The sequence below is a fragment of the Panthera pardus genome, unplaced genomic scaffold (genome assembly GCF_024362965.1).
Source record: "Panthera pardus isolate Hobbes unplaced genomic scaffold, ASM2436296v1 HiC_scaffold_13, whole genome shotgun sequence".
NCBI lineage: Eukaryota > Metazoa > Chordata > Mammalia > Carnivora > Felidae > Panthera > Panthera pardus.
This window is the reverse complement of record NW_026526688.1, coordinates 55,041,324-55,111,085: the sequence shown is the minus strand read 5'-3', so window position 1 is coordinate 55,111,085 and position 69,762 is coordinate 55,041,324. Positions and strand designations below refer to the sequence as shown.

General features: G+C 47.6%; 2 protein-coding genes and 3 long non-coding RNA genes across 18 annotated transcripts; 3 read left to right on the top strand and 2 right to left on the bottom strand.

Annotated features, from left to right (window-relative positions):
* Nucleotides 1-15,445: 15,445 nt before the first annotated feature.
* Nucleotides 15,446-24,722, bottom strand: LOC109262409 (uncharacterized). Of its 4 annotated transcripts, none has more exons than XR_008421628.1 (5): nt 24,574-24,722; nt 19,488-19,584; nt 18,683-18,828; nt 17,689-18,165; nt 15,446-16,690 (listed from the first exon to the last, which is right to left on the bottom strand). It is a non-coding gene; the product is annotated as an uncharacterized LOC109262409 (long non-coding RNA). The 4 variants fall into 4 exon arrangements; XR_008421629.1 differs by having other exon boundaries at nt 17,689-18,132; XR_008421627.1 differs by having other exon boundaries at nt 17,689-18,828.
* A 4,917-nt stretch (nt 24,723-29,639) lies between these two features.
* LOC109262410 (uncharacterized) lies at nt 29,640-33,953 on the top strand. Its single transcript, XR_002077760.2, has 2 exons — nt 29,640-30,500; nt 32,506-33,953. It is a non-coding gene; the product is annotated as an uncharacterized LOC109262410 (long non-coding RNA).
* Nucleotides 33,954-39,331: 5,378 nt separating this feature from the next.
* Nucleotides 39,332-40,441, top strand: LOC109262407 (uncharacterized). Its single transcript, XR_002077751.2, has 2 exons — nt 39,332-39,470; nt 39,794-40,441. It is a non-coding gene; the product is annotated as an uncharacterized LOC109262407 (long non-coding RNA).
* Nucleotides 40,195-43,534, bottom strand: HAND2 (heart and neural crest derivatives expressed 2). Of its 4 annotated transcripts, XM_053901116.1 has the most exons (4): nt 42,421-43,534; nt 42,060-42,176; nt 41,679-41,735; nt 40,195-41,063 (listed from the first exon to the last, which is right to left on the bottom strand). In XM_053901116.1, the coding sequence occupies exons 1-4, from the start codon at nt 42,973-42,975 to the stop codon at nt 40,872-40,874; spliced, it is 921 nt and encodes a 306-aa protein (XP_053757091.1). In that variant the 5' UTR covers nt 42,976-43,534; the 3' UTR covers nt 40,195-40,871. The 4 variants fall into 4 exon arrangements, with proteins under 4 accessions (XP_053757091.1, XP_053757092.1, XP_053757093.1 ...); XM_053901117.1 differs by lacking the exon at nt 41,679-41,735; XM_053901118.1 differs by lacking the exon at nt 42,060-42,176.
* Nucleotides 43,535-44,045: 511 nt separating this feature from the next.
* On the top strand, nt 44,046-52,825 carry LOC109262405 (uncharacterized). Of its 8 annotated transcripts, none has more exons than XR_008421622.1 (5): nt 44,046-44,228; nt 44,662-44,773; nt 50,639-50,758; nt 51,165-51,204; nt 51,863-52,825. XR_008421622.1 is itself a non-coding variant. In XM_019440985.2 (4 exons), the coding sequence occupies exons 1-4, from the start codon at nt 45,509-45,511 to the stop codon at nt 52,387-52,389; spliced, it is 699 nt and encodes a 232-aa protein (XP_019296530.1). In that variant the 5' UTR covers nt 45,145-45,508; the 3' UTR covers nt 52,390-52,825. The 8 variants fall into 8 exon arrangements, 2 of the variants coding, with proteins under 2 accessions (XP_019296530.1, XP_019296532.1); XR_008421623.1 differs by lacking the exon at nt 44,046-44,228 and adding an exon at nt 44,234-44,319; XR_008421626.1 differs by lacking the exon at nt 44,046-44,228 and adding an exon at nt 44,297-44,315.
* Nucleotides 52,826-69,762: the final 16,937 nt, after the last annotated feature.

Here is a 69,762-nt window from a genome sequence, read left to right as displayed (position 1 = left end):
TTCGTCATCTAGGATGTTAGCCTCCTTCTGGATTTAATCTTTCCGACTCTTTTCCTCTCTCACATATTCGTGACAGAGTTTTTATACCCATGCTTGTTTTTCTAGATCATCTTTCACATTTTACATATACCGTCTAAAAATACATCCGCTTTCAGCAGGAAAGTTCCTTCCTGCAGGAACACACTAAATCTTTCTGGCTACCTCCTTCCTTTTCCTTTTTCTTTTCTTCTTCTTCCTCCCCCTCCCCCCAACCCCACCCACCGTCTATGACCATTTACAATAGTAGCATCCGAATTTTATTTTGAGGACTCTCCCCTGTTCTTTTTGGAATCTCAGATGGGAGGGTGGTGGGGTGTGGGGATCAAAGTCCCGCTTTTATAATTTCCTGAGATATTTTAAAACTCCCACTAACCAAGTGTGTGTCTGGCAGTGACCACATCCCTCTGGAATTTTCTGATGGCCAGGTGGCCCTCTTCCAGGATTCCTGTCACTTCTGATTTTCCACACAGGGCCTCTGAGTCGGCCAGAATTAGAAGCAGGGTGTTAATCCTCATCACTTCCTCTGCCTTCTGAAAGATGAAATTATCGTGCGGGTTAGTGATTCTCAACCTGGCTGCACATTCAAATCATTTGGGGGTACTTAAAAAAGAAGTCTGGGGACCTACCCTGAGAAATTCTGCTTTAACTAAATTAGAATGGGTGGAGCCTCCCTATCAAAAAAAACAATTTTAATTCTGGGATTATTCTAATGTGCAGCCAGGGCTGAGAACACTAAGTGAGGCAAATCATGGATTTATCAGATGTTGTGAGTTTAGAAATTGAGACATCTGGCAGATGCCTGGAGAGTGGAAGCCCCCATCATTAAGATTCTGGATGCTTCTCTAGTCCATTAAGTTTTAACACAGGCAATCTAGTTCTAGCGTGTCTAAACAGGATAATGACAACCAGAACCATGATATTACTTTCTGATTGTTGATATCAACCTCAACACAGCTCTAACATCTTTAAACAAGATGAGGCCACGGGCGCCTGGGTGGCTCAGTCGGTTGAGCGCCTGACTCTGGATTTCAGCTCAGGTCATGATCTTACAGTAGTGGGATCCAGCCCCAAGCTGGGACCCTGCACTGTGTGAGGACCTTGCTTGGGATTCTCTCTCTCTCTCTTTCTCTCTCAATCTCTCAATTTCTGTCCCTCTGCCCCTCCCCCCATCTTGCACACACACTCTCTTAAAAAAAACACATAAAATGAATAAAAATTAAAATTAAAAAAAAAAAGACGAAACTAGACAGCAAAAGGTCCTTTGAAAAGTTCAGAAGACATTAGGGACATTAGCTTTTCTGAAATTCCAAATAAAGATGAACTACATTGCCCTCGATGGTTTCCCTTATTAGTTAAGGGAGTCGTTTGACAAAGGAAGTATATTTAAAATGAGAAAATGAAGCCAAACGGTTTCTCCTTCTTTGGTCAGTTTTCAGGATGCCCATTCTCCACTCGTCAAAAGGCAATTGAGATGTCAAATACATTCGATCTTCGAAACTCTTACCACACATTACACGCACCACACATTTGGGCTTCTGAAAAAAATCTTAAACTCTCATTGGTAGTTATTACCAATGCAAAATGCAATTTTGCAAAATTGCAAAGGCAATTTTCCGTGAGGCGATGGTTCTTTCACCATAGAAATGGCCTTGCTTCTGGTTAGTGGCAGAGCCGATTTTAGGGGTCGTTCTCGGAGGTAGGCTGAATGTCAGCCAAACTGGGGCCTCTGAGGGTGAGCGACACATCAACCCCGAAGCTGCAGGACTTGAATACGCATCTCTTCAAAGGGCCTACTGAGGGCAGGGCTGTGTCTCAGCAACCACAGCCCAAGCTGGGAGCCGAGGGGCGTGCTTGTGCAGCTTGGTGGGTAGGCCGCGTCCAGCACTGCAGGCATTCAGCCTCCTGGGAATTAGAGACGCCCCTGGGAGAACGCGAGGATGCGACTGTCCCGAATGTTCGCTTGGGGCATGAGAGGCATCCAGTGTCCCAAAGCGCTAGCTCTAGTCTGTTCTGAGTTAGCTGTGTAGAAACTGCTATCTGGGGACGGCGGAGGTCCAGAGGTGTGCTCTATAGCAATCTAAAAACAGAGAACAGAAAGGATACGCCACATTCTCATGTTGAAACACTGCGGCTGCTTTCAATCAAGCAGGCCCTCGCGGAATCACACGCATTCTGTCAATAATTCAGTTTTGCAAATGTCTGGCAATTTGCTTTCATCGGACAAACTCTCGATAACGTGTTCTTCCACGTTCTGAAGAAAGCACATGCAGAAAATGGTGTCGAGTGACACGAAAGGGCGTGCTTTGAAACCGTGGACACTAAGAAAACTAGTGTTGGTCCTCTCCCCGACTCTAACTCATGCCATCTTGAGCTGGGATTACGGGAGTTTAAAAACAATGCATGAGACGATGGTGGAATGAAAGAGAACGCCTGCCAAAACAAGACGGAGCTAAGGGCACAGTGAACACAACCGATACGGGATTTCCCAAAATTGGTAGGTTTAACTCAGGCTGAGAGTTACTTTAAGGTCTCTTTTCATCTTACTTAGCTAGACAGACCTATAAACACACAAATATTTCATCATCCACTGCCAAATACCAACACCGAAAACAATACACACTGCAAAAACTGCAGCTTCGTGCAGGAGTGTTTACAGAAGCTTGAAAAATACTCAAGTTACATTTCTCCTCCTACAAAAATTGTGCAATCGTTCTGAGCAACTCTGTCGGCTCTCCTCGAGAAAAGAGAAGATTCCCACTGCTTCACATTAAGGTCCACATATTAGCAGAGGAATTACTGGTTATGACTGATGGAAAACAGATCGAGTATTCTTTCAATTAGAAATAAGTACGTTCTTTTTAGAAACCGTTTGCCATAGGAAAGCGGGCACGTTCAGATCTCAGGTGCACATCACTCTTGCTTCTTCTCCCTCTTTCCTTGGAAATGCAGCACAAAGCACACTTAGTCCCTCTCATGTTTTGGTTTTGCAAGCAATCCAATCTCCCGGTTTCATCCTAAACCAGTAGGCTACTTTGGTGCAATTCAACCAGGATTGCCCAAATGACCAGGATCAAAAGAAGACATTCTACCTCTTCACTTGAACGGAGTCAGTGTGAATCAATTTAAAATGTCAAACTTGATTTCTATAAAACAGGCTTGAAAAGCAATACTGTTTGGTTAACAAAGAGGTTAATGAGGAAAATGTAATCCCCACTCGAATGCCATTGGAATGCAAAGCCACATTTATTTGCATGTGTGGTATCTGTAAAAGGTCCAAGGAATTTTGTTTTTGGTGTTTTGAATTGTTTATAATGTATTCTCTTTTTATTCCATCGACTAACAATTCCCAGAAATGATGGAAATCAAAAGATGGAAAAATATAAATGCATTTGGGTTCTAAGAAAATTAACCAGTTGCAACATCAGCTCTTGCCACAGTTCATAAAGCAGGTGATTATGGAGACAATAAAGAAAAATGCTATTAAATCAGTAAAAAAAAAAAAAAAAAAAAAATCCCTCAAATCTTGCCAATTCTGTGATTGCGCCTAAAAGTCTGGCACTCCAAAACAGTCCAAGCCAAAATTTGCAACAAAATTTCGCTAATAATAATTGTTATTTGCAAGCATATAGTGTAGATACGCCAGGCTGCAGGACATGAAACACACTGGGTAATTTCTTTGACCTTTTTATGTTTTATTGTATCATTTACCAAAGTGTCAAATAAAACAAATCTATTATCTTAAAATCAACACTGGAAAGGTCACTGACTTTTCAATAGACCAGTTTTTCATCACACTTTCAGATTATTTTCTTGCACGTTTCAGGGTTGGGATCTGCTTCATTAAGAAACTGGGTTTCAAAACAACCCCTTGTCCCTCAGGCCCAGCAGCCAGAGCAGAGCACTGTGCTGGGAGCCACAGGCCATCAATTAACAGTGGGCCAGGCCCTTGGAGCGAGGCACGTCTTGGCAGAAAGTCCGCCATATTAACGTTCAGGCCTTGGGTCTCATTTTCTATAGAGTAGCTTCCCGATTGCAGCTATGTGCTAATGCGTTACCTTTATTTAATGTAACCATTAGGATTACCATTGCCTAAACTTTTATTTCAATGCCCTTGATCTGTCACATGAATGTTTCCCCCAGGCCTTCATGGATGCAAGAATAAAAATGAGACAAAAGTTAACTTATTTATGGCCTCTCCTAATATTTCTATTTCTGACAAAATCTTTTAGATGCATAGAGCAATATAATTCTACAAAGTCTCTTCAGAAACCTCTATTTCCCTTGCCTAAAGTTTTCTGAGGGTAGGACCTCCTTTGGAGTAATGCCCTGCCCCCCTCTCGCCCCTGTGAAGGTGGAGGGGCAATCTGATTGGTACATTTGGAAGAAGGACCTGGGCATGCCCAGTCCAGCCCTTTGGGACCAAACTCAGGCTAGGATGAGAGGTGTGATTCATTAGGCCTCTAGAATCTCAACCACTTCATGGAAGTAAATTAACCAGTACAGAATTAATATAAAAACAGAAGGTTTAGCAACATGTCCATTCCGGATTCCTATAGCCCTGCTCCACACTCTTTACTCTGGGGCGCCCGCCTCTATCTGGAGCCACTAGATAGATGTATGTATCTGCATCATTGCTGAATGTGGTTAGAGGGACTAAGGACCAAAGACAGTCATTTCCACGCCTACTTCATTGACCAGGGCCAGTCTCATGACCACAGCTGTGTGCCACAGAGTGGGGATGTGTGTGCCTCCTGCAGAGACAGGTACCATGCATTTGTGAACAAAGACACGGTTACCAGAGCAATCAACTCCTTCTGGATAGAAATTAGTTAAGTGATATATATTCGCTCTTGTCTCTGCTCAGGAAGAACTGATGAGTCACAGAATCAGCTCCTGAATAATATCTGCAGGCTCAGGGCCCTAAGGTGGGGTTTTAGGCAGCAAGGTGGACAGAGGGGACGGTCCCATTCTCTGTGCTGCAGCAGAAATTTGCAATGTCCACTCAGCTCCCAGATCACACTGGGTGAAGCAGATTTGCCCAAGTAACTCAGCATTTACTCTCAGGTCGGAAACTGAAAACTCATTACCTTGCCTTCAACAGGTTATAACCTCATCATGGAGTGAATGCCCAGAAGTTAGATCACAGTACAGGACAGTACACAATCAAGCATCAAAATTGACCGGACAGAGTCACTGAGCCCTAGTATAAATTTTTCGCCTGAACTCTCCCAAAATTCCTGTCTTTCCTGCTTTGCTGTGAAAATCAGAACAGGAACCAGCAGAAGTGAAGCTATGTTGTGAGACAGGCAGAACAAGATGACAGCCGTTCAGCACATTCCCCTCTTGATAGCAGGCAGGTTCTCTGGGATCAGGCTCACCACTCCCAAATTTCCCCCAGCTAAGGACAGTCATCTCACCACCCACAGGGTCTCTGCCAGCCACCGTCTGCCCACACTAATCCAGACCTCAGGTACAAAGCACCCACATAGCTTTGTTCCCTGGGTCAGTCAGGGTTTAACACAGGAAACAGAAGACACTCTAGATCTTTCAAACTCAGAGGGATTTAAAGAAGTTAATCAAGTGGAAGGGCTGGAGGAGTCCCCCTCACCACAAAGCTGGTGACTAAACAGTGAACCTTGGAATGCAGCCACTGCCCATACTCGTGCCTTCCAGAGCCCTCTTAGGCACCCACAAAGCTAAAGGAAGGGAGTGTGCTCTTTTTTGCCTTTCGATCCTATGTGACTGCATTTCATTCTCAGAACCTAGATTGTACCCTGAATCCTCGATGCAAAGATGACTGGAGTGCTTTTATCTTTCCCCGTAAATCACCTTCCTATTCCACACCCTTCTCAGAATTTTATGGAGCAAAACGGTTCTCAAGGTTGGTCCTGGGACAGCAGCAGCAGGATCGGTTGGGAACTTGTTAGGCAAGTCCTCAAGCCCCACCCCAGACCTGGTAAATCAAAACTAGGTGTGGAACCCTGCAGACTGTGGTTTAAAAAGCTCCCCAGGCGACTTGATGCACGTTAAGTTTGAGAACAACTGCTATAGGGAATTGGATGTTTCTGGAACAACAAAACATGGAAAACAGTGCCCGGAGGATTACTAGGGGCGAAAACAGCATACATCTCAGCGCAGAGCTGTAGTCAAGCTAAATGGGGCCTGTGGTAGGTCCATCTCTCCCAAAGTCCAAAACAACATCTCTTCTCCCTGGGGCTGACCACATGATGGAGGAACCCAAAGCCAGGACCAGATGAAGAGAGAAAGGGAAGGCCACACCCAAGTGAGTCTCGGCTCAGCTAACTAGTCCTAGTATTTGAAGTGAGAAAGGGATGTCAACCCTTAAATGGTTGACATTAAGGGCTTAATGGTTTAGTGGCTTAAACCAATTAAGGGTTGCCATCCCTTAGGGCAGGCTGTACCCAGTAGGTCCACTTACCAGGAAATAGGAGAAAGAGCCAAAGGGAGCCATTACCTTTAAACACAAAATGACCTGGCCTGTAGTAAATATGGTTTAATCAGTGCCCTAAAACAGTAATAGTATCTGCTCCTCTGCAACGCTGGGACAGAGAGGAGGAGGGACAAAAGCATTCCTCACCCCCAACATCAATCACTGAGCTCCTAACTTGCTTCTCAGGGTTGAAGGTTATTCTACCTGCTCTTGTTAATATAATGAGTCTCTCTGGGGACCCTGGATGGCTCAGTCGGTTGGGTGTCTGACCTCAGCTCAGGTCATGATCTCACGGTCTGTGAGTTCGAGCCCCGTGTCGGGCTCTGTGCTGACGGCTCGGAGCCTGGAGCCTGCTTCAGATTCTGTGTCTCCCTCTCTCTCTGCCCCTCCCCTGCTCATGCTCTGTCTCTCTCTGTCTCAAAAATAAATAAAAACATTTAAAAAATTAAAGGAAAAAAGACGAGTCTCTTTTCCAAAACACATGACTCCAGCCACCCCTCCTCCCACCGTTTGGGAGAGAGAGACCGTCCTCCCACACCTAGTTTGAATAAGCAGGCTTGTGCTTAGGTCTTTGCTTCAAGATCCCTATGGTAACCTTCCTCTTGCTACCATTCCTCTCTGAGGCCTGGGGCTCCACGTGATCCTTTCCTGCCTATCTTCTCCCTGGGGCCTGAAGCCTGCCTCCACCTCTTATCTGGTATAGTCTTCACAATCAGGAAAGAACCACGTTGAGATTTAAGATTGGATACCTGGGGTGCCTGGCTGGCTTAGTCGGTAGCCCGGTTGTCCCAGACCGGTTGGGCTTAGAGATTACTTATAAAATAAAATAAAATAAAATAAAATAAAATAAAATAAAATAAAATAAAATTGTATTAATTAAAAAAAAAAAAACAACTGAGCACCCACTTCCCAATCTTATTTGCATTGTGGGTCATGCTCAGTGTGGAATCTGCAAGGGTGATAAATACCCACTCTAGGGGCGCCTGGGTGGCTTGGTCAGTTAAGCGTCCGACTTCAGCTCAGGTCATGATCTCGCGGTCCGTGAGTTCGAGCCCCGTGTCGGGCTCTGTGCCGACAGCTCAGAGCCTGGAGCCTGTTGCAGATTCTGTATCTCCCTCTCTCTGTGACCCTCCCCCGTTCATGCTCTGTCTCTCTCTGTCTCAAAAATAAATAAACGTTAAAAAAAAATTAAAAAAAAAAATACCCACTCTAGCTCAGCGTAGAGCATCAGCAGGGGCAGCAGGGGCTTTAGCTTTGCACCCCCCAGTCAAAAAGCATAGTACTGATGGGAACCTGCCTAGAGCAACAAGGATTTTTCTAAAACCACAGCTTTCAAGCTCCTTTTTAATGTAGTCCACGATAAGAAATACATTTTACATTGTGACCCAGTACATACATACAACACATAAATGGGGGGGGGGGAAAGATTTATGACAGACTATTTATTCTTACATACTTCTGATATTTTTTAGTCTTTCCCATTTCCTGTAAAAAAAAAAAAAGTACTGACCAGGGGCGCCTGGGTGGCTCAGTCGGTTAAGCATCTGACTTTGGCTCAGGTCATGATCTCTCGGTTTGCGGCTTTGAGCCCCGCGTTGGGCTCTGCGCTGACAGCTCAGAGCCTGGAGCCTGCTTCGGATTCTGTGTCTCCGGTCTCTTGGCTCTTCCATTGCTCAGGCTCTCTCTGTCTCTCAATAATAAATAAACGTTAAAAAAAAAAATTAAAAAAAATACTGATCAAAATCCCATGGTGCTGATTTCATGAGTCACTAATGGTTGGCAACCTGCAGTATGAGAAACACTGTTCTGAAGCGCACACTGTAATAAACACCACCAGCACCATATAAAAAGCAGCATTAATAGCACACTGTCATCATTACTAACGTTGTTGAGTGTTCTGTGTGTTTGTATGTATGTTACTGTCATTTCAATTAAAATCTTAAAATTGCTATAGGCCATGATACCAACTCTACTTTTAGTATTCCTGCGAATTGAAAAGGAGAAAAAAAAAAAAACACCTTTTATTGAGTTCATCTTAACTTCGAATTTGGTGATGATTTGCAACAGCAGCACTTGCATATGGCTAAATTCTCGTTACCGGATTAGTAGTTATTTGCTAGGCTTCAACCAACATTTTTGTTCAGCGGTGTTTGGTTTAGATCAAGTAAGCCGATATGCTTGTATAATGGAGTCTCTTCCTTCCCCCTGTTAAACGACAGTAGTTCAAAGACTGGAAACATTGCAAGAATAAAAATGGGGTTTGAAAACTAAAACGGGTGCCTTCCTTAATAGCTTCAGACCCTCCGCTGTCATACGAGGGATCTTAGAGCCCTCCTTTCCCAGCTGGGAGGATTTCTACTTTTTTTTTTTGAAATTAACATGCACCTACTCTGTTACTTCGGAGTAGGTACGCCACCCCACACGACACCCAGAGACACGATCTTGCACCCCCCGCTACGCGCACACCGAGGGGCGCGAGCCCTCCCGGACGCACTCGTCATCTGCTGCACAGACCGATACAGGATGCTGGCAGATTGGAACCGGCCTTAACCTCTCCTCGCTCTCCTTCCCCAAATCAAAACCCACCGTAAACACCGCGTAGAGCCAGGAAACCTCATGGCTTTAATTATTTCCGTTCCCCGAGCTCCATGTGGCACACAGGACACCTCGTTTCCCTTTAGGCTTGCCGTCATCCTGCGAGGGGTGCGGAAGAAGAGAAAAGCACGTGTCCCTTTCCGCAGAGCCGAGGGCGCAGAGCGGAGGGCGCAGAGCGAAAGAGCGGGCCTGAGGTGGTGCCCTTCTTCCAACTCTCCTCCCCCCACCCCGAGCGCTGCAGGAAGATCCTCCAGCTCTAGCAGGGGTTGAGAGTTGGCGCCACCTGGCTTTTTAAAGAAGAACGGGATCGGGAGGTGGATGAGGTTGAGGATGACCCAGCGCCCTCCTTTCCAGCGCGCGCATGAGGGGCGTTTAGAAAAGCCGTGGTGCGCCTTCCACTTCAAAGCTCCCAGGGCAGCCGGGCAGCTGGCAACTGCGCGCTACGGAAGGAGAGGCAATTACCCTGCCGGGAACTAAAAAAAAAAAACCCGGGAACTGATGTTGGAATAGCGGATTCCACATTTAAGGCAGGCCCAATGTGCAGAAATAATTGTGGCAATTCAAAGCGTTACACATAAGCACCGATCAGTTTACACATTGGCCAGCTCTGGCTCGTTTCTATCAATCACTCTGTGCAAACTTCCTACACTGGCCGTGGAAAAAGAAAGAAGACGGGAGAGAGGGCATCCTAGGGTTCTGATCTCCACTCGGTTGCAACATTGGAAAGGAGGCATTTTGTGAAACAAATCTGTGCCTCGGTTTGTTCACATGCAAAATGGGGGAAACAATGCCTTCAATAACTGCTCCAAGTGACCCATGTAAAAAAGAAAAAGAAAGAAGGAAGGAAGGAAGGAAGGAAGAGAAAGAAAGAAAGAAAGAAAGAAAGAAAGAGAAAGAAAGAAAGAAAGAGAAAGAAAGAGAAAAGAAAAGAAAAGAAAAGAAAAGAAAAGAAAAGAAAAGAAAAAACCTTTCCCTTTGGAGGGAAAGTGCTTCAGTGTTATTTTAGTAGGAAGGTACAATAATAGTCATAGTGAAAATAGTAATGGGCTGTTATTACCCATTCAGTGCTCTATAAATATGCACTGTTTGTATTTGTGTGTTTGGATATAATGAAATCACAGAATGACTAATATTTCGAGGATACTGCTACAAAATGTTTTATCTATAACCTAGACTAGTTATCAAAAGTATTCATCTACCTATTATTCATCATGACTTTAAAGGGTGGGATCTAGAGAAAGGTATGTCTGGAAACTGCTTTTCCACGTAACCATGCAGGTGCACAAACACAGACACATGGATGCATAGAATAGGTACATATCAAGTGCATGTATGAAAATGTGTACATGTATGGGAAGTGTGGGTCTGCACTTACTATCACAATGACTCAGGTACAGTGCTATACAGTTTACAGAAGACTTGCATTCACTTTTCTTTAAATCTTGACAATATTAGGGGGGTACCGTTAGTCCTCACCTTACGGAGGAGAAAACTGAGGCTCCGAAAGATAACTTACCCCAAAATTTGATGATGATATGAAGCTATAGAACCAGTCCTTTATTCTAATTCTGGGCCCTTCCTATATTCGGCAAATATGTGGCAAACACCTACTGTGTTCTTATGGCCACAAAGATTCAAGATTTATTCCACTGCCCTCAAGGAATTCACACCTAGTGGAGAAGAGAAATTGCAATCTTGTAGGATAAAAACTCTGTAATCAGCCTGAGGCTTGGTGAAGGCTTCCTAGAAGAGAACAGCCAGGCGGAATCTTGAAGCACAAGCTGCAGGAGTCTAATGAAGGAGGGAGCTGTGTACCAGCCAGAAAGACAATGCGTGCAAAGACACAAAGGCAAAAGAAACTCAGTGTCATTCAAGAGAGCTAGGGCTTAGCACGTGTGATGGGAAAGTGGGGGCGGGGGGGGGGGGAGAAAGGAGAGGATAAAGAGCGCCCTATACTCGGCATTTGGATTTTCCTGATGTCTCCAGGGAATGAAGAAAAGATTTAAAGTAGGGAAATGACACGATCAAATTGCATTACATAAAGATCACTCCAGCTGCTGTGAGGACAGACTGGAGAATACCCTGGCAGAGGAGAAATGATGTAATGATGCAGACAAAATTTAATATTTGTCATTACTAAGGCAGGAGGTTGTTGCGGGTGGATCTGAGAGATATTTAGGAGGAACTGGTAATAGCCAAGGAGCTGGCCTAATTGGTGGTAGAGCCACTTGCAGTGTACAACAGGGACTAGAAATCCAATCTGTTTTGAGCAGAGTGGGTTCTACGAATCTAGGTCCACCTGCACGTAAGTGACCTCCAGTAGGGAGCTGGCTATTCAGGTCTAGTGTTCCAAGAAAAGGTCTGAATTGTAGAGAAATATGTCATTAACCTCAAAGGAAATCATAGAATGGCAAATAAGAATTGCGACCATGCACTGAGTACTTGCTATGTATCTGGCACTGTGAAAAGCACTTTCAGTAGATTTTCTCATTTAATCCTCATAACAGCCGAAGGAAGGAAGTATGACGATTAAGTAGTGCTTAGGGAGTGGCTTTCATATACGGAAAGGTCCAAAAGAGGATCCTGAGGCTGATGTTTAAGAGGAATGGCAGGAGACCACTTTCTACTATACACAAGAGGCAACATATTTACCTCCAGTTGGCGGAATTTTCAGTTCCATCCTTTCTCTGCATGCCTAGGACAACATCCTGGATTGGCTGTCTGGGTTGGACAGCCTATTCCCACCTGCTTAAGCCTTTGCGAAGGGAGATTCCTCAAACATGGTGCCCTGTGGGGTTCTTTTAGCCCCTAAGTCATCAAGGTCCCCCAGCATGAAGGTGATAGAAGAAAAGGCTGTTTCAGTGCCTTGAAAACTGCCTGTTCCACTCCACACCCAGGGAAAACAGATCACAACTGTTCCTTGAGACACTCTGGATTCCAACTAGGCAGCATCAGCCTAGTCCAGGTCAACCAGGGCCAGGCAGGCAGGAGGGACAAAGTGCCCTAGACTTCATTTTCAGTGTGGCAGACAGTTGCCCAAGTCATTGTCTCACATTGAGAAGGTGCTCCTCGAAAGCAAGCAAGAGCAGCTTTGTCTTATACTTAATGGTGGGTAATTTGTTAGCCTCTCCACGCACGCCCAACATTGATAATTTGGGAGTTTGTTGTGTGACAGGAAAGGATCAGTTGCATAGAATTCTGAACACTGGCTTTACTCTAATTATTATTTTGCCTCGTTATTAAAGTTGACTCGAGTTTTTGTCTTATGTTGGATTCAAACTCTAAACACAAGTAAGACTAGCTGCTATACTCCTCATTAGAGGAAACATCACCTTGTCCCAATGGCCCTTGAAGGCTCAAAGTCCCATGCAACAGAGCTGATATATTTAAAGGAGCACTGCCCAAGTAAAATGGTACAGACTTCCAGTTTTGCTTTAAATTTGCCCTTCTGAACCCAAGACTATTACATTTTGGCTAAATTATTCTTGGTTTGAATGAGAACGTGGGGTGAGGAATGTGGATGATGGAGTGGTAGAAGGAAGTATCCTAGAGAGTTGATCCATACTCAGCTAAACCGGTCATGGAGACTGGTGGACCCCCATATTTGCAGCTAACTCTCTTCAGGGAGTAAGGCGCCCCGACTAAGAAGCTACCCCGGGCTCTCCAGCTGTGCAATCTGGGGAAATCAGCACTCTGGGCTCCAGGATGAAGGAAGGGGCAGGAGCATCTCTAAAGCGTTCTGCAAGGTTAGCATTCACGCAGTCCTAACACAAGAATAAACAGCGTTCTATCCTCTGTTGCTTTTCCATCTGGTACGGGTAAGGGGTTCACTGTATGTTGACACGTGATAGCATCAGAGAATGTAAGAACAGAAATTGGATTTATGAATAGACCACCTAGATTAAAAATCAATAGATGTGTGTATATTATATTGTCTACACATAATACACACATGTGTGTACATATATATGCATATGTGTGTGTGTGCGTGCGTGTGTATATGTTGTATATACATGAGGGAGAGAAATAGATCCAGCGAAATCGGTCAAGATATGCAGCAGGTTGATGACAAAGCCAGGTCCAAAGTACAGATTTTCGAACTACATGTCAGGTAATTTGCCTACTGGTCTCTGTATGAGTCATGTAAGTCATCAGAACACCGGATGATGTGATAAGATTCATGTGTAATCAGCTCCATGTGTAGTGTTTTTCCTTCCCCCACCATCATTAATACTGTATTAGAAAAAGCTGCAAGTTCTGGCGACAGCATGCTTCTTCTTTTAAATGGGGGCTCTAAGAATTTACCCCTCCTTTTAATATTAACGCTACATGTAAATTTGCTGAAGGAGAATATCATTTTTCAGAGGTGATGATAGGGATCCATTTAATGGGAGAAGCTAAAAGAGGAAATTATCCAGCTTGTCCTTCCACTGAGGGTAATGTGGGGGTAGTGAGCCCTGTGGGCACTAGGCATGGGAAAGAGGGCACTTCCCCTGTTCCATCCCAGCTGTGCGCCCTGAGCAAATAACTTTACCTTTCTGGGTCTCAGTTCATCTTCAGAGAAATTCAGAAGTTGAATTAGATCATTTTAATGAACGCTGACATTCTGAGATGTCATCTAGAGAAATTCCGAAAGCAAACTGCCCCAACTTTTAGCCACTGCACCTAAGTCTTGTCTAGACTAGGGTCTAAGAGTGGTTTGCAGGCTACTGTCTTCACTTAGTTCATTCAGTATTCATTCGGTAAATATTTAAGTGCCCCATGTACTAAGGCCTGGGGATTCAACCAGTGTAACCCTACCAATTAAGGAAGCAGTAACAGGAAAACGTGCTTTTCAGGTATAATCCCAAAAGTGACCTATAGCCTCTGAATCTGACAATGCATCACTCTGCCACAGCTGGCTCTGGGTCCTGGGCAAGTCACGGCCTCCCCAGCCTGGCTTCTTCAACCGGCCCATCTTCAAGGTTCCCGTCCTGGGATACATTCAGTTCCTGAAAGGCCTCATTGATCGCCTCGGGCAGCGGCCAACTGCTCCTGTGAACGCTAGACGTCCCAAGTAACCCGAGCCCGTGGCTCCCTCCCATTTGGGGAGAAAAAAAAAAAAAAAAAAGAAAAAAAGGATGTGGGGGGCGGGGGGGGGGGGGGTGGAATCGAAAAAGGAAAGGCGAAAAATACTGAGAAACATGTTTTGGCAGGCAAGGCCTTCGGAGACTACCATATGTGCTCCATATTGAGCAGGCCCTGGTCTTTGATGTTTTTTCTGAAAGTAAAGACATTATTCTTTCTCAAACTGTGCCTAAGTACTACAGACATTAAAACAATGAGGCCCGAACGAGCGGACCCGGCTCTAAGTGTTTAATTCGTCCTTCACCCAAGTGCTCGCCACCAGTTAGCTCCCCCGTGTGCACCCCGACTGCCGCCCGGGTTGCCAACCCGTCCCGGGCCCCATCCCCCGTTCAGGCCCGCGTTTGTCTGTGTCCTAGAACATCTTCGCGCCAAGTTCGGAAGTAAGTACTTTCCCAAACGCCTGGCGCAAACTCCCCAGATGTTTCCTGCGTCACGGAAACGAGCCCAGGTTGGATCTGAAGCATTCTTACGACGGCGGGTCACGGGGCCCGCCCGGCGCCCGCGAGCCCGGGTCCTCCGCGAGCTGCGGGGTGCGCCGGGGGGCCTCCCGCACTCCCCGGGTTCGCGCCCACGGTGGCTCGCTGGGGAGAGGCCAACAGGGCGGGAAATTGGAGGGGTGGGCATTTTATTACTTGCAGAATTGTGAATCACAACCGAAGATCCCTAGTAAATTTACACTCCGATCTCTGGGGAGCTGATCAGTCACTCACGGGCTGATTGTAAATTCCTCCTTCTCTGTGCCTCCCTCGACCCACGGCCGGACACAACGGGGACCTTAACGGGGGACCTGAATCCACTCGGGGAACGGGGAGGCCTGGGCCCGCCGTAAGCGACAGACCAATAGACTGGAAACTCTCTACCACGGGGCAGGATCGTGGCGCGAACCCGGGACCCGCTCTCGCGCGAGCGATGCTTCCCAAACTGGGGTACCTCCAAGGTGGGCGGGTCGTGGAGGGCTCTCGAGCCAGAGGAGCGGCGGGCGAGGCCCCGCTGCTTCCGGGGGTCTCGTCAAGTGCTTCCGGGGTGCGCACCACGTGGCTGGTTTCTGCGCTTACAGATCATTACAAATAGCCGAGGAGAAGATTAGAGCCAACAGAGCACGGCGATGACCGTGGTCTATGACTACGCTTGGGTGGGTGACAGTAGGGCCCCTCTAAGTAGCCGTAGTCAGGCCCCAGGGCTCAAGCACGTCAACATCTACACTCCACTGACCCAGAGATTCGAGAAGGGTGGGGCGGGGTGGGGGAAAAGAGCGCCGCTTCAGCATCCTGGTCCCACCCAGGATCGCAGGTACTCGGACACGGCCCAAGTCACCCCTTTACCCCGATTAAATTCGCTGAGATGACCTTTCTGTGCTTTGGCCCAGGAAGGTCTCTGCTCCTGGTCATCTGGACTGGGCCTGCCTCAGTCTTGTGAGCTCAGCTCTGGACCGTCGAGGGTGAAGAAAGGAGCACTACGAGGCAGAAGTAACTAATATCTGCAAATGTCAGCTGGAGCGGGCTCCCTCGACGCCAAGGTGCTTGTTATCCAGGAGGAATCAGCTTGTGTTGGGGCGCTGGGCTGAGAAATGGGAGCAGATCCTCGAGGTAGTCTCATATATGAGCCTGGAATTAATTGAAAAGGCACGGAACACACGCACGTGTGTGTGTGTGCGCGCGCGCCTTTGCTTACATTTGCTCTCAAATAATTGCCCCTTTTCCTTTGAAGCGACCGTTTTGTCAACCAGGATCTATTGTCTCAGCTCCCACTGTGTGCTCAATATCGCCACCAGACCCTTTGGGGCATTCAAGGCCACAGAAGACTAGGTTCTTGCTCGTGAACCTTGCTCAGGACTGGGAATTAGTGGAAGAAAGGGAGGTCGCCCATTAAAATTACTTATTGTGCTGCACTTTTTTTCTGGAATGAACTAAAGGCACCCTGAGAAGAATATGATAATGTATGCTTGCACTTCCGGGCTTGGCTCCCTTTTTCTGACCGTTCCTCAACTGGGCTTTTCCTCCTCAAGAGATTTGGAGGGTGAGTAGAGAAACTGCCAGCCCAGGTAAGTATGGAAGCCACATGGTCTCGTGAATGGAAAAAAGGAAATCATCTCCAAATGCAACCAGGCAGGTGGGGGTAGATGGAGTCTGAGAAGGAATGGGAAATCTGAATAACCCCCAAGGCAGCAGACTCCATACCCAATGGTGAGGTGTGAGAAACAGTCAACATTTGGAGTCAGAAAGAGTTTTGGCAGCTGTTAGATAACTTCCTGATCTACAATAAAGTTCATGTGACCTAGAGGATGTTTTCCGCAATTCTGTTGCCTGGCTACCTTCCTCTCTCTCCAAGTCTGCGAGTTTGAGAGATTTTTCTGGGTCTGCATTGAATGGCGGTGCTGGCTGAATGCATGCCCTCGAAGGGGTCCTGACAGATGGCAGCTGCTCAGGTTGGACAGGCGCAGTCCAGGTCTCACTGATCCGTTGCCTCCTCAGTTTTCACCTGCCAGGTGACATAGAGGCTCCCCTTTTTGCGATGGGGAATCCAGGTGTCCCCCATTTCTGGCACCCAAACTGTTTGTTCCAGACCTTACCCAGATGGTGCAAACTAAACTTTTTTTTCCCCTACGTAAAGTCCCAAGCGCCTTACTCAGTCCCAGTGTCCTCAGGCCACGACAGCCAAGTTTCTGCAAGGCGGTCTCCCATAATCAGTGCCTAACCACTATGGAAACACATGCAAGATGTTTACTTTCTTTAGTGGAAAAAAAAAAAAAATGCAAAGGGAGCCCGGCTAGCTCTTCAAGACTCCCTGGGAAGCATTGTGCATTGAGAGAGTCCCAGATCCTAGCAAAGGATGATGCAGGTGTTACCTCTCAGTCCCTGTGGCCAGCTAGTCCTCACATCCTCCCACTCCCAGAACGCCTAGTCATGCATGTGCGGACTGGCCCACAGGCACGTGAGTAGGAGGCCGTGCTCCATGGGCATCACAGGTCTGGATATTTGCACAGGTTCTGGCCTGTTTGAGGGACCATCCTTTGGGTCTGTAGAATGTGGGCAGCTGAAGTGCAGCTGGAGGGTAATAGAAGTAAGTGAAGAGCAATAGCAAGAATGCAGAGATCAAACCTTGCCAACTAGGGTCAGAGAACGTACACGGGGGCAAGTTCTCAAACTTGCACTGGTGAGATGCAGAGGTCAGGGTTTGGAATTTTGCAGAGCTGTTCGTAACTGGTGGGGGGAGGGAGGTGATCAACCCAGCAATCATACCTTGGCATGGGAAGGGGAGCTGGAAGTTTTGTCACATTTCTAGAGCTTCTAGAAAGAAACTGCATCTTTTCTCTAAAGATGAATAAACAAATGCACTATGATGAGGATCATCAGGGCTAGGAACGGCACTTCCAAACCCCTTATTGGGCAAATGTCCCAGTTTTGCAAAGGCAGAAATAAACTCTGAGGCCAAGATGCCAGCTCCAGTCTAGAAGCTAAGACCCAACCCAGGTATACCTGGCCTCAGAAATGCACTAAGCACTGGCCTCTGACAGGGAGGTCAAGCGGGATCTTCTCCGGGAGCTGTGGATGTGTCCAAACTCCTGATGGATTCTGGGGGCAGGGTTGGTCATCATCAGCAAAGGAGAGACTTACCTTAAACCTACCGCTGGGAAGGAAGTGGGAGTAGTAAGTCTTCTTAAGTACTCCAGGAATGTCTCCCATTTTCTGCCAACCCATAAGCACATTATAGTCTAATTGTTACCCGTAAGTGCCTTCCAGCCCTGCACAACTACAAACTCTGGAGCTCAGAGCCTACCTGTGTGCTTGACTTTGCCTGACATGGAGTGGATGCCAAAGAAGCAGCTATGGGCTTTATCATCGGTGCAATCCCCAGCTCGCAGCCATCTCGCAGAACCCAAGCTGTCCCGGTTTTCTCATTTGGATCCATTTCTTTTTGCTCTTGGCATAAGAAATCATTCTGGTCACTAATGACTGTAATAAGATCACTCTGGCTTAAGTCACCCAGGATGGCCTGGAGCCCAAGAGGCTCCCCTGGGGTGGTGGATGCTGGGCCCCTCCCTATGGGTGGGGGAGGGGCCTCCACCTGACGTGGCCACACCTCCCAGGGCTTTTCCCACCTCCTTCTCTGCTGCCACCACCACCTTTCCCTACCCACCGCCAGTAGGTAAAGCCCTGCCATAGACCAGACCATGTGAATGTGCCTTTCCCAGGCAAAGAACCCCACAGATCCTGAACAAGGGAATTGGGTTGGAGAGACCAGTGGAGGAACCCAGTGGAGACCAACAAGCCTTAGCTTCAGTTGTTAGAAATTGAGGCGGGGTTCCAAACACCCTTCCAATTTTGTGTACAAGTATTTTCCTTTTTCTTTCCCTCTCTTCCTACAGTTTTCTTGCTCTTTTCATTTCTCTCTTGAATTTACTGATTTTGTTTTTTTCTTTTTATAGTTTCCAGACTGCCAGAGTCTCTGAGAGGAGAGGAGATTTTATACCTGAGTCATGCCATTCTGGTTGGAGGAGGAAAAACCAAGTTCAGTTCAAATTGGCGACCTAGTCTCAGTCTCATCGTCAGGCTCTTCCACTTGGCGTTCCTAAGGTCAAGTGTGGTGCCATGAGCAGCCGCAAAAAATGTAGCAAACTATGATAGAGGAGAAATACATGGATGCAGGGAGGCTTTCTTAACTCCAGAGGGAGGAGGTAGAGGGACTTAACTAGCTGGCATTTAGGAAATCATCATAGTCTCTCCCTCTCCCACCACAAGGACTATAAAGTGAGTTAATATACCCTGATAGGGTTTTTTTTTTTTTTTTTATTCTATTAAATGATCATTAATTTAGCCGCCTCCAGGTTTGGAACAGTGCTCCAGGGGCAGTTAGGGCCCAGAGGTCTTAGAATAACCAGAAAATGAGGAAATGCACCTGATACCCCTGAATTTCCCATCCATGCCCAAGGGGAACAGGGAGCTCAACAAGGGTGAGTATAGCTTTAGAGACTCTTTAAAACAATTCATCTTGAATGCCCACCTGGAGTCTGTGCCCCATGCAGCTGTACTGACCAAAAGAGAAGAATGTGGGCATCTGGCTCCCTAATTCTCCTTGCCCAGGCCCAGCAACAGGAGACTAAAGGAAAAGGAAAATGGGGAAGTAAAAAGACAATGGAGAGCATCTGGGTTAGGACTGTGCCTGTGTAGGAGAGGAAACAAAAATTTCCCTAAGCGAGTCTCAAATCACAATTGCTCCCCCTGCCCCGGGCCACACACAGACCTCTACACCCTCCCTCCTTGCTTTTTGGCTTTACCTGTTCTGTCTGTCCCCTCTTTCCTTCTGCAAATGCCTCAAATTCAAAATCTAAGGCATTTTCTCAAGTGTAGGCGAGCAGTCACCAGACAGCCTCTCTGTGGATGAAAAGGAAGTCCATGACACCAAGAAGCAACTACTGAACAAGTTCTGGGAAGTAGGGGTGCCAATAAGAATGTTTGGGTGGTGGGACCCCCAGGGTTTCACTGCTAGGAGTTGAACCATGGGTTTCCAGAGCCCACACTCAGTCCTCCCCCCAATTTAGGGGCAAGTGGTCTCTTCTACTCGCTGGACAAAGCCTGGCCCTGACAGGTGGAGAAAGGTCCGAGGCGGCACTTGGAAGTTTAGGACCATGTTAATTCCTTCCTAGGTCTCCCCGGGCTTCAAAGCCCCAGGCTGAAGGGGAGTATTTGGGCTCAGTTCAGATGCTCGTGGCAGGAACAGAAACTCAGGTCCAATGAATCTGAGTTTAAATCTTCTCAACCCTGGTGTGATGGGGAAAGAAAAGTGTGGGGTAGACTTTGGACTCTTCTGGCTGAGTAAGAGATTCCTGGTAACTGACCTTCTCATGAATATTTTGGGGGAATAGGTACAAAGGTGCTACAGCTTAAAATGGTGTCCAAGGCTTCGAGTCCTTAGAACCAATTTCCCACCACTTACATCACTCTCCAGGAATATATATTAGAGACACATGGAAAGCAGCTCATCTCTCTCTTCAAGGTCAACCAGAGACCTAGCCCAGGCTGCAGGACCTATCTGTGTCATCAACTCTCAGGATGTTGCTAGAAGCAAGAGGATGGTAGTAAGGATCCCTAAAATTTGTTTGGATGCACAGACCTATGGCTCTGATCAGGTCCCTCCTCTCTGCACCTCAGTGTCCTTGCAGGTACACAAGGTTTGGAAATACTCCTCTTATGGTTTGTCAAGATCGAGCAATGTACAGCCTATAAAATGCTGGACCCTTAATAGGCTCTCACTAATAGTAGTTCTTTCTCTCATGTTCTGGAAGTAGGGGCAGGCAGATTTTATTACTTCTCTTAAAAAAAATCTTTTGGGGCGCCTGGGTGGCTCAGTCGGTTGGGCGGCCGACTTCGGCTCAGGTCATGATCTCACGGTCCGTGAGTTCGAGCCCCGCGTCGGGCTCTGTGCTGACAGCTCGGAGCCTGGAGCCTGTTTCGGATTCTGTGTCTCCCTCTCTCTGACCCTCCCCCGTTCATGCTCTGTCTCTCTCTGTCTCAAAAATAAATAAACGTTAAAAAAAATTAAAAAATATATATATATATATTTTTAATTAAGTAAGCTCTACACCCAAGGTGCGGATCAAACTCCCCACCTTGAGATCAAGAGTTGCTTGCTCTATGGACTGAACCGGTCAGGAACCCCTACTCCTGTTTTCTTGATGGAAGAACCCAGGCCAGGTCCTGGAAGAGCAGCAGAGGACCACCCATAACTTCCCTGACTTAGATTGAGCCCCTTGGCCAGCGCCTGAGTTCTGCTGTGGTAGTGGACTCTCAGCTCCTCCCCCCCCATCCCCATAGCAACTAGGAGCCCAGGCCCAAGGTAGGGGAGGGCCTCCTGCACCAAAAGGGGGCCCAGTCTGTAGTAATCAGACTCTGAAAAGCTCCTGCCATAGGTTGGACGTGAGTAACTCTGAGTTCATTTGACAGCCAAAGGGCAAGCAACTCTTGGTGCAGAGAGCGGTGGCTTCCCCAGGCCAGCCTTGCTGCCTTGTCCTCTCCTCCAGAGCAGGCACACTCATTGTGCCCCACCGGGCGCTGGGCTCTAATTCCCCCTACCCAGTGCCCATCCCTTACCCAGATTTACAGAGCAGCCTGGGATTCTCAGGGCTGCCGAGTGGCTGCTAGAGGAGGAAGGAACGTGGGGAGCCCTGGGCTCTGCTGTCTCCACATCCCTTAATGCCCAAATGCTTGTCCAGGAGCAAAGGCAAGGAGGTGGTGCCTACTACCTAAGCCAGGCCCTACTCCTTGCTTAAGGGCTACAGGCAGGCCTTGTTTTTTTAAAAACCTGCCACCCTAACCCTATACAATTACCAAAAGCCAAAACAGTCCCCAAATCTTATTTTTTCCCCCACAACCGCCCCGCCACACCTGAGGGCCCCAGTCAGCAGCAACCGCCGTGGGCACCACCTTACTAACCTTTGGAGGTAGATCCAGGAAGGAAGAGAAGAAGCAAACTGCCCTTCAGGATGAGAGAGCAATATTCATTCCTATCACTAGGAGAAGGTGGATGATCTGGAGCTGTCGCCCCCGGAGGGCTGGCTTGGTGCATGGAAGTATTTAGCAGGTTCAGTGCTATTACTGCCTAACAGGGTGTGAAAAGGAATATGAATGTGAAATAGTGTGGGAAAATGGAGAGTTTCCAAAGCAGGGAGCGAGGCCCCTCCACTGCCCCGCCTGGAAGGCTCAGAGTCCCTGCTGCCTCCCGAGCAGCGCCAGGAGGCGCTGCCACTGGCCTGAGACCACTGGGGGAACTTGTGGACAAGAGATTAAGGACCCGACGAGCGGGGTGGTGTGGAGTCTACAAAAGGCGGAAGGTGTGTCGGGAGTCAAGCTGGCAGCATAAGGGAGAAACCTAGGCAACGCCTTATTGGCTCTCCCTGCCTGGCTGAGGAGGCAGACCCCTGGCAGCTTCTCGGAAATTCACCACCTCCCTACCGAATGCACCGATAAAGACGGACTTCTTACTAATTTTTTATTAATTCTATGAAACAGCCTATCAATCCACTGAGTAAAAATGACAAGAAGTATGCGGGTGCTTTCTGCAGGTGGTGGGAGTGGAGGTGAAATGGAAAGGTCCTCGTTGATGGAAATTTCTCCAATTCCAGATCGAGAGCGCACAAACCCGACAAGCATCCCTACACTACAAGGACTCCTCCTCGCCATCTGACAATAATCCCCCATCCTGGCGCACACAGGGGTTTAGACTCTCCCACCTCCCAGGCCTCGGCAATCCCAAATTCCAGGCCTCCCAAACCACTGAACGGCAACAGGGGGAGCCAGACCCCAGGCCGCGCCCCCAGGCTCGGTTGGTGCCTAAGCGACTTCCCCTGGGACGGGAGCGGGGCCTCCAAGGACAGCACTAGAGAAGGCCTGGGACCAGGGTCTCCCTGGTACAACGTAGAACTACCTCTCAACCCCCAACCCAACTCGCCCGGAACCGGGCTCTGGACCGTCGTCCAGGTCTTTTCCAGACGCGAACTCTGCTACCAAGTGACGCCTCTGCGCTCGGGGCCGTCTGGCTGGAGTAGCACTCACAGCCCGGGAGGCCGAAGTGCGAATGCCTCCCTCTGGGACAGGTACCACTGCATTTGAGGGGCGCATTGCTAGTTTGGAAACGCTTGGGGTCGGGAGAGATAGCCCGCCTCCCTTTTGAGAACATTTCCGCAGACCAGACTGCACCGGAGCAGTTGGGCGACGGGTGCAATTGGCCGCAGATAGTACCAGGTTTGGAAACAGACCCCAGCATATAATTCCAATTCCCCAGTACTAAGGCCTATTCCAGAATCGGTGGCCGCGGTCACCCTGGTTTTCTCATGCACATCATTCAACGTTCTAATCCAAAATCAAAGTTCCAGGACCTGATTTTGAGAGGGGCACCGATGGGGGGGGGGGGGCAGGACAGACAAGCAAACGCTCGCGCGGCGGGAGAATGGGGGAGCACCGAGACTTGGGGACCTCGTCAGCCTGAAAAAAAGCCCTCGCAAGTCTCCAGCCTCAGGTTTCTGCCCCCCGAACCTCCGGAGTCGAGCCCCGCGCTCCTCCTCCCGGGAGCGGGAAGGACGGAACGCGCGGCCCGAGGTGGAGTCGATGCCTGCGGCCCCAGCACGCGGCCAAGCCAGCCTCGGCCCCCGGCCTCCTCCACCCGCGCGGGCAGCACGACCTGAGCTCTCAGCTCCTCCCCCGGGCCCCGCGCACCCCTGCCCTGCGCCTCGGGCCTGGCGGCGGCCGGCCAAACCGCCTTTCTTTTCCTGCCTTCCCCAGTGAGCTCACTTCCTCCCCGCGCCGCTCCCTTGCGTCAGCCGGAACCGGCTCCCGGGCCGGCCGCAGCGGCGGGGCGCACAGACTCCGGGCGCGGCGCCTTCTCCGCGCCCCTGTCCTTCCCCGAGGCGACGTCCGTGAGCGGAGAGAAGCTCCACTAGCAGGAAAGGGGAGGTCGAAACCTCTGCGAAGAGAGAAAATGGCTTCATCCGTCGCCAGACTTCGCGCGGGCAGGAGCGCCGAGAGAGCGAGGCCCGACCGGGCAGATTCATCGTGACACCGCCTTGACTCGGGCCCAGCAGCCTGCGGCTGTCTTCTTTCCTTCTCCCCCGCTCCTTGTCCCCTTGTTCTCCTTTAGTCTTCACGTGCGTTAAAAAATTCATATGCAAGCACGTTGAAAAAGCAACTTCGCATTTTAAAGTCGGCAGCAGCGGAGGGAGAATTACAAATAGGATTGGGTTTAATTAGCTGGTAATTCTCTTCGCTTGCCCCCATAATTAAACAGAGATTCTAGAGCGGCTTCAGGGCTCACAAGTGATTATTACAAGCATATTTTACATTTACATTAAAGTGCTGTCCCCGGGGTGTAATCCAAGATTTGGCTGCATTTATTCGGATTTCGAACCTGAGCGCTGAAGCCAGAATACTGCTCCCCAGCTCTGTTGTGGGATGGCTGGGGGGGGGGGGGGGGGGGGGGGGGAAGAAGCTGTTGTTTAGTTTCCCTGGCTGATTTTCTATTTTGTCCAGTTCTGTTTCCGGGGCGAAAGAAAACACAGCCGAAGGCTGGAGAGCCTTCAGCCTCAGATCCCACTGACACTCACGCCAAAAGAATTTTTTAAAAAAAACCATCCTTTTTTAAAGCGTGAAATTGTGCAAAACTCAGAGCCACCTCGGTGGTTCCCCACCACACACACACACAGGGGCACATCCAGCCCAGACACTATCGGCCCCACAGCGGATGGGGCTGCCCTTCGCGTGGACTGTCTCCCGGTAGAGATCCGGAAGCCCTGTTTCGTGACTATTCAGTCCCTCCACTCCCGCGCTCTCTTCTCCCCCATTTCATCTTTGTCGTCGCAGCGATCTACCCACCTTCCTCCCTCTGCGACTCCCTGCGAATCGGCGCTACTTCCCTAGCCGAGCCACCGCCTCTGTCGGGTCCCGGGACGCGGCCAGCCCGGAGCTCCAGAAAGGCACTGGAGAAGGCCTGGGGCCGCGCTCTCCCCGGTACAGCGTAGAACTATCCCCCCCACACCCCACCCCAACCCCCGCCCGCTCACCTTGGGACCTCGCAATGCGAGTCGTCCCCCACCCCCTCCTCCGCCGCCTGACAGTTTCCAGGCTCCAGGCGAAGCGCGTGTCCGTGTTGTCACCAGATCCACGAGGGCTTTTGATGAGAGCTGCTTCCCTTTTGAAAACACCATTCCCTTTCCCCAAGAGAAAAGGATCTATTTTCCTGGACTGGTTTAAACACACACACATACGAAAAGTATCTGTGCTGTGAAAACATCAGCCTTTAACCGTTGTCTTGGAGTGGAGTAAAGACTTTCAGGAAATGATGGAGATAGGCCTGCTCAAGTAACCCATCCCCCAGACTGTCATTTCTCTGGCTACCTCTGCTCTTGCCTGGCCCTCTGCATCATTTTTTTTTTTTCCTTAAAACTTTTCCGAACGCAGCCTCTTCCTTATTTATGCCTTTATCTTAAAGAAAAGATCCCTGGAAATAACTACCAAACCAGAGGAGAGGCTCTCACCACTCCCAGTTTCACCAATTAGGGGCACAGGCTGGCTAGGTACCAGGAACATCTGTGAGCCCAAGTCTACTCATCTGGAAAGAAATGCTTAGAAGAGATGAATTCTAAAGGCCGATTTCCACTCTTAAATTCAATACTTTTCAGACACAACGTTTCTTCTTACTTCTGAACTATTGAAGATATACACGTATGTACATTCCAGGAAGGTTCTGTGACAAGGTGCAGACGAAGAGGACATTTTAAACTTCTGACGGTACCCTCTTTGGCTGCTTCCTCCCAAACCAGCTTTTCCCTCTGAGCGCAGAAAGAGAACACCAAGGATAGGTCTCCTGAACACAGCCAGCGTCTAAGTCCACTTGTGGTCACATGATTCATTAGGAACCTCAATCCTCATCTGACCCTGCCAATTCAAGCACGCCAGTGAAACCCCATAAAACCAGCCAAGAGGCTGGCCAACATATGCACACATTAATTAGAGTTATGTGGGCCTTTGGCTTGCAGCCTGATGAACGGCTCCAGGACTTCAGGGGGCAAAGGGTTTGGGGTCCTTTTCACCTACCAATGCCCTTTGGTCCTGCCAGGGCATCAGCTGAACATAGTGGGTGATCTGAAAGCCAACCCCCTGAAAGTTAACCACGGTCACTAAGAGTAAAACCTGGCAGTGGGTCCCTGCAAGGGACAGGCAAGAATTTGTTCAAAGAAGATAAAGAAAATCAGTAGTGAGCTTTTTTGTTATTACCGCATCTGGTTTCATTACGAGAGAGAGAGAGAGAGAGAGAGAGAGAGAGAGAGAGAGAGAGAGAAGGCAGGGGAAGCCCAAAGCGAAAGAAAAGAAATTTTTAGCATTTATACACTTAACCACACTCTCTCTGAACACACACACACACACACACACACACACACACACACACACTGTAATGACTCTAGTTTATCAAAAACCTGAAGAGGCTTCCAACCCCATTTACAAGGATAATGGAAGGCTTGGTGAGGAGGAGCACGTAGGCTTGAGCCAATTTAGCAACCACAATTCTGGCCAGGTACCAGAAAGTCACAGAACATCCTAGATAGCAGAACTGGCTCCATCCCTGGCAGGGGGCCCCACGCATGGTACTTTTCCTACAAAGGGTGTCCTTTTTACTCCATCCACATCTGACTCCTTGATAGAGCACGGTCAAGGTCAGTCACTGCCAGCCAGCAAGACCTCTTAGGCTCTCTGAGCACTGCACTGATATATATCTCTGCTCTGTATTGGGAGCGATCACCTCTGGCTTTATCATCATCATCTCTTGTTGAATTGTAAAGGACAAAATGCCTGGGGTCTCTCAAGTCTGCATCTGCTTACTTATTACACTGCCAGATGTATCTGCTGTTTTATAATATGTGTGCCCGTCCCAGTCCCTTTCCCCATTAGTTATAATCCATACAAAATATCTACAGGCTAGAACATGGCAAAACCTCTCTTATAGGGGGAAGGAATTCATTACTTATTTGACGCGTAACAATTTAGTCCTTTCCAATTCATGTTCCGATGTGTTTTCCTCCAACGATGAGGAGCCATATCCCCACAACTCTAGGATGTTATAACCTCACTATTTCTGCTTGCTTTTCTTCCTTCCCTTCTTTCCTGTTTCTTTATTCTTTGGACTCAGCCACAGAGAAAAAAACAACCCAGTTTGGAGCTTTAGAAATCGTTTGTTCTGCATGTGCCCTGTCTTTTCCTTCCCAGATACTTTTAATTACAATCAGGAGGCATCTTACACCCTGGCCAGATTGTATTTGGTTCGAGCTTCTTTAAAGTTCTTCAAAGCTTCTAGGGGCGCCTGGGTGGCTCAGTCGGTTAAGTGTCTGACTCTTTGCATTTCGGCTCAGGCTGTGATCTCACAGCTCTTGTGTTCCAGCCCCACGTCATGCTCACAGTGAGGGACCTGCTTGGAATTCTCTCTCCCTCTCTCTCTGCCACTCCGGGTGTGCCCCCTCTCCCTCTCTCAAAATAAGTAAGTAAACTTAAAAACACAAAGTTCTTCAAAGCTTCCAGGGATCTCTCCCCACCCCACCCATCTCAAGCCCTCCAGATCAGCAAAACGGATACACACGGAGTAACTTGCATCATTCTAGATCCATAGAGATTATATTCCTATTTGCTTTTCTATGGATTGGGGAGCTCAGGAAAGATATGCAAGAAATGTACAATGGGAGAAGCACCTGGACAGATGTTGACAGTAAGACTATTCACATGTGCCTTTTGGTGTATTTTTGAGCCATGAGAATGTACTGCATAGTCCTTAGAAATTAACCTGATCAGGACATATGTGAGAGATGCTAGATGCTAAATATATGCAGACATAATATCACATATTAGGGAGGAGGATCTAGAGGAGATCTAGAAAAACATGCAATAAACTTGCTGTTTTGCTTCATGGGTCATAAGCTTGAAATATGACTAGAAAATAGTATTTTGTGCAGATGTATGCAGAAGTATAAAACTTTAGGTGAGCAAAATGCACAGTACTCATCTCCTCAAATATTCCTCTCCTATTCCCAGATGAGAATATTTGTCAGTTTAAAGCTATTTGCTCCTCCCATTAAGTCAGGTTTCACATACTTGTTGGACTGGCTGAGCCCTCAGTCCTAAGTACAAAGGTTAAGCTAGAACACAACCGAAAAAAGACTGAAATTTCCTAATAGACACTTGAAAATGGACAATTTGCCTCCCTTGGATGAAGAGGACAAGATCCTTCCCTGGAAATGGCTGCCCTTGGTGGCTCCCCCTCCGAGCACACCCTGACAGTCTTCTGAGGTGGGCTAAACACCTTGTCCTAGGACGTCTGCTCCTTTCCCTAGGCTTTAACCAGATGCAAAAGTTTTTATTAGGCAAATTCTATGCAGGAAACAATATTTCCAGGCTAAATAAAAAAAAAAAAAAAAGGAGAGTATAAATTCCTTTAGTGATGTTAACACAACCAACCCAATCCACCCCCAGGTCCTTAGATGGCCCTTGAACGCCATAAAGACTTGAAGTCCAAACTGCCATGCTCTTTAAAATATATTCAAACAAACCACTCCACCCTACTGGGGGATGCAGTTCATCAGCTAACATTAGTGTTTACATCTCCTACGGTTTTTCTTGTTGCATAGCCCCTGCTAGTAAACAACCGAAACCAATCTCATGGCAAAGGTCAAATTGCAAAACAAAAGGGGCTTTTAAAAACTCTTATTTCAAGGTATGGTATATAGAAAACGAATAGGGAATAATCTTAGCTCTACCCACCTGTGTTGATAAACAAATCCTCCCGAAACACAAAATCAGATCACCTTTTCCCACAAAAACAGGTGGTTAACTACGTGATTTCCAAGGAGGTATTCTTTTATTAGAAACCAAGAGAGATTTCAGAAGATGGACCAGGAGAAAGAACTGGTCAATGTTTGTGAAACCCCAAAATGTGGCATTTGGGGAAAGGGGAGGGGGTAGGAAGGAAAGGGAAAGGAGTTGAAAGAGCCCTTGGTTTCCCCAGCTGTTCCCAGAAGTTGGAACATATGGTGCCAGGGCTTTCCAAAGATGACAAGGGATAGGCAGTAAAATTTTTTTCCCCCCTAAGACATGCCTTTACCCAAATAAAGATACATCTTCAGGCTGGAGACATTTCTTCCTTCCATAGTGGAATGGGCAGAGGTCGCTTAGAACCAATTCTTATCATTTAGTGAAAATAATAGTGATTATGGAAGCAGCAGCAGGAGTCAAGGTGTTCATGCTAAAAAACTTCAAGATCAGGCCTGGCCCGGAGTGGAAATATCCAAACTGGTTCTTCATATTTCACGTTTTATAGACAGAATTTTCCCTAAAGGATATACTTTCACTAGGTCATAAATGCACCAACAGAGGAAAGAGAGCGCAAGAGGTGTGTGCGTGTGTGCGTGTGTGTGTGCGCGCGCGCGTGCGAGTCCAGCGGCGGGGCGGGGGTGGGGGGGGGGGGGTTGGGAGGTAGGGTCTTGGGGCGGAGGGGTATGCCACCCCTGAGGAGAGCAGAGTTCAGGGACAGGCGAGTAGAAACCATCCTCCGTGAGGCTTCCTAGGGCTTCTGCTTCGTTGTTTTTAGTTCTTACATTTCTTTTGGGTTCCACCGGAGCGCCTAACTGCCCCAAGTCCAAGTACTTGCTTGCCTAAAGACCACAAGAAGTGGGATGGGGGATTGAAACGTGGTTTTCAGAAGTTCATTACAAATTTAACTCGTGGAAGATTTTTAGTTGGGGCCTCAGTACCTGAGCCTAGGTGGCAGGGAAAGAGGTTGTCTGACGACTTTCGGTCCCCGCTGGACCCCATTCCTGGACTGGAAAAGTTTACCTCCCCCAACATCCAAGAGATGCGACTCCGTGCTCTCAAAGGCGAGGGCTCGCCTCGTCTGCGGCCCCTGTTGCAGTCAGGAGAGAACGTTGCAGACTGGGATTTGCCCTGCCTCAGCTTAGCTAGCCACGTTGGTTTCTTCCAGCACATTTCTCAAGAGTGAGTCGGAGTTATGCAACCATCATCATTAGCCTGTATCGAGTCCCAGGGAATACTTAAATCCACGGCACTGATTTCACACCTGGAAGGCTGTAGAAGTTTCGAAATTATTGTAAAACACCACCCGGATGATATATTGTCTGTTTAGGCCAGATTAGCAAGACACACGCGCGTATTCTACGTTTAAATCACACCCCGAAATGCGGAGACGATGTTTCTATGGGATCTACACGCGACAGAGAAAAACTGGAACAATTAATTATTGCTCTTTTTTTTGATTTCCTGTTTCTAAAGAAAGCATTGGTATCAAGGACGAGTTAGGTAATGTGAACTAAAGAGCAAGCAGGTCGCTGTCGTTTAGACCTAATCACAATTCGTAGTTCAAGCAAAACTGCGTCTAATTGACACCGTGTATATTCCGCTACTCCTCTCCGGCTGCCCCGGCAGGGACGCCCCCAGGAGTATTTATTCCTAGGGCTGGAAACAAAACAACTAACCCGGTCTGCTGCGTAAGAGAGCGCTCCAAGATGGACTGCCGGAGAAAGGCATTTTGACCCCGCTGGAAATTACTCATATTGACAGACGCCCAGGGAAGGTAAATTACCCAGCGCGCTGACGTTACGCAGAAGCGCGCCCTGTTGCGACTCCGCCGCGGCGCCCAGGGGCCAGAGGCTCCTAGTTCGCTCTCCCAGATTCCAACAAAGCCTCGCTTTGCTTCTCGGGGCCTGGGATTTCAGCGTGAAGGCGACGGAGAGAGCGGTAAAAAGGTGCTAGAGAGGAATCGGGCGAGACAAAACCAGAAAAGCAATGGGAAAGAGACGTTCTGCGCTGTAGCGCAGGAGAGCTGTTGAGCCGGGGAGAAAACCAGCAAAATCCGCAGGGGAGGGAGTGAGGGAGGAGGCAGGGAGGGAGAGTACCGCGCAGCTCTGGGCTCCCAGGTCCGCCACTTGGGAGGTCCCGGCCCCAACGCAGGCCGGGCCAAACGTCCCCCCGGGAGGCTCGCTGCTCGGGCGGGGTCACAATTACACCTCGGCTCCAGGCGAGGACTTAAAAACCAAGTGGCGGGGGGCTGCAGTCTGGAAGCAAGGCCCTGCGGTCATCAGAGGGGGGCCGGGCCAGTGCGCAGGAACTTTTTACAAGGCGTGTGGGTACAAGGGGGGAAAAAATCAAAATAAACCACTTTCATCCAGCGTGGGCCGTGAAAATAAAAGCTGCCTTATAAAGGGGGCGAGCGGGAGTTTTGAAATTTAGTGTGTGTTTTGCTTTTATATAAAGAGTTTTGTGGTTTTACCTGATAACCTAGGGGGAACTGTGGGGGAAATAACTGCTAGATTTTTTTTTATTATTATTACTTCGGAAGAGGGCTGCAACAGGAGTTCACAGGTTTCTCCCAAATTAGCTTGTGTCCCCAAACTGGAAACAACTGCATGCGTCCATATAGATCATTATACAAATTGGGGGACAATACTCGCGTGACCGGATTATTGTTGACGTAAAGCGGGATCCACTGGTCTCACCTCTTTTCTTTTTAAAAGTGAGTCTTTAAAACTGAGTCTGCAGAGGAGGCGGAATGGAAAGCGTCAGGAAGTGTAACATCTCATTTTTACTGGCGATTGGACTGGAATCCTTCTCTAAGAGCAACCCGCATGGCTACAAAATACCCTGCTCAGGGCGCAAAGACCAGGCGAAACTGGCCGGGCGGCTGCAGGGAGGGCGCCCAGCCAAGCCCGGCTCTGGCCCTTGGCTCAAAGAAGGGGACCTGACAGCCGGTCCCCTCCTGGGCAGGGTAGGGCTGGGGGAGGCGGCTACCTCCTCCCGGACTTGGGCCTCGAGTTTGCGGTATTTTTAGCTTCTCTCTCTGGGTTCCCTAGAGGCTCTTTTGTAAACCGAACGGAGGCTCTCCAAACTGCCCTCACTTGGAGGGGGTGTGGGAGTAGGTGGAGGCGGCTGCATGGGTATTTTGAAGGGGAAAAAAATTGCTTACGTTTAAATTAAAGCCAAAGTCTCTAGGTTTTTGTCCTTACTGCCTTTTCTCTTTTTCGCCCCCCCTCCTGGCCCAGGCCCATGGGAACACGCCAAATTCCATACCCCATACCGTGGGGGTATGAATGGGTAGGCTCTAGACATTTAGAGCAGAATCAGAGTGTCGTGCGCCCTTCCTTTCCGCCTTTCATCCCGGCTTTCCCGACCACTACTGCTCCCGGGAGCCGGCCTAGGAATCCTCGGGAAGGGTAGGGAGGAGAGGAGGACTCTCTGTCGCCTTCGAGGAAGCAGGGACACGGGGCATTTATTTTTTAAATAAAGGCTTATAATAAGTCCAACTGTTTCTGCAACTTAGTTTCCAACCCAGTGTGGGCCCAGGGATGCGAACCTCGAGACCCAGACTGGCAAGTCTCAACTGGGCAGATGTTTATTACTTAGAACTCCAGGTCTCCCTGCGCCCCCTCTCACCTTGGAGATGCCCTAGTCCAGTTTCCCGGCTGGGGTCGCAGCCAAGACTTTCATGTCCCGCTTCTCCCCATCCCGGATCCGGCTGGGCCCCGGACGGCTCCTGTACCTGGCCTTCACACCGCTTCACGATCCCTGCAGACAGCGCCATCCCCCCCCCCCGCCCACCCCCCGTTCTTAGGCTCGACGCTGCCCCTCGAAATTGCCCAGGCTGGCGGGACGGCGCTCCGCTGTGGAAAACAAGGACGGGGAGGCAGGAGCCAAGAGCTGGTACTCTCTGCTTCTGCCTTAGAGTCAATCCTCTCCCCCATCCCTTCCCCACAGGGAGTGTTCGGCCTTGCGGCGCACCCCAGCCGCCTGGAGTGCTCCACGTTGCCCCCACGTCCCAGACGCCGTGCCTCTACCCACCGGATTGCCTTCGGGGCCCCTCGGTGCTGTGTCGACCGCGCGGCGCCGTGGGTCGTGCGAACAGGAACCACCAGGCCCACCAGATCTGCTCTCCTAGCAGCCGGGTAGCCTAGCGTGTCGAAGATGCTCCGAGGAGGAGGAAGTGCAGAGAAAACAGAAGAGGAAGGAAAAGTGGGGGGGGGGGGGGGGGTTGACATACACAAGCACGCAAAACTGACTTTGCTGATGGACTTTTTCAGTTTCACACGAAGCGACCTGTAGTATCTGGAGAAGGTTTTTGAAGACGTTTAGGAGGGAGGGTGAGTTTTCTGCTGAGAAACTCAATCTGCCATACAGTAGCGGCCCCATCTGGGATCTGTCACTGCTGACAGCACCACAGGGCACAGACGTGATCTTCTGCACAGCCTGCACTCCCCGAAATACCCTCCTTAATCAAAGGATGTCTGCGCGCCGGAGCTCAGCTGACCGCGCCGGGAGCAGAACGGCCAGCAAATCCACACCACCCCCCCCCCCCCGGCCCGCCCCCCTCCCCACGGACACCGCAACGGCCCCTCTCCTCTAACTAGCACATTAATTAAAAGCGGAAAGGAGACAGAGGCTGATGTCATTGCTCTCAGAAGATCATAAACGTAAAAGAGTCATCCTGTGAGAATCCCTGAAAATGACTTTAATGAATAATTTCAGAGACAGTTATGGCTTTGGGTAATTACTGAGCGAGAATATGAAAACCAGATTTGCAAAGCAAAGGCGATGGTCAGGCGGCCTGGCGGCCACTTTCTCCCCTGAAAACCGCACCAGCTTTCTTCTCCGCCAAATTCTAGTTACAGACTTGGGATGCATGTTCGTCTTTAAAAATAAAAGCAACAAACACGCATTTTTCTGTTCCTGCATTTCTGCCTTATCCTAAAGGCAAACAGATCAGCTCAAGGCAACCACAACCCACTTTGGGTAGAAGCCAACCAGGCACTGGCCTCAGTGGCCATGGGCTTCCATCTTTTCAGGAAGGAGGTATTAGCCACCACTTTGGTTTAGAATGATTTTTTTTTTTTGGTCTCTTCCGTAGGTGACTTACAATAAAAGTTGAAAACTCTGCCCCCGAGTAAATAAAAAACTGTTTGTTTCAAATCCTGTCAGCTGTTGGAGCAGCAAACAAGTGAACAGCGAATGACCCCGCTTCTTAGAGAAAAATCTGCAGGTCTCCCTAAGTCTAGTTCTTGTTTGCCATGATGATTTCGTTCTACAATAAGGAATGATGTTTTGAAACACTCCATCTGGTCACAGGGATGCGTCAGGCTGGGCTTGGTTGTTCATGATTAGTTGTGTGCAAGGAAGTATTAATAAAAAGGTATTACAGGCAAAAGCAATGTGGGTGTTTGTTGTTAGTTTTGTTTTCTAATGGTCTGTATGATTCGGAAAACTGCCCGCTTGTCTGAGTACTCCATCATTAAGGAAGATCTTGGAGAAGCCACTTACCAGCACCCCTGGCAAACTACAGTATGCAGCTATTATCTGCCCCTCCCCCCTAAAAGCAGTTAGGCCCCTCCTCCTCCAGTCATTAAGGATTCAGTTGTCTTAAAGTCCCTTTCTCCATTCCTAGCCCCCAAACTCTCCCACTCACTCCCCAGTTCCACGTTTTCTTCCCCTTCTGCCAGGGATAAGGGTGGGTAGAAGGGGGAGCCAAACTCTCTCAAATGTGACATTTTCACTGACTTAGGAGGAAATGGTCCTCATCCGCTGTAGATTACACGAAGACACTTTGGAATTTAGTGTACTGAGTTGCCTCAAAGAATTGAAGAGGGGTGAATGTTTGGGAAATTTTCTCTACCAGATTCCCTGTTTTTGTTGATGTCTCCCCCCCCCCCCCCACCCGCAACAGATCTTCTTGTCACTACCTTCAAATCATGGGCTATGAATTATTTTCCCTCTAGCTAAATTCACTGTAAGCACTGGCTTGGGCTTTGCAACCTGTGTGTAAATAAATAACATCTTCTGGGTTTGCTTTGAGTCCCCTTGCATTGCCCAATTAAATCGAGTTGTGGGACTGATCCAAGATGTGGCCAGTTCTCTCCCTGTGGAGACTCTGAATCATTCAGGCCTTGCCCTCCCCTCCCCCATCCTTGATAAAGCTATCCTCATCCCTAGGGTCCAGTGTTTCACAGCGGTGGTTAAGAGAGAGCCCAGACTGAGGAATCGGCTGCAGGCTGTAGGTGTGTGTGGCCTCAGGCAGTGGTTCCTGAACACCAGGTGGGGGGGGGGGGGAGTTTTAGAAGCTGAAGCCTTCATTTCTCTGACCTGACCTGCTGAATCAGAATTTCTGGTAAAGGTGGGGTGAAAATGAGGCCTGAATTTATAATTTTATCAAGTTCTTCAGAGATTTTGGGTAACTACTGTGATCAGCTCCAACCTAAAGTGCTCTGGAGTTGGATTCATCCTAGAGATCAGACGGTGCCACAGGACGCTAAAGTCAGAGGTCCAGGGGGTCCTCTCCCCTTCTGGAATGGTACAAATGAAACCAGCCTCTGCTCTGGGCACTGGAACATAGTAGGAGACAAGCTGCTGCCAGTCGTTGTTTCAGCCCAAACCACTCGCACTGGGGAAAGCTGGAGGGTAGACGGAAGAAGTTTAGCGTCTCTGTCCTTTGGATCCATTGGGCTTTAACAGCAGGTGCAGAGACAAAGGTTCGAAGAGGTGGCCTGTTTGGAAATTAGCGTCTGTCCGGACACCTCAGTAGGCAGAAACTCCTACTATTTTGGCCTGAGGCCTGTGGGGCCCAAGCGGGTACCAGTGCGGAAAGGGCAGCCCCAAGAGCCGCCTCTCTTGCCTCTTGCCGGCACGGGCACCGCGGCCCTGGCCGCAGCTGTTGGTGTAGGAGAGCGGCACCCTGGGGCAGGGAGAGAGGAGCGCCCGCAGGTCAGGGCCAGCTGTGGGAGGCTTTTCCAGGCTGAAAGCACCAGACGCAGCGAGCTGGAAAATTTAAAGTGAGGAGGGGGCCAGTAGAAACTGTAACTGGCCCCTCCTTACCTCCAACAAGAAAAACAAAAACGTCTTCTGGGCTAAAAATACATATTTAGAAAGTCCCTGTGCGCAAGCAGGCGGCGCGTTCCAGCTGCCGGCCTGGCCCAGGGAGGACTTGGCCGCGCGGCCGCCGATTACACCCAGCTCGGCTGGGATGGCTCCGAGCCGTCTGCCCTGACGTCAGCGAGGCTCCGGGCTCCGCCGCGGCGAGATAGGCAGCGCGGCCGGGCGCGGGCGCGGCGCTAATCACTCCCAGATGTCCCTAATAGCGAAGATAAAGACGGACGGAGCGGCCGGGAATAAATTTGTAATCAGGGCTCTACCATCTGATCATCAAAGCGGCCCAAATGCCGGGAGAATTTGAAGGGAATGTGTGCGTAGGGGGGTCACGTTTAGGGGAGAGGCGGGGGACGGGATCCTCGAAGGAAACTGACTTGGGCAGGGTGGAGCGAGAACAGGGAGAGAAGTCGAACTTCTGTGCGCGTGTAAGTCAGATACAGTGCACTTTAACTTCCACGAGCCTGACTGGCCGAAGCCGCGGAGCTGTTAGAGGCCAATTAGAAGCCGGCAGACAGTAGCTGTGCGGAAAGTACGCGTGGGGCAGAAGCTGGAGGGTAGAGCTGCGCGCTCCGAGCTGTCCAGCCCCCGGAAATGTGCGATTCGTTTCCTCTCCTGGAGTTACCCTCTCTCCCCTCCTCCCCTTTCTAAACAGTTAAAAAAAAAAATGCTTCTTTTTCCCACCTCCCCACCCCCCTCCCCGCTACCCTGTGGACATAAACCCTACACCAAGGTTGAGCTTGCTCAGGAAGGGGGATACTGGAGTTTCGAGCCGAGGTCTGAGGGAGGGCGGCTCTAAGGTCTTTCTCTGCGAGGGATCCACGGGCTGCTACAGGCCAGGGGAATCCAGTGCGTCGCTGAGACTCGTTAGTGCCTATTCCTCGCGCAAGGGGATGGACCGTAGGTGTTGGGGCTGCGTGGAAGGAAGGGTTTCCTCAGGTCAACAGATCCAGAGAAGACCAGCAAGGCCAAGGGTCCAGATTCGGCCCTCCACGAGGCCTAAGCCGTAAGCCTCCTTTGCAGATCATCCCCGCTTGGCACCTACCACCAGTTCTTTTTCCAAATCCAGGCGCGTGGGTGGGACTCGCGCGCAGAGAGAACGAAAGGCGGCTGTGGAAGAGAAAATTGCGATCCGCACGCGCAGTGTTAGACACAGCATTTCTTTAAAGCTACAGGAATAGTTGAGAGGTTTCCCGCGCTTTGTAGACCCGTAGCGCAAATGCAGTTCTGGCTATTGTGGCATCCTTTGGCCAGTGCATCGTCGTCTGCGCGCACACCTCAAGCCCTTGCAACCGGCTGGGGTTCTCTCAGCAAAACTGAAGTCTCGGAAGTAGCTTACAGGCCTCCTTCCGCTCCCGGTGGCTTTGATTTTGAGCTCACTCTCACCCTAGGCACCCCTTCCTGCGAAATCGGCACACAACTCTCCCTCCAGCTTCCTTATCAACCGGTGGGATACCAGCTCTGTGATCCTCGCCAGCAGCAGGCAGCAGCCAGTAGTGGCATAGATGAGGAGGAAGGGATCGAGCCACCCTCCACCCAGACTCTCGCCCACGTGCTACCCTCTCTGGCGACAGGGCTGCACCCACCTCCTCGCGGGGACGACCAGACCACCTGGTCCTGAGAGGGGCGGCCTAGGCCAGGAGGCCCACCCTCCCTAGGTGCCCAGACCTAAGGGCTAACCCACTCCAATTCTAGAGCTTCCCACCAAGCCCCCAGAGGGTCGGGCGGGGATTTGGAAGGCAGGAAGAACCACTAGTGACGTTGCTGTCTTATTTTCATGATTTCGACCTGAAAAAAAGCTCTTAAAGCTGCCGTCGGTGTCCCAGCTGGGGGAGAGGGCGGTGAAAGTCCTGGAAAATTGTGACTGGGAGCAAGGAGTGTGCTGAGGTCCCACTCTGTTGAGTTTTCCAGGTTACTTCCCAAGAAGTTGAGAATGGGTCTGTAGGAACACGCGCGTGCGCGCCCCCCGCCCCCCCCCCAGCGCGCGCGCGCGCGCACACACACACACACACACACACACACACACACACACACACACACACACAGCGGGCGAGCCCTCTCCCCGCCAGGGCTCAAGGGTTATCAGGCGTTCGGCCTGCGAGGCGGTCTGGGGCCGGCCCCTGACAGCCAGATCTACCATCAATTTACCTTCCGCCGCCCCAGCTTCCCATTTAGCTTTTAACGTCAAATCCTGCATTTTTGTCGGCTCCGGCCTGTCTAGAGAGCTTGTGATTTCGCTGCAGGAGTGATTGCTTTTAACAAAATGGCAGCAACCACATTATCCGAGCAATTAAAACAGAGGCCTTTTAGCCGATTCTGCAAGGCAAGAGGTTGGAAACTTTTTTTTTTTCTTTAAGCAAAGAAGAAAGGGAGTTAAAAGAGAAATGAATGCGTAGAAGAGAAAAACATGGAAACTCGGAAGACACTCCTGCCCAGCACAGCACTCACTTCCCGGTACTTGACAACGTGGGGTAGGGATGTTGGGTGGCCGGGAGCGTTGGAAAGGTTGGGATGTCCTGGACGACCGTGGAGATGGAAAATCTGGGGTGTCTTGACACTTAGGGTGTGCATCCGGTCAGTGGTTCGGCCCCCGGAGGCGTTGGGTCTGCTGGACGTCTGGCCGGTTGGGATTTCCCACAGGTTGCAATGTGGATGGTTGAGGTGTCGCGGCCGGGTGCTGCTGGGCCAGAGGAACTGCGCCGGCAGGCAGGAGAGGAGGCGGGCAGCGCCTGGCCCGGGCCAGACAAAGAGGACGGATTTCTGCAGCGCGGGTTTTAAAGCATGCGTAGCAGCAAGCTGCCCCATAGCGATGCCGCTGCCAGGGTCTTCTGGATCTCCTCTGCTGGTGTTTAATAAACCAGAAAAAGTGTTAGACCTGCAAAAGTGCATTAAGGCCCAGATGGTAAAGGCAAGCGCAGGCACACTTGCGGGTTGAAGATAACTTCTCTCCAGTTCCTGTTTTAAAAACCTCACCACCTCCGCCACCACTCACTCCAATGTTTTGGTAATCTCTTTTCTTCCACACCTAGGATGTTGAAGTCTCTCTCTCTCTCTCTCTCTCTCTCTCTCTCTCTCTCTCTCTCTCTCGGATTACAGTAAAGATGCAAAAGGCCGCTGGAGACAGGGAAGGGAGAGAGCCACTCAAACCATCAGGAATCCCGAGAGTAATAGAAAATCAGGGCGCGCCTCCCTACGCCCCCCCACCCCGTGCTATAAACAAAGGCAAGTGTCTGTAAACACATCCCGCGCCCACCACGTCGGCCCAGCGCCGCCTGACCCGAGGGGAGAAAGTTCAGATCGCTTTGGCCGAGTTGTTCTAACCCCTCGCCCTCGCGTTGTCAGCTGCCCGCAGAAGGAACCCACAGAGCCACTTGCTCGTCTCTCTCCCAGCACTTGCGAATTTGCCCGCTGCAGGCGGCCGGCTCAAAGTGGGCGCCCGCGAGCCGTGGGAACCTCTGGGGTATCGGGGGGAGGGTCTGTGCCTGGAGCCGAGGTGCGAACATCACCCCGAGGATGGGTTCCAAGATGGAAACCCTCTGGCAAACCTCCCTAACACCAGATTTATATACGTGGCGTTTCATGAAACAAACCGCTTTTTAATACGTTTCACCTTTCTCCACTCCGCCCCCCCCCCAACTTCATCTCTCCCCTCCTCCCTCCCCTCCCTGGCCTGCGGAGTCCTTTATGGCACTTCAGTTTCTCTGGTTCCTAGAACAGATTCCGGCTCTAGCCGAGACTACGGGCAAAGGAGGCCTCGGGGACTTCCTTTCGGGATGTGCTGGGACTCCTAGAGACCAATCCTCAGACGGGTAAAGTCCCTCGCGGCTGGTAGCCGAGGGAGGGAGCCTCTTGCTCGGCTGGCCTGGGGCCGGGAAGACTTCAGTCACCGCACAGTTAATATTGAGTTCCTTGTAGCTCCTTGTAAATCCAGACCCCCCCCCTTCACCCCCCTTTAAATCCTTGGTTGTGTTAGCGATTTCTTACTTGACGTAAAATTCCTTGTTACCTAATCATGCACCTTCCACCCCCCCCCCCCAAAGCTCTTCTCCTCCCCTGGCCGGCTCAGAGGAGAATCCCCCTGATGAAGACTACAAGCAAAAACCTCCTCTTTTCCTCTTTTTTCTTTTCCTAGATGAAAACCTTATATTTTGAATTAAAGACTCTAAGACTATTTCCTGCGGCTGCAATAGTGGCTGGGATCTTCCTCAAACCTCCTCCACCTAAAAGGTGCTCCCCAAACAAAAACCAAAGTCCCCACAGAATGGCATCTGGTTGATTTCAGGAAAACAAGGACAACTTTCTACTTTTCCAGCGAACTGCCAAGGTCCCTCGGCCCCAGATCCTCCTACTACAGACCACTCAACCTTCTCCAGGCGGCTGGGGGCTGGGGGGGTGGGGGGGAAGGAGACAGGACTTGCAAGGAGCCCAGGTCCTTTAGTAGGATTTTCACCAAGGCCACTTCCCTGGGAGGGCGGGAGCTCACGTTGATGACTGATTGGAACTACCAACTCTTTCAAATAAAGTTAGAGGCAATCATGATAATTTAGTTTACTTCTGAATATTTTAAATATTATGAAAACAAGTATAACAGTTTTGTTTTCAAAACTCTTCTGAGGTATCAACCATTAAAAGATTGGGGTTTTTGTAAAAAAACACACAGTGGTTTATTGAATACTTACAACGTTTACACCTTCAATATTAATTAAATTCCACTTAGTTTTAGAGGACGGAAGTGCACAAAACAAGTAGCTGTTGGAAACATCTTCAAATAGGGAACGACCACAGATGAAAAGACAGCACTAGATACCGACCCCAACTGAAATGTTAGCGGCCCCGTTTTCTGCTTTGAAATAAAACTTTATAATCCCCAGGAATATTTATATCCAAAGGCCAAGTATTAAAGATACACTTTACATACACACTATTGTCTGCTGTCTTTATCTGGAAGGGGTTGGGTAAGTGGGGTGGGAGCAACGCTGGTGTCTACACAGCCTTGAGGGAACATTCACACACAGAGAATCTACGAGACGACGGGATCCCTTACCACGCGGGAGTGTCCTCTTCATATTAAAATATGGAATGCTTTTCTTCAAATATCCACTTTTTTTTTTTGGAGGGGGAGGTGGGGAGCGGATGCCTCAAAGGGGGGCAAAGAGAGGGGAGGCAAATTGCACATAAATAAACCGGATGATTCCAAATGCAAGAAGTCCTCAGAGCGGAGCGTGGAGAGCTTGCCCGGAGTCCTGGGTCTGCTTCCGGCTCCTGGGCCCCGGCTCACTCGCGCTCTCCTCCTCCTCCTCCTCCTCACTGCTTGAGCTCCAGGCCCAGACGTGCTGCGGCCAGCCTGTCCGGCCTTTGGTTTTCTTGTCGTTGCTGCTCACTGTGCTTTTCAAGATTTCGTTCTGGGCAGAGGAGAGGCGAAGGAGAGAAAAGTGGAAAGAGAAATTCAGAAAGGAGACCTGGTTCCACGCCACCCCCTGCACTTTCCGGGGAGAAAAGGAGAGAATGAAAGAACGAGTAAGGGATGAGAAGGGGATGGTTTCAACTCAGCCCCGGCAGGAAAACGACGAAGGTTTGCGCAGCCCTAGCTACCGCCCAGGCCTTCCACGCGCCTGCAACGCTCAACTACCGGATAGGCAAGCTTATAAACAACCAGCCGTTTCCAAGTCGTTTATGGAGGGGCTGGGGGCCTTTTCTCTGACTCCAGATGTAGGGGCGCGAGCGGGGGTCGGCGCTAAATCTGGTTTCCCTGTTTTCAATCGCAATCCCAGATTCGAGCTCTAGGGTAGATGGGGGAGACGTTTCTTCTGCCCTGGCCTGGGCTGGCCGGCAAGGGGCTCTGGGTCACCAACTCGGCAGTGCCTCTCCTCCAAGGCCTCTGAAATCCCCAGCTATTCCAGAGGTCACTCGATTATGCACAGACTAAAGCGCCACAGCCCCCAAAGAAGAAAAACTAGACAAATGGGATTATTTCCCAGGTCCTCCATGGCAATAGCCCTGCTCTGAACACCACCAACCTGTGGGCACTTGGTCGGAACTGGAGAAAACTGCTTTTCAGTTATAGTTCTGTGTTCCTGATAACAACAATGACAGCGACCATATTAGTATTTACTGTTTGTCTTAAAATGCTCAGGGGAATAAAACAAGAAAGACCCACGAAGTACACTCATCTGGGAAGTTTCAGTATAACCTCATCGCCAAAGAGAAACCGGAGCTGCATTTTGAAGTTAAGAGTACTTATTATTTACGTTTACCTCTATGTCTTCTGAGCACTGCGATGAGAACAGCCTTAAAACTCTCTTACCATCAGCGGTGGCCTAGTTCTCCAGGGAGGGATAAGGGGCCGATAGTGGAATAATTGGAACCTAGCGCTTGCAGGCGACTTATTTTAGAAATACCTGAAAGCAAGATCGGATTGGAGGCCAAATGAAGGCTCTAAAAGACATGGAATGACTGGGCCAGTGCAATCGAAAGATCAGGGGGAACCCTGAGTCCGAAAGGCATGCCCGAAGTGCCTGTGGGAATAGCGGTAACCCGGAGGGAAGATCACCAGCGCGGAGCATCCCTCTTAACCTCCTCCTCCTGCTGCCGTCCTCCCCCATCTCCTCAGCCTCTTTCCATAACCTGGTTTTAACAACTTTGGCTTAGGATGCTGGCAAAGGAGGGGGGATGTCACTGCTCAGCCCAACTGGAAGGAGGCCAGTGGTACCGCTCCCCCGAACCCCGCACCCCCTCTGCCCCCTGCCCCCTGGTACTGACCAGCTCCTTCTTCCTCTTCTCTTCTTTCACATCTGTCTTCTTGATCTCCGCCTTGAAGGCCTCCGCCTCGCCATTCTGGTCGTCCTTGGCCAGCAGGTCCATGAGGTAGGCGATGTAGCTGGTGGCCAGGCGCAGCGTCTTGATCTTGGAGAGTTTGGTGTCGGCCGGCACGTTGGGGATACACTCGCGCAGTTCGGCGAAGGCGCTGTTGATGCTCTGAGTCCTGCGCCGCTCCTTGCGGTTAGCAGTGCCCCGGCGCTTCACCGGGCGCGGCCCCCCTAGGCCCGGGGGCCCGGCGCCCGGCGGCACCCCCCCGTAATGGGAGTGGTCCAGGCCGGCGGCGCCGCTGGCGTACTCGGGGCTGTAGGACAGGGCCATGCTATAGTCGGGGGGCGACATCTCGGGGTGGCCGATGAGCCAGCCATGGAAGTAGGGGTTCTCCTCGTGGCTGCAGCGGCTGGCGGCGGCGGCAGCGGCGGCGGCGGCGGCGGCGGCGAACGGATAGCCCTCATGGTGCACCACCGGGTGGTGGGGGAAGCCCCCCACCAGACTCATATCGCCCTCCGCGCCCCTCCACGCGCCCCAGCGTGCGCGCAGCCCCGCCGCGCCCTCGGCCGGGGCCCCCGCTTCGGCGCTGGGCGGCCTCCCCCACCCCCCGCCCCCCAGCCCTCGGGCGCCCGGGCCGGCCCGGCAGCCGCAGAGGGGGCTGCTGCAGCCCGGGCCCCGATCCCCCGCCTGGCCCGCCGGGCCTGCCTCAGCAGCACTGCGGCCGCCGGCTCCCCATAGGGCGCGGCGAGCTGGTCCCGGCACCGTGCGCCCCTGGCCGCGGCCGCCGCCGGCTCCCGCCTGGCTCCCCGGCCCGCGCGCCGGCTCCTGCTTCCCGGGCAGCTGCGGGGAGGCAGAATCCTCTCGTGCTCATGCAAAGGTGCCCGGGCTCCCGCGAGGCTGCTTCGCGGAGTCGCCGGCCTCCACCGCGGCCGCGATCCCGGCACCGAAGCTAACTCGGAATCCCAGGGCGAGTCCGAGCCGCGGGTGGAAGAGCCGGCCCGGCTCTGCAGGGAGGCGGCGGGGTCGGCTGCTCACTGTGAAGCTACCTCCGTGCGACCCTCCCCTTCCCGCCCCTTCCCCTCCCCCCACCAGCCCGGTCTGGGTTCTTGGGCGCTTATTGTTTTAATGAAATTTTTGGTTGTTGTTGTTTTTGGTCCTGGAAATGTGATTTTAGCAGCGGGTAACGTGTCCTCACTCCTCCCGGGCTCCCTCGGAGGGTTTTCAGAGAGGTCTCAGTGCATCCATTTTCTCAGATCCTCTCCTTCTTTCAGGGGAAGGATCTGGGGCCCTGCGGGCGCCTCGGCGCGCGAAGGCGGCGGCTCGGGTTCTCGGCGGGGTCCGCGCAGTGGCCGAGGGAGCTCCTGGGTGGCGGCGGCGGCGGCGGTTCTCCTGGGCTGGACGCCGTGAGGGGAGGAAGCGGATTTTCCCAGCAAGATCTCCATGTACAGCTACATCTTTAGGGCTGCTCGGGTTAATATATGTCGTCAGAGGCTCCTCACGCCAATCCCGGGGCGGCGGGGGCGGTGCCTCTCGCTCTCCGCAATAAAACTTTTTGATGTTCTCGTTGCTAATTGTCGAAGTCCTCTTCCAGGATTGGCTGCCCCTTCATAACCATAAGATAATTAAAACGAGGGGGGGCAGGGTTAAAAAAACTTTTTTATCAGCTAGAGGTTAATGCAAGTGTTTAACAGATGCTGTCCTATTAAATTATCCCGCCCCCCCCCCCCCCAAGTCTCAAATATTGAAGAATCTCAAACCAGGTATAGTATCACTCTGCTTTCTTTTCTGGTTAAAAACAAACAAAAAAAGGTGGAGGGGACGCAGGTATTTCTTTTGGAGGTGTTTTTGTAGGTAACCGAGGCAAGAAAATCAGCAGGCAGCCGCGTGCTATTTTTGCGTGGGGGCCGAGCGCAGAGGCGGCGGGCGGCGGGGTCCCTGCAAAGGGGCGGTTGGGGGCCGGCGCTGTCTTCTCGCCGAGGCGCGCAGCGGGCGCGGCGCGGAAAGGCTGCGCCTCCGACCTGGGCGCAGGCTGGGAGTGCCCGCCTCGAGGTCTCCTTACTTACCCACCACGGTACGTGGCCAGGGCCGTCTGAGGTGGCTTCTGTTATCGTGGCTGCTTTTGAGGATCATGGTTAAGACCACCGGACGGACGGTCAAGCCGGTTGTAAATACCCGTCTTTCCATGTTCTTCAGGGACACCAGCCCCAGCGACGACCTTGGACGATTTCAACGCGCAGGCACCTCGATCCCCCGAATTCGTGGTGTGGCCGGTATCACTGTTCCCCTGGTTTAACTAGCCTGTTTGGTAAGTAACTGAATATTTTTTACAGCGTGTTCAGAGCTTATTTTCCAGTTTTTATGAACAAACATATAAATATATCTCTGCATTCCTGACTCTCCCATAAAAGCGGGCATCTGTGGAAAGCAGGTTTAGTTATCGGAGGGGAACCATTAAACAGCAGTTTAAGAGGCAGAGCGGGAGGACGGCTCGTGGATGTTTAGACTGCTGGCCTTAGTGATCTTGAACGCATTATAACGGAAAATGGATCTCCATTTGTAAGTCAGCGGGCTGCGCGGGGCACCAGGGCCGCGGCGCCCGCGTGGCGTGAGCATCTTGAGGAAGCTGGAGAGAGGCTGGGGCGGGGATGGACAGGGGCAGGAGCTGAAACATCCTCAGGACTTGGTTGGGAGTCGCAAAGGGAGCCGGCTATGCAGATCAGGATTCGACCCGAAGGAGTTTGGTGTGGAAAAGGGTGTCAACCAGGACCCCACGCGGCCCTAAATTAGAGGAAGCCCAAGGCAGGGTGCACAGAAGCGTGGGCCGGCCAGGGCGGCCTGGGACTCGCCACTGGGCCTGGCTGGGGTCACCCAGGGGAGACCTTTAACTCCACCTTGGATATCATACTTTGGAAGCAGACAGAGTCAGGCCCCAGGCCGCCAAGGGAGCCCCACCCCACAAAGGGAGCCCCACCCCAAGGACTCGGAAAGGACAGTCCATTCCTTTCCCGCTGGGCGCTTTCGGCGGAGTCCGCGGTTGGGGATGGAAAGCGAGGTCAGTGCTAATGGCGGGAGGGGTGGTGGGGGCGCCCACCTCCTGTGCTGCGGGGGGATGCAGGGCCGGCTCCCTCAGCCTTTGCAGCCCTGGGCAGCAGCGTGGAAGAAACACTGTTTAGATATTTCCGTGGCTGGGCGTTAGGACCGGGGAAGATCCTCGGAGAGGGGCTAGGAAACCCAATGTGGGAGTGAAGTGTCCGTTCGGGGCCCTTTCCCTCCCCTCCGCAAGGGGTCAATTTCCCTGGATGCCCCCAGCATAGCATTTTAAGGCAGAGAGCAGGGGGTGGGGAGAAGCTGAAATCAGATTTGTTGGTAAAGTGCCACTTGGGCATGGATCAAAATAGCGAGCTAGAAGCTCTCGACCCCCCAACTTGGATGGGTCTGAGATTTTAGCACAAGCAGGGTGTTTTAAAGACCTTGTTCTTCAAGGAAAGAATATAGGTAGTGTGATGGGGTTCTGTTTACATTTTCACCAGGGAGGCAAACCCTGAATGTGTAAATACTGGTAGTTCAATCCTCTGACATGTGATACTTTTTTTTTTTTTTTTAAGTCTGTTTATAAGAACACATCGAGGCCCTGGAAGCAGGTAGACAAAGTATGATGGTGGCACCCAGGCTAGCAACAGATAACTGCTCAGGGAAAGAAGTTGGCAGGCTGCTTTCAGACCCAGAGGGAGTTTTGGGAACTCAAAGGAAGAACGGCTGAGTTGGGGACTGGGATGCTCTGTCCATCAGAGGTGAGTGGCCTCAGTGTCGAAGCCATCAGAATTGGCCACTTTCAGCCTTCTCATGCTCTTTTAATTGAAACCAAAAATGGGCAAATCTCCTCATGGCCCCAGATATCACGGCAAGTGATAAAAGAGATGGAGAACACGGGACAGAAAAGAAAAAAAAAAAAAGTCGTAAAAGATGCTAATCTGAGCATCAGTCCTCACTGACAGTGTCATTATCAGTTAATTAATGCTGTGCAACAGTCTGGGGCTTCATGTAGCTCAGAGAGCCAGACCCAGAGACTACATACAGCCTCAGAAAGGCAATTTGGAGGCGGGGGACAAATGGGTGAACTCCAGCGTCCTTAACTGTAGTTATTAACTCGCAGAGACCAGACTGGCTGAGGGCCATTCTCAATTCACAACCAAATGAGTCCCATTTTTTTCTCATAGAGTCCTCTTTTGTACCTTTTGCTGCGGGTCTAGTGGGGTGCTGGGTTAGTCTGCTGCTTTGGAAAGCTGTGAGGCAGATCCACCTCAAGTTTGCCCCCTCCCACCCCCCCCCCACCCCCAGTTTAGACGATTAGACAGTCTTTGCTTTCTGGTGGTAGTGGGGGAGGGGGGAGAGTGATGGAGGAGAACAGTGGGAAAAGAAAGGGAGGAGGGTGAATTTCCCAGCTGAGATGTCAGCCAGGGACTGCACTAATGTGCACGCTGCTGAGCTGTCCCCCTAAGGGCACAAGTTCCGAGTACTCAAAGGGCGCTAGCATCTGAGGTGATGCAGGCTGTTGGCCACCCTGGGTGCCCGCAGGAGGAATCCTGGTGAGGGTGTACTAACTTGCCTCTCCTTTTCTGAGGCCATGGGCTGAGTTGCAACCAGTCTTACCCAAGTGGGCAGCCCCCTTTTGGAGACATGCTGTGATTCCGTGTCCAGTCTCCACTGTAGCTGATGCTGTACCCTTGTACCGGGCGATACGTCCGCCTCCAGCTAAGCAGACAGAACCGGGTTCAACAATTTGTTTTGCGCCCATGTCTCTTGGCTCTTTCCCTTCACTCCCACCCCTTCCTCTGGAAAAGACTCAAAGAGCCTGGGAGAAGCTGAGAACTAACTCCCTTGCAAACGTTTTGGTCTTGTGAGATATTCCTTTTAAAATCAATCTGCTTTAAACTAAATATTTTTTTAAAAAACTTCAGTCTGTTTTTAGGGAAAATACAGATCTCTCGGAGGTATTTATTATTACAAAGGCAAGGGCAGTTTGTATCTTATGTTTTGCTCATGAGAACTCAAAATAAACTGGACCTGAAAAGAACCAGGCCAGAGGGCCATAAACACACATTTTATGTTTACGGGAATTATGGCTCAATTCCCTTCATCGTTTTTCAAATCTCGTTTTACCTTATTTTCCTGACCAACATAGTTGGAGTGATGGGGCATTCCTTTAAATATCTATAACGCTCTTACATAAGATGAACCCCAGAAAGTGCCGAGAACTCCAGGAAGAACACCAGACCCAGAAGGTGGCAGAAAAAGAAATGTGTTCTTGGAGAAGTAACCTCAGCCTCACCTGTTCCAAGGAAGTTGTTTCTTATGACACCCTGATGGCTTTGCATTTTGTCTGAATTAGGGTGGGATTGAGTCATTTTATAAGCTAGCCACTTGGTCTTAGAACCTTCAGGACATGAAGAATAAGGCATACTGTCTGAGTGGCGACAAAGGATCTCCCAACTCGGGTTCCATCGTCCCTCCCTTTCTGGTTTGCCTTTTGGGAAATGGTTGTCTACAGACAGGGCAAGTGACAGTGACTCCAGAAATGTGGTGGTGCTCAGAGGATACTACTACAATGCAGGATCACGTTTGATTGGACTCTTATATCTGTTTCACAAGAAGTTGCCCATGGCTCTTATGAGATTTTATTTGTTCTGAGCACTTTCTTTTTGCATTTTGGGGTGGGGTGGGGTATTTGGGGAGTGATTCCTCTCCCCTCTTCTTTCCAATCCAGAGCAGATCTGTGGAGATGGGGGGGGGGAGGGGCTGATTCAGCTGCAATGACTGTGGAGGGGCTGATTGCTTACAACTCCTTCAGTCCAGTGTTTTTGTTTTTGTTTTTGTTTTCAGTCCAGTTTTGATTAGGAAACATTTAAGTCAGTGGAGAAAATGGGACTTGTTTGGTGCCTCCCCTCCATTTAGCCTTTCTTTCATATTCCCTTCTTCCCTCCCAGCCCTTTCCTCTTTCTCTCTCTCCCTCCTTCCCTCCTCCTCTCTACCCCCCCCCCCCCCCCCCCCCCCGCCCCCCTTCAAATTTGCCTTTGAGCAGTGCTTGGATTTCTGAGGTTTCTGATCCCTTCAGGTCATTGAACCTGAAACTGGTGAAGAATAAGATACTGGCTTCTCCTTTAGTCCTTTAAGAAAAATAAGTATTTTTGTAAAACACTGAGATATAATCGACAAATAACGCTGTGTAAGTTTAAGACGTACAATGTGCAAGAAAAATGTCACTGTCCAGTCTTACAGGTAGTGGGAATTTGCATTTTCTTCAAACGGTCCCTGAGAAGATCTTCATATTAACTGGCAGATGGGCTGCTGCTGTGGGAGGTTTTCACTGATACCTGGCCAGTTATCCAAGTTAAAATACTTATTCCAACAAAAGGGAACAAAAGAGAATGCACCTGAAAGGGCCTCCCTAGAGGCAGCAAGATGTGTATATAGGAGGTGCTATTGATGTTGTTATCAGAGGTAAGGTAGATCTGATCATTGCTGATTTCTAGTAAAGCATAGATAGTTTAGAGCACCAGTGGTGTGAGAAAATACATGCCACAGGATTTCTCCTAACTACTTTGTTTCAAGCAAATTACATACACACTGGCAATATTTTCTTCCAAACTAGAAGGAAAGCACTCCACATTCAGATGACGAGGAAGCAATTGTAATTTTGCATCCATGGTCTATGGGAAAATAAGCAGTCGTTAACTTCAACTAGTCTGCAAGAGGGTTCAGAATGAAATACAAAAGCGAATGGCAACTTAAAATGTGGAGTTTTGGACAAGCCATTTAAGTGAGGGAAGGTTTTGTTTGTGACTGGAGGCCCCATGCATTCCCAGTTGTAACCTCGGTGTAGCGAGAATTCTTAGGAAGTCCTGTTCGGAAGCTTCCTTTGCGAATTCATGTCGTTTTTTTGTTTGTTTTGTTTTGTTTTTAGCCCTGGCAGTTTCTTCCAACCCTTTTCTACTTTATTCTAGGGCCTTTGCTTCTAGACAAGGGACTTGAGCCAGGATGGTTAGGTTTCAGGTTAACAAAAAGAAACCCTTTTATTGTCAATATTAATGGCAAACCTCGATTTTTACAAGGTTTAGGTTTAGCGGCACGAGCAGATCAAAAGCAGCTTGGCTCGATTTCTCAATATTCTCCGGAGCTTAGACAATTAGCTGCAATTTTGCGTCGAACGAAACAACACAAAAATGTTAGTTACCAAAATGTTAAAGTTAGTCTTTCGGCAAGGATTTTACCTGTGTACAACGTGTCAGAAGCTAATAAATTCGTCCACTGAACCTGAGTTGAGTTTTGAAGGAAACGCCTTTAACAAAATGTGTGAGCACACTGTCTTCATTTGCAATGCCACGGAGACCTGTTTCAGCTGTGTGCATTCCACACTTGCCTTTCTGGCTGGGTAAGGATCCGGCAGACTGAGGTCTCTCTGGTAATTTGGGTACACCGAGTCTCCAGTTAATGATAGATAATCAGCCTTTGGGTCATTCGGTCATTCTCTTATTACAAACCCCTCCTGCTCTCTCTGATCTCCTTTCAAACTAAATTTCACACAAACAAATAAAGCAAGACAGGGACAAGTTCCTTAAAAAAAAAAAAAAAAAGAAGAGGGAGAAATATTAGAAACTCCTGATACAGAACTCTAAACAAGGAAAGGCAAGCTAAAAGAGGATAGGAAAGAACATCTTATCAAAATGAACATGCTGTGTACAAAACATTAGAAGAGAAGGCTCTGGTTTCTGTTAAAGTGACAGAAAATTAAAATAAAAATAATTGCAGGCAGAGAAGTTATAATATAAACAGAGAAGGCAGGATGCTTGCTGGAAATGCGCAGCACGAGGAGGCTAATTTGTTGTTACAGATTATATATCTGCACCGTGATAGGAGAGGCACTACTTTGTTCTATTTTCCAGAAAAGAATGGCTTTCTTCTTAGTACTTGTGTGAGTGCTCACTTAAGTTAACACAGGCCAAAACCTCGAGGAACAAAAAATGGAATTGCATTCTGCTTGCGAAGCATCCAACTTCAAAAGAAGGAATTGGTTGCATACAAAAAAAAAAAAAAAAAAAAGGCATTCCATTCAAAACACATTTAGAGGGTTCACTAAATTGGTATGACTGATGCTTTTTTGTTTTGCTGACAGAAGGTGCAGATCATTCTCGGGGAAGTCCAACCGAAACCAGCCCTCCCCTGCCCTCTGGAGTCTTCGTTTTCCAGCCTACATCTGCTTGAGACTCCAGAAAGAGACTTCAGATTGGCCAAGGTACATCTCTGATCAGATCCCTCTAGGAAAAGCTCAGGAATGTGTGACTCTAATTGTTCAGAACTCTGGTGAGAGTGTCCCTAGTGCCATTTTGCTGCCCCTGTCTTTGACAATCCCTTTTGGCCCAAGTCGAGGTCTCCGGAAGGGTCAAGGTCTAGCTGCTGGTGTCAAGCCCAAGCCCCAGGTTTTCAATCCTAGGAGAGGTTGGAACTTTGGCTCAGGGCTTGAACAACTCACAGTTCTCCAGGTTAGAGGGGCAGTCCTGAAACAGCAGCAGGTGGTGAAATTGTGACTCTGAGATTGTCCCGGACTAAAGTCTGGCATTCCTTGACTTGCTAGCATAGCTATCAAACAATCCATGTCTGTCCCATTTTAAAGAATCCACACTTCACTTTGTTTCTTCTAGGCCCAGTTTAAATGCCACCTCCTCCAGGAAGCTTTTCCAGGTATTGCTTTCCCTCTCTCTGCTCCCCCACATTAAGTCCCCTCTCCGGTGCACCCCCCTCACATATTCTCCGGTAGACTCCAGTGACTGTGGGTTCCTTGAGAGTCCAGTCAATGCATTGGGCCCAGCCTGGGATTTAACGGCTTGTATCAAAGGGATGACTTGGAGACAGTGGGTGAATTCTGCGTATCCCAGTTGCAAGTGGATTGCTTTTCTTTATTTTGAAAGCGACCAGAGCTAGGAGGTGGACCTTAGGGAACGGACCTTCATCTCCAGACTCTCTCGGGAGAACCAGGGAAGTCTTCCTCAGGATAGATCCCACTTGCAGTGGGTCTGAGCCATCAGCATCAGCGCCGAGAGTGAAAAACCCAGCCCCAGCCCGGGCCTCCCCGGGTAACCCCTCTCGACAACTTGAGCGCCAGAGTCAGAGCTGGACAGGGCGGACTCTCGGGCACCCAAATACTGGCTGCGTGATCTCGAACCAGATCATCCGTCTCTCTAACCCTTAGTTTCTTCATCTGAACAATGGGTTAATGACGCCGTCCTTGAGGGTGTGTAGGGAAGATTAGATGAGATCAAGATGCACTGGAGAGCGAGACGCCTGACACACAGGCAGCGCTCAATAATTACTTATGTACTGTCTCTTCCTGCCTCTTCAGCTTCCTCCCCTCCCTTCCAGCCTCCTCAAGACCTAGCCCGACGGCGACGGGCCAGGTGGCGTCGGAGGTCACCGCTTGCCTGCATGCCCCGAGCCAAGAGCAACCGCGGTTCCGCGGGGATCGCAAGGGCCTCAGGCCTCGCAGGACCGTGGGCACTGGAGAGTGAGATGTGGGGCTGCGGCCGCCACCCGGGAATGTTGGGGGACAAGGGGCGCTGCTCCGGATTTAGGCCGCCGGCCCTCCAGCCCTGCCTTGGCTGTTGGGCCGCCTCCTTCACCTTGGTTAAGTTCTCCTTTTGCTCCCCATTCCCGCTCGGGGTGCCCGCCACCAAGGAGGCCGGTTCGCCGCAGCTTAGGCCAGGGGAGGTCACTGCTCTGGGGCGGATGGACCCCCAGCTTCCCCCAGCTCGTCTCCGAGGACTTTTCGCCGGAGGCGGGCAGGAAGGGGTTAAGAGCACCCCTTCCCCCCTCCCTCGCGGCCAATCCAGAGCCCTGGGCTGCGGGCGAAGGCCGCCGCTTCCCTCCTGAGGTCTCATTAGGGAAACCCTCACCGCTATTTTCAACATTTCCTCAATCAAGTGCCTTTAAATAGAGCTGCACAAACAAATTGGCGGCAAAAGCGTAGATCTTGTCACGATTGAGACCAATCCAATATTTCAGCCTTGTTTGCTTTGCAATTACGGCTTGGCTTGTGGCTGCGGTGCCACCGGGGCAAATCTGCAGCCGCCCGCTCTCTCCACGGCACCCTCGGCGGGCGGAGGAAGCGACCCGCAGCGCCGCCGGAGGGAGGGGGGTGGCGCTGGAGGAGGTGGCGCGAGGGCGAGGGGCGGGCGGCGGAGCCTTCCCGAAGCCCGCGTGCGAAGGGCGCGGGCCCTGGGAAGGAGGCTGGACTTCTCAGGTTCCTGGCCGAGCCCCTGCGATACATACAGTAACAATAAAACGTGCGGTACGCCTGCCGAAACCAGTGTCGTGTCCTTATCCGGCTCCTTTCCCCCCCTGTTCCCTTGCCCCTCACTTCCGTCTCCACTGCTCCTTTCTTCGGTATTTGTTAGCGGTTACCGGTTTCCCCTTCTTTCTTGCTGTTAAACTGCAAGCATGATTTGTTATGTTTTCCATAGCTGCTTATTCTTGTTTGACTTCTTGTGCAAAGGCACTTTAAATCTGCTGCAGGAAGAGCAAAGCTCCAAATGGTTTGGATGGGCTCCTGCAGGCGCCTGGCTGCCCCCCTGCCCTCCCCCTCCCCCCTCCCCCCCTTCCCCCCCTCAGTTCTTGCGGGATGGCTCTGGTGTAAATCTGCCGCTGGGTGCGTTCGGTCACCGCGCCGGCCAGCAGAGTTTGTATCAGCAGAACAGTAGTTAACTCAAATCAGGTCCTAAGCCTTGTATTTCACAGACAATTAAATCTTGGCTGCTGTTGAACAAAATTGTAATATTTACTCTGCTCTGTACTGAGGAGCACTTTTAAAGTCAAAAACAAATACATTTCAAAGAGAAAATATGATAATAAATCTCTTTTTATGGATTTTCCCTGCATAAGTGGAAACAACGTGATTTAAATTCCGACGCCTTCACCCTCCTCTCAGGCACAGCTGAGGTTGTACAGATACTGTCTTTTAACACACAGTCTTCAGGTCTGGGGGGCGGCACCTGCATTTGTGACATTCAATTTCGTTTCCGAGGTTTCACACCCCACCCTAACCCACATAGGCAAATGCAACGAGGATTATGGAATAATTAGGTCTGGGATGTGAAGCCCATTTTCACACTGATTCCAGTGAGGTGCACATGACTTGGGTCATTATTTTATGACTTCATATTACCTTATAAATGACTACCCATTTTCCTCTCCTGTTGGCTTCTGAAGGAGGTGGGAGAGTTGAGGCAGAGAAATATTTTTAGGGGACTCTGGGGTACACGTTAAAATATGCTTCTTTATTATTATGTCAAAATGCGTAAGGTATGGACCTACATTTGTTTGCTGGTGGGCATAAAATAAATTCATGGCTATTCAAGTTAATCAGCAATCTCTTTAAAGCTTTACTTTTTTTTGGTTTATAATCCCACCTAGATTGTAGCTTCATTCTTCAGGATCACCCTCCTATGGTAACATTTTTCATTTTCAGTTTTATTTAAAGCAAACCTCAGAAATAATGGTTTCATAAAGTTGTGCAATGTCAAAGCCACACAATAATATTTCAAGTTCATATGTCATGCACGCCCGTGTATCTCTCTCAAGAAATAGGAAGCAGTAGCTAGAAAGGGTACCATTTCATGAAAATTCTGTCTTCACCAAAAAAAAAAAAACAAAACCAAAAAAAAAAAAAAAACCCAAAACTGGTCTGGCATATTATCCAATGCACAAATTATAATATTACTTTCATGTGTGTTAATCTGTTTAGTATTAAAACTGCTATGTCTTAACCATTAACATGTTTTACCACACTGCTTTCAAATGGGTGATCTCAGATAATTATGAAGATTTTGATGTTAATCCCATGTTAAGTGAACAACCATGAAAATAACCTTAAAGCATTATTATTCTAATATAAACGCCAACAAACACAATTATAGAGGGAACATGATTACTTTTTATCTGGCATTATCCTATAAGGATATGGCTACATTCATTTCTCTTTAAATCAGAGCAGTTTTCAATTACTTTTTAATACAATTTTTTTCAACACTGCATTTCACAGTATCTATAAACCACAACAACTTTGTGCTGACAGATACATATTTTTTCAACATTGTTATTCATTAGCTTCTTTGAAAACTCACTAAAATAGAATAATATACAAAAAACATCAAAATATAGAGAACAATTATTAGGTTCTACATATTTATTTAGGTAAGCCAATGTTATTAAAATTGAAAACATGTGCCCGGCATATAAATGTTTCTTTAAGAATTCTTTTTTTGGATGCACAGTTATTATTTTTTAAACCAACTCAGATTTTCAAGTACTGAATTTTCGCTCTAAACAGGCATTGCATTGTTTTAGACAGTAGCTCCTGGAAGCTACTGTCTTAGTATTTTAGACTTCCAAGCAACAATTGGAATTGGGTAAATGCTTTCAGCTGGGAGCACTTTCTTAATACCTTTGTAGGTAATAGGATTCCCTATTTGTGTGGGGTGACAAATGGACAGTAGGATGGACAGACTGCCTACCCGTTGTGGAATCTACCAGAAAATGAAGTTTTTGAGTTCATTTGTGGTCCGTCTAAAAGAAATTCTGCTAAAATGCGAAATCAGGAAAATCGAGTGAGTGATTTTTCTAAGTACTTTTATGAATGATGGCTTGAAAAGGGGGATGAAAAATATAAAAGGGAATGCAGAAACATAAAATCTGGAAAAGATAATTTCCTTAGACAGGATCTGGCTCTTTTTCTATAAACAGGAGGGTGATGAATCGGATCCATATAATGAAATAGATTGTTCTTGTTTTCTTCAATTGGGTGATTTTTAGAGTAGACTTTTCACCGGATGAAGAAGCCCAATTAAGGAGATATATGTAGATTTTTGTATATGGGAAAACGCTAGCTTCCATGATTTTTAAATATTGCTTTAAAATATAAAGACCTTTAATCCACTGTACCATTGTTCTTTCTTAAGGAATACATGTCTAAAAGCAGCGAATTTTTTCAAACTGGTATTAAACTGGAATAATGAAGTATGTCCATGAGATGATTTTCATAAACTCCCAAGTTGCTGAGAAAAAAACTGAAAAACAATTTTTTTTTCAGGAACAAACCAGGGGACTTTCTTATTATTCTGGGATAAATAGAGCAAGAAACTGCCTCCTTACATTCCTAGTAATTATTTTCATTTTTCCAAACATTGTTCAGTTCTATGCATTTTTTTTTTACTATTCAAGTAAAGATGATATTAACAACAAAATTACAGAATCTGATAGAGTGACTATTTTTGCTTTAATACAAATATAAATTATATATGGGCTGTTTAAGTGCTTAGTTGTTTGAATGCTGAATTTTTCTTTTTTCAGATAGAGTGATACTTAATGAAGTGTTTATAACGATAAATATGATGGCTCGTCAAAGGTAAAACAGTCATGAGACCAAAGTAGTATTTGAATCTGTGGGGTGTGAGCTGCACTTTGTAAATTTTAGTGCCTTTAAATCATGACCTAGGTTTTTTTTTTTTTTTTTTTTTAAGTTTATTTTGTTTGTTTGCTTTTTTGAGAGACAGAGACAGAGGCAGAATCCCAAGCAGGCTCTGTGTTGTCAATGTGGAGCCTGACACAGGGCTCCAATTCATGAACTATGAGATCATGACCTGAGCTGAAATCAAGAGTCAGGTGTTTAACCGACTGAGTCACCCTGATTTCCTGTGACCTAGGTATTTGTAATGAGGATATCCTGGAGGGAACGTCAGGAGTCCTCAAGGTACACAGGCAGGAGCACACAATCATATAGAGAAACTTGCCTTCAGAATAACGTTCCCAGCCTGCTCCCTTACCCCCCAACCCCCTGCCCTGTCATGTTTCTACTTGCTATATTTTACTAAAAGTCACAGAATTTTAAGGGTTGCTGTAGTTCAGTGGGCTTTTCTCTCCTTAAATACTTTAATATCATATGATATTAATATAACTACGTTAATGATTGAGAAGCTCACTCAGCTGTTCCTGTTTTTTGTCCTGTTCTTCACTCTCTGAACCCGTGGAAACAACTAGTTTACGCACTGAATTTTTCTCATTGCCTTGAATAATAGTTTTAGCTTATAATCTCAGATACATATGAGTAAATAGTAAGCCATATACCTTTTATTATATTATTGTTTATGCCCTGTGTCATGTTAGAAAGAATCTAAAGCCATATTTTCAAGAATTGGAAAGATACATTTAAAAAAGTCTGGCAAAGTAATCCCTGTAAATCTAATCGTAACTAATTTTGATGTTTATTACAAGATCAATGATGTGTTCTGGCGAATATTCGATCCCAAGATGGAGCAAAATCACATTTAAAATGAGACAAATTTTTAAAATGAATTTTGAGTAAATTGTTAATAAATCATCATAATAATACATGGAAATTAAGCTATTATTATGCATGGAAAGCTGCATAACATGGTGATTAAGAGCAAGTCTCCTGGAGTCCCGAGGCGGTTTTGAATCCTGACTACAATATGTTTCAGCGTGTGATCTTGGGAAAATAGCTATTCTCTGCTTCAGTTACCACATCTACAGAAGGTGGATAATGACTATAGACTGTTACAGCGTCATGATGAACATGTGGTGAGATGACTCCCACGAGGCTCTTAGTTGAGGGTCTGGCATAGAGTAAATGCTTAATAAACATTAGCTCTTCTTTTTGGCGTAGCTCTACAACATTGAAAAGTGGCATGCCACAGATACCTTTCTGAGTTGACAGCCCACAGATTTCACGGGCATTTGTATGAGAAGCCTACATTGGCTTGCAGACCTCGATGTCGACAGGGTAAAGGCAATGACTTCTGTCTGTCTTCAGAAGTTCTAGAAAGGTATGGCGAGATGGTCCCAGGGATAGCAATGGCTGGACTGGAAATCTAGCTTATTGCCATCTTGGCCATGTGTAGTGTGGTCAGCGGGTGCCTGACACAAAGGTCTAAACTGAGGAAAATGACACAGGAAGGAAATGAAATACTCTAGGCCCAATGGTCTCCCCATTGTTTTAATTGAGCACTCTAACAGTAAAACATTTAAGTACATATTTATTTGCAAATTATGTGTCTGCACTACTCTACTGATATATACATTATAAACCCACTCAAAAAGTGAACTAAAAATGGGCAAGATACAGAATTGAACAATAGGTTTAAATATTTGCAGGTGAGATAAATTCAGTATCATCAGGGGAGATAAATTTAGTATCATTGGCAGTAGATGCAAATCCACGTTATAAGTGGTCTTGGTCATTGGAAAATGCTTTGATTGACTTAATGGTTGATTTGTTTTGTTATTGTTTCTGCCTTGTTTTGTGGCTGATTAAAGCTCTTCCAGTGTCTGTTCTACCACTTTCTTGATGGTTTATGTCCGTATTTGAATTATCTTTAATCCGAAGTCCATTGTAGGGCTCTTTTTCTTCAAGTTGTTTTTAGTTATTTAGAGAGAGCATGCACACACACAAGAGAGCAGGGGAGAGGCAGAGAGAAGAGAGGGAGGGAGAGAGAGAGAGAGAGAGAGAGAGAGAGAGAGAGAGAGACAGAATCCCAAGCAGGCTCAGCATTGCCAGTGTGGAGCCCAATGCGGGACTTGAACTCAAGAAGCATGAGATCACGACTTGATCCGAAACCAAGATTTGGAGGCTTAAATGACTGAGCCACCTAGGAACCCCTGTAGGGCTTTAAAAAAAAAAAACACAAACTTCTGTCCATTTGGTGAAGATGAGTTTGGTTAAAACTAGAGTATGTAATCTGCGTCCACCTAACTGAGGCATTTAAGCCATAACACATCTCAGTCTATGTGAGCTTGTGTGGAGGCCACTATAAACTCCTCCACAGTAGAGATCTCCTCCTTCCCTAAGGATACCACGTGCGCCTCAGGAATATATTGTCCAGGACCAAGTGAAGGTGTTGGTGAGCTCATTTCTAATTGTTTACATAAAAACATACATAAAGAGAATTTCTAATATGGTCTTGCGCCCCATTCTTATGGTTTCTGGCATTTCTCTCCTTTGAGGTTCTACAGCAGAATGAATGAGACCCTTAGGTGCCCTGGACTTTGTTCTCGACAAACAGGTTCTGATTCTGTCCATTCTGAAGATAGAAGAGATGAACCGTCGGTGGCATTGACTGGAGAGGTGAAATAATTGTCCCAAGTTCACACAGTTTGTAGGCAGCAGAGCTGTGTTTGAACTTGTTTTCTGCAAGCAATATCATGCTGTTTCTGTCCCATCGTCTTAACTGACTTTGGAATTGTATTCATATTTGTCTGAGCTGAAGGGAGATGGAGGTACAAAACTGGACAGACGCAATGGTTCTAAGTGGTGCTGGGAAGGGATGAAGAGGAAGCAGGTACGCTGGGATATATAAGGATCAAATGGAGTCATGTAAAAAAAGGACTTCGCATTTATTGAGCACTTATTTTCCCCTGTGCTCATTACACACACTATTCCTTTAAAACAGTTCTTTACCTCAAGGGATAGGTTTTACATACAAGGAAATGAAAGTTCAGAGGTGTTAAGTAATTTGTCTAAAGCGCACAGGTTTTAAATTGTAGGGTTCAAACCAAAGACAGTGGCCATTAAAAATACATATTTTCAGTATCTGGGCAATGTTGACATAACAACGTATATTAAATTTGAAAGCCTCATGAACTGTTTTTATCCCAAATTGGCTTTCTGTCTTTGGCTAAAAATCAACCGTGACAGCACCAAACGCTGGCGAAGATGCAGGGAAACTGATCACAAAGACGCTGCTGGTGGGAATGTAAAATGGCACAGCCAGTCTGGGAGAGAGTTTGGCAGTTTCTTCAAAAGTAAATGTGCAGCTATCATGTGATTCAGCAATTGACCCCTGAACATTTATCCCAGATTGATGAAGACTTCAGTTCGCAGAGAAACCTGTACGTGAGAGCTTACGGCAGCTTGTTCATGACAGCCCCAAACTGAGAACAACTCAGAGGTCCTTCAAGGGATAAACAAACTTAACCATTCCGTTAACAGTGAAGCATGTAGGGCTCATCGTGGTACATCCATACCATGGAATACTATTCAGCAACAAAAAAGGAATAACTTATTGGTAAGGGCAACAACCCAAATGAATCTCTAGAGAATTACACCAGGTTAAAAAGAAAAAAAAAGGTCACCACAAAAGGTTATACCCTGTATGGTTCCATTTCCATAACATTCTTGAAATGACCAAGTTTTAGAAATGGAGAAAAGATTAATGGTTTACTAGAGGTTAAGCAGCAGTGGGAGTCACAGGAAGTGGGTGCAGCTACAGAAGGGCAACAAGAGGGATCCTTGTGGTTATGCAAATGTTCTGTATCTTAGCCGTATTAATGTCGATATCCTGGTTGTGATATTTTACTATAATTTTGCATGTTACCATAGGGAGAAGCTGGGTAAAGGGAGCAAGGGGTCTCTATTATTTGTTACAACTGCATGAGAATCTATAATTACTTCAAAATAAAAAGCTTAATAAGAAAGTCGGCTGACCTTCAGTGGCTTCCAGAACTGACCTGAAAATAGGGGAAAGTTGGGATTGAGAATGGGAGTTGTGAACTTTAAGAATTATTTTCAGTGCACCGCTCAAACTGGGTCTGAATTTTTTCCTTCTGATCTTTATTATGGATTATCATGCAATTCTTACTGCTATTTTGGGGAAGAAAAAAAATGTCACCTCTTCATCGTAGGACTTCTAGTTTGCAAACCATTGTTATTTTTTTTAGTCCATCAGCTCTCTCACTTACAGAGTAGACGATGAAACTAGATGGGCTCCCGGCTGGCTCAGTCAGAACAGCATGGACCTCTTGGTCTCCTGGTCATGAGTTTGAGCCCCAGGTTGGGTGTAGACATTACTAAAAATAAAATAAAATAAAATAAAATAAAATAAAATAAAATAAAGTAAAATAAAATAAAATAAAACAAAATAAAACAAAATAAAACAAAATAAAATAAAATAAACTTAAAAAGATGAAACTAGGTTACATTGGGTCTTATTGTCACATCTATTCTTAAAGTCACAGAAGAGTATTTATTTATTTTTATCCTTCTTTTCTCTTTGTCCTTTTAAACTTATTTTTTCTCTTTTCCCCCGTATTCCATTTGAACTCATATTTCCCGATACTGTACTATTTAATCAAAAAAAATCCAATAAGGCACATGTTGTAGATGGAATTAGTGATGTCATTCTTAAGATGCAGAATATAAAGATATATTGATTCTCCACACAGTACTGCATACGTGCAGTAGGCTTGGATGTTCTGATTTTTGGAGAGGTATAGTGGAAATTCTATGTGTAAATAAAAAAACGATGATTTGTTGAGAAGATAAAGGCACAGTCACAGGACCCTCTGCAAACACCTGCCAGTGCCAGAGAGTGACTTCGTCATCACAGAGGAGATACCGTCACTGCAAATAGGGCTTCCATCGGGAGAATTTCAGGACATATTCTGGGGAAGGGTTAAATAAATCAGGGGACTTGCTGACAGCAAGTGGTATCTTTGAGTGGCTTATTTGTAACACAGCATCAGAGAATTGAAATGAGTCCCAGGTGGTCTTTGGGAGCTGAAAAAAGTCCCAATGAATTGGCCAACGTCAGCCCAGGATTCATTTCAACATCACTGAGCAGTCTCTAAGTGACGGTTTATCAAATACCACCCTCAGAGAAGATTATGCTAAATACAGTGGTGGAACTAACATATGTTAATCCAGGGAACGTTAGTTATAGTTCACTTAAATGACTTCTCTCATTGCAGCATTAGAAGACCCTAGAACTGCTCTTTTATAATATATTCAGTTCTATCACTGTTACTACAACACACACATCTTTTCCAAGGAACTTAAAGCTCATTGAATTCTGTTTTCTTTTTTTAACATCTATTTATTTTTGAGAGAGAGAGACAGAGCACGGGCCGAGGAGGGGCAGAGAGAGGGAGACACAGAATCCAAAGCAGGCTCCAGGCTCTGAGCTGTTAGCACAGAGCTGGACGCGGGGCTCAAACCTACCAACTGGGAGAGCATGACCTGAACCCAAGTTGAATGCCTAACCAACTGAGTCACCCAGGAGCCCCTAAAGTGCACTTCTTTCTTTCTTTTTTTATTTTTTATTTTTAATGTTTATTTTTGGGAGAGAGAGAGATCGTGAGTGAGGGAGGGACAGAGAGAGAGGGAGACACAGAATCCAAAGCCGGCTCCAGGCTCTGAGCATCAGCACGGAGCCCAATGGGGACTTGAGCTCATGAACGCGAGATCATGACCTGAGCCCAAGTCAGCCGCTTAACAGACTGAGCCACCCAGGCTCCCCTAAGTGCATTAAATTCTTAAATTTAATTCTTAAATTTTTCAGTCACACTGAAAAAGATTTTTTTATTCTAACGATGTATTTAATCTCTTATTCTCTTATAATACTGTATAATACAATTTATTCAAGAATGCCGTAGTTGGATGCTAAAATGAAGTCTTTCAACTCAACCAGCTTGCAGTGGAATGAAAGATGTCAAAAAAGACAATTGAGGGACACCTGGGTGGCTCAGTTGGTTAAGCATCCGACTTTGGCTCAGGTCATGATCTCCCGATTCATGAGTTTGAGCCCTGCATTGAGCTCTGTACTGACAGCTCAGAGCCTAGAGCCTGCTTCAGATTCTGTGTCTCCCTCTTTCTCTGCCCCTCCCCCCCACCTCTGAAAAATAAACTATAAAAAAAAGGTGATTGTCTGGAGACTAGAGATGCTGGAGAAGATGTGGAGAAATGGGAACCCTCTTGCACTGTTGGTGGGAATGCAAACTGGTGCAGCCACTCTGGAAAACAGTGTGGAGGTTCCTCAAAAAATTAAAAATAGACCTACCCTATGATCCAGCAATAGCACTGCTAGGAATGGACCCAAGGGATACAGGAGTGCTGATGCACAGGGGCACTTGTACCCCAATGTTTATAGCAGCACTCTCAACAATAGCCAAATTATGGAAAGAGCCTAAATGTCCATCAACTGAGGAATGGAAGAAGAAATTGTGGTTTATATACACAATGGAGTACTACGTGGCAATGAGAAAGAATGAAATATGGCCCTTTGTAGCAACGTGGATGGAACTGGAGAGTGTGATGCTAAGTGAAATAAGCCATACAGAGAAAGACAGATACCATATGTTTTCCCTCTTATGTGGATCCTGAGAAACTTAACAGAAGACCATGGGGGAGGGGGAGGAAAAAAAAGGTTAGAGAGGGAGGGAGCCAAACCATAAGAGAGTCTTAAAAACTGAGAATAAACTGAGGGTTGATGGGGGGTAGGAGGGAAGGGAGGGTGGGTGATGGGCATTGAGGAGGGCACCTGTTGGGATGAGCGCTGGGTGTTGTATGGAGACCAATGTGACAATAAATTTCATATTAAAAAAAAAAGGTGATTGATACTACACAGCCTGAAAAAAAAATTGCAGCCCACATAGACATTTCCAGCTGCTTACCAGGAGGAAGTGCCAGGGGATACAGGGGCCATGCGAAACAGGTGAAAGCCAGAGGACAAAAAGTCCTCATCCCACATCTATATAAGAGACTGTAGCATGACTGGTCCACCTCAATTTATAGTTTTCCCAGACCAAATAGACAAAGGAAACACAAACAACAAACAGTCAAAATCCCCAAACCAACAATAATACAACAAAAACTTTCATATGAGCCAAAACAGAAATTTGGCTTTTATGAGGTTGATTCGAGGTCAAGGAAAGAATGATCAACTTTTGAGAGGAAGAAAGAGATCATCAAAGCCAGGGGAAGCTCAAAGTGGGGTTTAATAGCAGCTATCGTATTGCTCCCAATCCTTGACCATTTCTGATGCAGCTGTTTTGGTTTAAGATGTTCCCATTCCTGTTCCACTAACACGGCCTTCCACAGTGACCCGAGTGCACACACCCAGGCACTCGGGCCTTTCTAGATAACCGTAAACCCCTCAGAGAATTACTGCAGGGGCAGTGTAAATGGAACTGATGAAATCCAATATAGCATTTAGCTGAATCACTGTCTGAGGTTAAACCCAGTGAACAGCTAGCAATATTGGGAGTCTCCTCATACCTGTCAAAGTTGCACTGATGGCATTTTGTGAAAATTATGCACATGTGGGGAAGTGATTTTTTATGTTTAATATCAGCAGACTTTGGGTTAGTTACTTGGATGCAACTTTATTTATTTCTTTTTTTAATTATTAAGGACAAGAGTGGTGATAAGCTTCTTACTCTGGAGAATATTTCTAAATGTTATAAGACATTAGGCCTTTTGGAGAATTCGTTTTACTGGGTGGTGGACCTTGTCTTCTCATTTGCAAAAGGAAGATGATTTATTACAGGGTGAATGTTTGCACAGAGCAGTGAGCACCTCTAGGAGAGTGTGAAGTCCTAGAAGTTAGTCAAGGTCTTGTTCTGCCCCACCTCAGGAATTAGAGGTTGGGGGTGCCTGACTTGCTCAGTCGGTAGAACATGGGACTCGAGCTCAGGGTTGTGAGTTCCAGCCCTGCGTTGGGCATACGGATCATATAAAAAAAAAAGGAATTAGAGGTTGGAATAATAATTGTAATGACATTGTATGTCAGGCCCTTTTCTTTTTTTTTCTTTCAAGATTTTATTTAAGTTCAAGTTAGTTAACATATAGTGTAGTATTGGTTTCAGGAGTAGAATTTAGTGATTCATCACTTACATATAACACCAGTGCTCATCAGAGCAAATGCCCTCCTTTTTGTTTTTAATGTTTATTTATTTTTGATAGGGGAAGGGGCAGAGAGAGGGAGACAGAGGATCAGAAGTGGGCTCTGTGCTGACAGCAGAGAGCCCAATGTGGGGCCCGAACCCATGAACTACGAGACCATGACCTGAGCTGAAGTCGAGTGCTTAACTGACTGAGTCACCCAAGTGCCCCAGAACAAGTGCCCTCCTTAATGTCTATCACCCAGTTAGCCCATCCCCCCACCACCTCCCCTTCAGCAACCTTCAGTTTGTTCTCTATAGTTAAGTTTCTAATGGTTTGCCTCCCTCTCTGTTTTTATCTTATTTTATTTTTCCTTCCCTTTCCCTATGTTCATCTGTTTCGTTTATTGAATTCCACATATGAGTGAAATCATATGGTACTTGTCTTTCTCTAACTGACTTATTTCTCTTAGCATAATACACTGTAGTTCCATCCGCATCATTGCAAATGGCAAGATTTCCTTCTTTTTGATGGCTGAGTAATATTCCGTTGTATATCTATATACCACATCTTCTTTATCCAGTCACCAGTCAATTGACATTGGTTTCTTTCCATAATTTGGTTATTGTTGATAGTTGTCAGGCCCTATCATTATTATTTTTTTTAAGTTTATTTATTTTGACAGAGAGAGAAGGAGAGAACAAGGGGGGGCGGGAGGGACAGAGATAGAGGGAGAGAGACAGAATCCCAACACTCTGTGTTGAGGCCAATGGGGGGTTCAATCTCATGATTGTGACCTCATGACCTGAGATGAAATCAAGAGTTGGATGCTTAACTGACTGAGCCACCCAGGTGCCCCTGACAGGCCCCTTGTTAAGTGCATTTCCCATATAAACTCATTCATTTTTTACAGGTACTATGATACAATTGACCCTATTTTACAGATGAAAAACCGAGACCACATAGAAGTTACTAGGGTCACACAGCTACTGAGTAACAGGAAGGAATGAAACTCATGCAGACTGGCTTTTGATTGCATTCTCTTATCCACTCTCATTTGTTCACTTGCCACTTACTAATTGAACATCTAGTATACCACAGGCATTGGGTTTTATGTATGCAATACTTTAGTGAATCCAGATGGATGTTTGTACTCTTTGAGTTTATAGCCTATTGGGCGTGAAGCTAATGACTTACTATATAAAGTACTTGATGTTATGAGAAGGTATTAGTCAATATTTATATGGCACATTGAGGGGCACCTGGGTGGCTCAGTTGGTTAAGCGGCCGACTTCGGCTCAGGTCATGATCTCGTGGTCCGTGAGTTCGAGCCCCGCGTCGGGCTCTGTGCTGACAGCTCAGAGCCTGGAGCCTGTTTCGGATTCTGTGTCTCCCTCTCTCTCACCCTTCCCCGTTCATGCTCTGTCTCTCTCTGTCTCAAAAATAAATAAACGTTAAAAAAAATTTAAAATATATGGCACATTGATTGTGATATAAGCTCCTTAATAAAAATAGGTAGCCCGACTCCTTCCCACACAACCTTGGTTGTCTTTTTCCTTCTGCTCTCCATTGAGTATGTAAGAAGGTCAGCTCACTTAAATGTGACCCCTCAATGTCAGGCACCGTCACTGTGTCCTGATGTGTATCTCAGGTCACAGACAAGGTGGGCAGGTCCCCTACTGGGATATAAGCTGTGCCAGTAACAATGGTGGTAGAGGTGGAAGTTGGGGGCAGGGTGATCTTAGAATGCATTGGTGTTGGGCCATTTTTATTTTTTTTTAATTTTTTAAATTTTTTTTTTTAACGTTTATTTATTTTTGGGACAGAGAGAGACAGACCATGAATGGGGGAGGGGCAGAGAGACAGGGAGACACAGAATCGGTAGCAGGCTCCAGGCTCTGAGCCATCAGCCCAGAGCCTGACGCGGGGCTCGAACTCACGGACCGCGAGATCGTGGCCTGAGCCGAAGTCGGAAACTTAACCGACTGAGCCACCCAGGCGCCCTAGGTGTTGGGCCATTTTTGATGTAGAGTCATTCAACTCTGGAATATCACTCTGCATTCACCAACTCAGAGATGGCTTCCAGAGGGGATTTAGGAGAAAACTCCAAGGGTTCTCTTCTTTTATACAAAGGAAGGTCCAAGCCAGTTTTTCTAAAGATATAGTCACATCTATTATCTTTCACCTCTGCACAACTAATTTTGCCTGGATCTTTTGGAAACCTTAAAATTATTTCGTCTTGGGATTCAGACTCAGAATTATGTGGAATAGATTACATGAAGCAGATCTGAGCCTAGTTTTTGAGACTTTTATCGTGGACTGAACTTTCTATTTTTGAAAAAAAAAACATCTGGGATCTCCTCTGGGGTGCACCCGTTTGTGATTATGGGTTGGGTTCCCCAGTTCGGGTGATTGAGATTCATTAATTCATTCTTCAGTAAGTATTAATTGAATGCCTATTGTATACAAGACCGAAAACAAATCCAACTTGAGATGCTAGAGTTCACTGCTTTTCTTAAAAATCCGAAGACAAAAATGTTAACTTTAGATTTATATGAGGATTTAGGATTAATAGGAAATAAGTAAGTTACAGATTGTTCAGGAAACAATTATTTATTTTACTCAGGAGGAGGGTATTAAATTCTAAAACATATTGATATGTATAAGCACATTTGGTAATAAAAACAATTTAATTTTTACAAGAATATTTCTAATCACGAACACTGAGATCCAGCCTCTTCCACATGTGTAAAATAAGTTAGAGTTTTTTTTATTCATACTAATGATAATGGAGGTGACATATGTGGATACAGTGAATTTGTGGTTGAAGGCCCAGCTGATCAGGATCTGTGTTCTGTGGTTTTTGTCACTCGTGTGTGATTAAACCCTATAGAATTGAGTCTGTCCCCATGTATTTGGTTTATGAAGAAAACTGGTAATGTGATCTTGAATTAATGATCCAGTTTCTTAAAAGGGGAGACTATTGGCCTAACACCTTCCTAAATTGTAGCTGTCACCATGTTTAGTTTGGTTCTAATGGGAGCTAGGCTGGAGAAAGGAAAAGTTTTATAGGAAAGGTTATGTGATATTAATAAGAACCACATTCTGTTTGATGTTCTCTCAAATTATACAACTCTATCTTACTGAAGATTATATCATTCAAAAATAATAAATCTTTCTTTTCTATGGCCCACAAATGATCAACATTTTGGATGATCAAAAACATTTTGTCCTAAAGACATCCCAACTTCTAGCTCAGCTTTATTTTCTGGTGCTGATTTATAGCTAAAAGCACCACTTCATATTTTTTCAAGCATCAAAGTCATAATGTATTTTACAAATACTCAAAAGTGCTTAAAATCCAGGAACCTCTGTATTCTTATTTTTTAAATTCTCCTATAAAAATGTGTTCAAATTGGTTAAACAGATGACATTCTATTCTTGAAAAAAACAAAAACAAAACAAAATGCTAAGAACATTCACCTTAAGGTGAAGAACTCATAGGTTAGATTTCATTCTGGAGTGCACTTTTACAAGCAAGTAATTAATCTTTGAAAATGAGAGTATTTGAAGGAAACAAAGGAAATCTTAACAAGATGATCTCACAAACACTGGTTTGGTAGACATCTCAGAAGAAGAGATGCTCCAGAGGGTTAATAATGAAAGGCCTTAAAATGTTTTACAAACGTAGTTTTTTTAATTTTGCAAACTTTGTTGGCTCTCTTAGTTACAATAGCCTTAAGAGATAAATACTTCAGAGTCACCTGGGTGGCTCAGTGGATAAAACAGCCGACTCTTGAACTCTGCTCAGGTCATGATCCCACAGTTCGTGAGTTTGAGCCCCATGTTGGGCTGTGCACTGACAGCACAGAGTCTGCTTGGGGATTCTGTCTCTCATTCTCTCTGCCCGTCCCCTACTTGTGCTGTCTCTCTCTCTCCCTCTCAAAATGAATAAATAAACTTAAAAAAAAAAGAGATGAATACTTCAAGGAGTGTTTCTTCATGACTATAGGAATTGGCACAAAAATTATTGGTGAGAGGATGGGGGTTTCAACATTAGTCACTTTCAGTCAGTCATTTGTTGCATGGCGGTCTCCTTCCATGCTTGTGGAAAAATACAGCAAATTATAACTTGTGGAATCTGTCCTTTGAGCTTACAATTTAGTTATGCTGAAAAGGACTGGATTGGTGAAAAGTTGAAAGGAGAAATTGAAGGAATAGTAGATGGAGTGTTGAAGTAGTCTCTGGTTGTTATCTGAGACATTGTGTTAATAACATGAAGGTAAGTGAATGAAAGACCATTATGGGGTAGAGTGAACAGGTAAGAATTTCTCTCCTTACAGCTTTTACTAAACCTTGAGAGAAAGACCAATTTTGGAAAGGCAGAATTTGGGTACAAGAAGGCGGAAGAATACCCTAATTGGGAGAAGAATTTCTTTTTGGAGCCAGACAGGCTTCAAACCTGGGTTCAAATCTTAGTTCCGTTGTTCTGTAGCTATGTAATCTTGGGAAGCTACTCAGCTTTTCTAAGCATCTTGTGGACAATGGGTATAATGACTGTTTTCAGGTTTAAATGAGATAAAATACAGGAAGCAATACACCATTCACACATAATAAATGCCTATGCCCTTAATTGGAGAGAAACAGAAGGAGAGAGCCGCCTATGTCCATGGAAAGATGGGAAGACTATTAGGAGTCTTGGAAGGAAGGATGAAGTAAGAGAGGTGACATGAGATAATGTGGAAAGATAAATCAGGATCAGATTTAGTCATTCACTTGTTTCTTCATTCAATAATTTATTGCGCTCATTTTATACGGGAAGCCCTTTGCTAGGTGTGGAGATGCAAAGACAAAGAAGACTTAGCCCTGAATTTCTGCTGAATGTCAGGGTAAGGAACTGGAACTTTATGCTGAGGGGAATTATATCTTTCAAAAGGGGAGGAGTTTTAAAATGGCATTTTTGGATGGTATTTTTGGAATATATTTCTTGTGACCCAAGATATGAGTATGGTTGTTGTCTCCTAGTGGTTGGGGGTTAATGTTGTGCTTGTTGTGTTTGTAATGTTGAGCAAGATCCTGATGGAGAGTCCATCCAAGTGAAGGAGGAGGAAGGATTTATGGATGGAACCTTATGTCATCCCTTGACATAAAACCTTGGCACTGAAACTACTCATATGGCAGTTGTGGTTAAATTTCTCACTAATCTGGAATTTTCCACACTCAGCGAGTATTGCATTGGGTCTACAGTCATGATGACCCTTGGAACTTGGCACCAGAATAACTGTCTATTCAGGGCTAAGGAGAAACTTGATAATCTAGACATAGTGCCTCTCTCCATGACTGTATGTTCTATAAGTGGAAGTCCCCTCCCTGTTAGTAGATCTCTGTAACCAGAGGCCCTGTGACACACAAAACACCTGGATACTCAATGGAAAATTGTAGATTGGCTGAGCACAGATGTCTTTTTCATGAAGCTTTGCCCGGATACACAGCTTCTGTGTCTTCTGGCCACAAATTATTGGCTCCCATTCTCACCTATATCTCTGTCAGCTACTATTTTTATCTCTACTCCTCCT

Excerpts from the sequence above, each read along its gene's own strand:
- LOC109262405 (XM_019440985.2), top strand. Across the intron at positions 50,759-51,164 it reads GAGACTTCAGATTGGCCAAG|GCCCAGTTTAAATGCCACCT; the intron begins GTACATCTCTGA and ends TGTTTCTTCTAG. Across the intron at positions 51,205-51,862 it reads CCTCCAGGAAGCTTTTCCAG|CTTCCTCCCCTCCCTTCCAG; the intron begins GTATTGCTTTCC and ends CTGCCTCTTCAG.
- HAND2 (XM_053901116.1), bottom strand. The coding sequence starts at position 42,975 with ATGAGTCTGGTGGGGGGCTTCCCCCACCACCCGGTGGTGCACCATGAG. Across the intron at positions 41,736-42,059 it reads CAATCCGATCTTGCTTTCAG|GAACACAGAACTATAACTGA; the intron begins GTATTTCTAAAA and ends TGTTGTTATCAG. Across the intron at positions 41,064-41,678 it reads TTCCGACCAAGTGCCCACAG|AACGAAATCTTGAAAAGCAC; the intron begins GTTGGTGGTGTT and ends TCCTCTGCCCAG.